Genomic DNA, 71,289 nt, shown 5'->3' with positions numbered 1-71,289 from the left:
TGACGAAAAATTGATGAAAAAGTGGCAAAAATGTCACAAAAATGTCACAAGAAATTGACAAAGAATGGACGAAAAAATGACAAAAATGTGACCAAAAAAAATTACAAAAATATGACAATGTGATAAAAATTTGACAAAAAAATTACAAAAATGTGACAAAAAAATTAAAAAAAATTGACAAAAAAATTAAAAAAAATTGACAAAAAATTACAAATAAATGTGACAAAAATGTGATAAAAAACGGACGAAAAAATGACACAAAATGTGACAAAAAATGACAAAAAAAATAACAAAAAAGTTGCAAAAATGAGTTGAATACCCAACAAAAAAAAATGATGGAAAAAAAAAATCTGATGTGTGACGTGAGGGAAAAAGATCCTCTCGGTTCAGGCGGGAGTTAAGAGGTATATTCGGGTCCAAACTGCCGTCATGCACGAGCTTAATATAGAAGGTGCAGTTACGCGTATGGCCTGAGGTGGCAGTAGTGAGTATAAAATGCCCAACTTGCATCCAGCCCCTTAAATAGCCACTGATGTTGATAGTAAAGTGCAGATGATGAAGTGAACAGAATCCCGGTCAGATCAGGCGCACTGCTCTGTCGCCATCTACAGGCGGCCAGTGAGAGTGTCTTTTCTACACTGATTTCATTGAGTTGTAGCATCTGTGGCGTAGTTTGTCTCGAAATAAGGCCACACCGGTGTAGCCAATAACTCAGCCCGACAGGAGTGGATTCAGCCCATATTTATTTATAAAACATGTCCAAAGATGCGTAACCAACACTTTTGCATCAAGCTTACATTCAGAAAAATATTTCACAACAAAGCCAATAAAATACACATAGGCAATCGAGATCAAATGTCTGTCCTGCAACTTGTTTACGCTCCGAGGGATTTTTCAGATTTGGTTGCCACAGCAGTAGGCTGTTTGGCTGATTTTTACACACAATATGTCTTGGAAATATGAAATGAAAGTAAGTACGAGTGAGTTGCTTTAACTCTAGCTGGTGAATTTGAAGCTCACTAGTCGTGTAGCTCGAGTAAACATTGCTTCGAACGGTGCAGAAACATTATCCCAGAATGTCACACGATGAGAATGAACAATCTACAGATCGGGATTATAATGTCAAACCGATGGAGATTTTTAAAATGTAAAACGTGAATTTGAGTCCAAGAAAATCCATTATGGCAACCATTTTCTAAGATGTTTTTCATTCATGAGTGAGGCTGAGTGCCGTTAAATGATACCTGGTATCGGGGGGGAAATCTATCTTTAGATCCAAGTTTTAATGCTGTTGGCCCACGGACAGCATTAACCTCTTACCACCCGCCTAAAGCAAATGCATTCTGTCCTCTTTTGAAAGCTAAGACCCACAAAACTGATCTTTTTCCTCGCGTTGTTGCTGTGTTGTGTCACCTTTTGTATGTTTTTTTTTCTTTTTCTTTTTTCTTTTTTGTCACATTTTTGTTGAATTTTTGTCACAATTTGGTTGAGTTTTTTGTCACTTTTTTGTAGAATTTTTGTCACATTTTTTGTTGAATTTTTGTTACATTTTTGTTGAATTTTTGTCACATTTTTGTTGAATTTTTGTCACATTTTTGTTGAATTTTTGTTACATTTTTGTTGAATTTTTGTCACATTTTTGTTGAATTTTTGTCACATTTTTGTTGAATTTTTGTCATCTTTGGTTGAGTTTTTGTCACATTTTTGTCACACCTTTGTTGAATTTTTGTCACACCTTTGTTGCGTTTACATCCTTGTTTTCTCCTCATTTTTTGTGGCTGTTTTGGTGCTTTTTTCCCCAAGAAGCTTTTTGATTAGGGTAAAGCCAAACTGGAGAAAATGGGATCCGTTCAGGTGGGAGTTAAGAGGTTAAAGGAAGTGACTTGGTTTCAGCTCAAATAAATGATTTTTTTCTCCTCATATTCTTTTTACACGATATTCTTATTTTTTACCCCAATTTTTTCCCCTCAGTGTTGCAGATTTTTATCACTAATATTTTTCCTTATTTTTGCCACAATTTATCATTAAAGTATTGGTATAGAAAATTGTAACGGTACCCAGCCCTATTCGAGACCTTTTTGAAATACAGTTTTTGACGGATTTTTGTCTATCGACCCCAATCTGAGAGAGAAGAGAAAGACAATTACTGCAATACATCCTAAATATGTACCACCACAATGTCGACCGCACATCACTAAAGCTATCCTCACCCCACTCGTCAGCCAGTCACACGCAATGACATCGTTCTGTGCAAGTTTTAGAAAAAAAAAAGACAAAAAAAAAAGTAAGGGATTGGAAGTGAATGGGAAACGTCACAATCGGTGCTCACGGTAACGCTAGCTAGTTCATACAATAAAGAAGTCCACAGTACGGCAGCGCGATGAAAGCAATAGTCGTAAATGTAAAGCTTAAACACGTCGTCATTTAAAAAAAAACAAAAAAAAAGATTTGATTCCACTATATTATACTGTCATCCTTGTCCAACTCTGCATTGTCAAAATACTGCGTTTTGCAAAAGCAGTTGGTGGATGCGGTTTGATACGAAATATTTACAGCGGGCTTTTTCTCGAGACATCTTTTATTTATTTCTGTTTCATTTTAGCCAGATACTATCATTCGTTTAGTTTCTACTGGTAAAAAAATCGACACTGCTTGAAGGCCTGACTTTTCTCAAACAGAAAGGTCCAATGTTAGACTATATTTTGGCTTTTAAAACCGTATGCGTCTAGAAAATACCCCCAGTACTACAGATGTTGTCATATGTAGTTCTATAAAATGCCAGCAGAGGGTGCAAAGGGAGCCAAATTCAAATTGATCATATATTTAATCATAGATACAGACGGCATCTCTGGAATCGCCCATATATGGTCATTTTTGAAAACAGTTAAGGGGGAAAACAATTTGGAAAAAAATGTACATTTTCTCTAATTATTCAAAAACTTCTGTAACAAATGCTGAATTATGAACATAGTTTCTACTAAATAATGATACAAAGACATGGGGAGGAGCAAAGTGGTTCAACAGCCCATAAATACATGAATAACGGAGAATGCTAACTTGATGCTTCATGTTAGCATCGGGCTAATGCTAACGGTTAGCTAGCGCTTGCTACAACTGCCGTTTTTTCACTTCTACTGAACAATCTGCTGTGGGAAAATATCCATATGGGCCCGATTTACACTGGACTTTATTTGTGTGTGAGAAATAAGTTGATATTCCACCAGAAAATGGCAAAAAGAGTGGAAAATTGATTCTATTTTCCCCCTCGGCAAAGCCACGCCCCCTTCTATGACGAGATGCCGTCTGTATCTATAGAAAAAGGAAAAAGACAGTTTGACCACGGACATTATTTTGGTGAAGGTGTCGGGGATTTCTCCGTACGACGTCGCCTATCGAAGTGTGGGCTGGCGTTTTGAAAGCGGAAGAAACTTACAGACTATCACTTTAATGTGTTAGTGTAGGTTATCAGTGTGTCATTTTTACCAATAGAAAGTAGGTTTATGGTTTCAGTATCGGACCGCTACAGAAAGAGGTGCAAAAACGTTCTAAACCCTTATAATTTCGCGACCTTTTGAGGAGGCGTATCGATAATGTTTCAAGACGCGCAGGTATTCGCAATTACATTGAGAAAGAAAAAAAATGCTGGTATAGCTTTGCAACAAATTTGCAACACAGTCGTAAGAAAACTTCCCGTCTACTGTAAAAACTTATTTTTCCTCTTAAGTGTGCTTCTTATTGTCAGTCCAGTGGAACAGTGAGACCTTTCCACTGGGCAGTGCGCTGTATCACGAATCACGGAGCCGGTCTATTTTAGCGAGAAGACAAATCCGAGCAAATGGATCTTCCAAATCGGCGAGTGTCCCGGGCCTGTTTCAGCGGGGAGTGGGTTGAAGTGACTGTGTGTGTGTGGGTGTGTGTGTGTGTGGGCGTGGTGATGGGCAGCAGGTGAACACAGCGGCCGCGGCGGTGGCTAACGGGCGGGAATCAGGAGTTGTCCGATGGTATGTGCTCCTCGAAGCCCTCGCTCTCCCTCACCAGCGCCCTCTCCAGGATGACGCGGCCCTCCTTGTAGCGCTGGCTGTCCTCCGTGGCGAACTCGTAGATCCAGCCCAGTTTGCTGTTGCAGTTCTTGCAGCTGACGTCGCGCACCATGTGCCGGCCCGTGAGCATGACGCGGTCCTGCACCTCGCTGTACTGGAGGTTCACCACCTGCGGGAAGGGAAAAAAGGGAGGGGGGTTAGCTTTAGCGCGATTAGCCAATGCAATAGCCGTATAGCTAGAAGCCAAACTGTGCCGTAAACTGTCGGGAATGTGCAAAAGCTTGGTTTTAGTCGTGAGGCATGGCCGCTGGCTGCTCTGCTTTGTGACGACGACACTAGGGGCTGCCATTGCTGTAGTACCTCCATATAGCCGCTAGTCCCCCATTGGAATGCATTGCACTTTAGACACGTTGAAAACAACTTTAAAGCCTGGTTTCTAATTTTCCAAAAATTTCTACAGCTAGATATTCCTCTTGTGATAACGCTGGGTTAGTTACAATTAAAGAAACCCGGCTGGTTTTCGTGAGAACATTTTTAGAAATCTAGTACTAATTGATTTCTACTGTTAGCATTGGAGCTGCGCGAACTACATGTCACGTGAAAAAGAGACATAATTAAAATAGGACAAAATTCAGTTAGTAAGTACTTCATTTTTGTAGTAAAAAGAAGCCCCCTATATGACCTAAAACAGTTCTTTAGTTTGCTAAACTAGTAAAGAACTGTTAGCCTAATTAGCCTGAATTGTTTAGGCTAATTAGGCAAACAGTTCTTTGCTAGTTTATGCAAATTCATCAGATAAGGATGAATTATATATTTGTTTTATTACATCTTTTAAGTAAAAAAAAAAGTGGCAAAATGCGATTTAAAAAACATTACGAAAAAGCGACAAAACCACAATAAAAAGAAACAAAAAAGTGACGGAAAAATATGGAAAATATGCAATAAAAAATGCAACAAAAACAACAAAAAAGTGACCAAACTTATGAAAAAGTGGCAAAAATGCAACACAAGAGCCACAAAAAGGCAACTGAAGGGACAAAAAAAAGAAAAATGGGTCATTGCTGTAGTACCTCCATATAGCCGCTAGGTCCCCATTGGAATGCATTGCACTTTAGACATGTTAAAAACAACTTTAAAGCCTGTTTTCTAATTTTCCTAAAATTTCTACAGCTAGATATTCAACCTGTGATAACACTGGGTTAGCTACAATTAAAGAAACCAGGCTGGTTTTCGTGAGAACATTTTTAGAAATCTAGTACTAATTGATTTCTACTGTTAGCTGTGGAGCTGCGCGAACTACACGTCACGCGAGGGCGGAGTCTACAGTGAAGATCCCGCCCTCATGCCCTTTTTAGGAACATGCTTCGTCAGAGCTGGGGAGGAGGAGTCTGTAAATCCGCCATGATTTCCCCCTCGAACGTGGTCATTGTGGTAAACAGAGAGGAGTGCGGAACGGCGGTCTATTAATAATGTCTATGGTCATGAGTCAAGTCTTGTATTGACTCATTGTGCTAAAAATAAATAAAATAAATACATATATATTTCGCTTTTGGTTAAAATTGAATGTTACATACAGTGTTTTAACCTCTTACCACCCGCCTGAACCGAATGCATTCTGTCCTCTTTGGCCATTATATAGGTCTGTGTAACACCTCATTTGAAAGCTAAGACCCACAAAACTGATCTTTTTCCTCGCGTTGTTGCTGTGTTGTGTCACCTTTTGCATGTTTTTTTTTTTTTTTTGGTCACATTTTTGTTCAGTCTTTGTAGTTTTTTTTGTTGAGTTTTTGTCACATTTTTGTTGAATTTTTCTCATTTTTTTGTTTAATTTTTGTCACATTTTTGTCAAATTTCGTCACTTTTTTGTTGAATTGTTGTCACTTTTTGGTTGAATTTTTGTCATTTTTTGGTTGAATTTTTTTTGAATTTTTTGTCACTTTTGGTTGAATTTTTGTCACATTTTTGTCGAATTTTTGTCACATTTTTGTTAAATTTTGTCACTTTTTTGTTGAATTTTTGTCACTTTTTGGTTGAATTTTTGTCATTTTTTGGTTGAATTTTTGTTGAATTTTTGGTCACATTTTGGTTGAATTTTTGTCTTTTTTTTTTTGAATTTTTGTCACATTTTTGTTGAATTTTGTCACTTTTTTGTTGAATTTTTGTCACTTTTTTGTCACTTTTTGGTTGAATTTTTGTCACATTTTTGTTGAATTTTGTCACTTTTTTGTTGAATTTTTGTCACCTTTTGGTTGAAATTTTGTCACATTTTTGTTGAATTTTTGTCACTTTTTTGTCACTTTTTGGTTGAATTTTTGTCACATTTTTGTTGAATTTTTGTCACTTTTTGGTTGAATTTTTGTCTTTTTTTGTTGCGTTTACATCCTTGTTTTCTTCTCATTTTTGTGGCTACTTTGGTGCTTTTTTTCCCCAAGAAGCTTTTTGATTAGGGTAAAGCCAAACTGGAGAAAATGGGATCCGTTCAGGTGGGAGTTAAGAGGTTAAGGAACTGGCCACCGTGTTTACATACTGAGATATGTTCTTACCTTAACATAGACGAGTTGATGCGTAACTGTCTGGTCTTTGTGCGTGCGCAAAATTTCCAGGGATACTATGTAATTTGAGTTGTATTAATTCGAGTTTCTGTTGATGGAAGCGATTGGAAGTGATGCGAGTGAAAAACAAATCTGTCAATGCTGTGGCTGGGTATTGGTAAACGTAAACATTGACCCCTCAGCTGTACCTTGTTGAAGAGGAAGGCCCTGCCCGTGGCCCCGGTGAAGCGCGTGGAGATCAGCTCGGACCGGTTGGTCAGGATGGTGTCGCAGTTGGCGCAGGAGAACAGGCGCGTCCCCCCGATGTGGTCCAAGAAGATTCGGCCCATGGTCAGACTCTTGAAATGCAAATTAAAACGTCTTTTATTCAGTCACATTAGTGGTCATGTTGTTTATGACAAATAAATGGTAAATGGTCTCAACTTATATAGCGCTTTTCCACCTACATTAGGCACTCAAAGCACTTTACAGTAAGGATCCACTCACCCATTCATACTCTCATTCATACACCAATGTACGCAGACACTGGGGGCAATGTGGGTGTATTGTCTTGCCCAAGGACACAACGACAATGTGCACTTTCAGGAGGTGGGATTCGAACCCCGAACCTTCCGATCATGAGACGACCCGCTCTACCATCTGTGCAATCTATATGATTCTTGTACTAAAATCTATATGATTCTTGTACTAGTTCAGCAGTTCATATTTCTGTTTTTGCACTAAAAGCTGAAGTATTTTATTGTAGTAAAAGCCTTTTTCCCCCTGTATTCTAGGGCATTTCAGTCACAGATATGCAGACGGCAGCAAGTCACATTTACTGCTAATGAGTAATAGTATATACAAAATATATTATAAATAGCTTTTTTTTGCAATGAGTGCTAGTTATTATCATAAGAAAAAACATCTGCATTATCTTGAACAAATATTAGTCTTGGAACGTTGTATTTTTTTTTGTCTGTCTCTGAAAACAGCTGCCAAAGCACTTCTTGTTCCTGCCATGAGAACTACAGACAGTAGGGGGCAGATGAGCCTTTAAAATCCTTGCCAAAACAATGACTTCTATCAATAAAAGCATGACTATAAAAGCCATGTACTTTATGTGTAGTTCGAGCTTACATTTGTTACATTCAGTGACCTGATTGCTGCGTTTAAGGACCGTATTCTTCGTCATTTACGCTCAGCACTGCGCATCCCGAACAAAACGACGCTATGGCTACGAGCTAGAAACGCAGCTGAATGGATTATTAAAGAAACGTCGTGTTCGCGTCGGATCGAATTCGATACATAGACGGATCGTAACATGATTTCGCACCAAAAAATGACAGCGACACAAAGATGTTCTTAGTGGTACCTGTCTTTAGCTGCTGGACGGTCCGTGGCTTTTGTTGTTCTCCTCAGCTGTTCCGTTTCTGAGCTGACCGTCAACATCCGCTGACGTATGCACGACGCAGTGCCACGTGCGTCCACTGAGGGGCAGCAAAGCGCGCGCCCCGCATGAGGAGAGGACACACATGAAATAGGACATAAATAAAATAGGACAAAAAAAAGGGACATTATTAAAATAGGACAAAATTCAGTTGGTAAGTACTTCATTTTTGTAGTAAAAAGAAGCAATCTATAGCCTCCTATATGACCTAAAATTCAACAGTTCTTTAGTTTGCTAAACTAGTAAAGAACTGTTAGCCTAATTAGCCTGAATTGTTTAGGCTAATTAGGCAAACAGTTCTTTGCTAGTTTATGCAAATTCATCAGATAAGGATGAATTATATATTTGTTTTATTACATCTTTTAAGTAAAAAAAAAAAGTAGCAAAACTGTGATTTAACCTCTTACCACCCGCCTGAACCAAATGCATTCTGTCCTCTTTGGCTATTATAGGTCTGTGTAACACCTCATTTGAAAGCTAAGAACCATAAAACTGATCTTTTTCCTCGCATTGTTGCTGTGTTTTGTAAACATTTTTATGTTTTTTTTTAAATTTTGGTCACATTTTTGTTGGGTTTTTGTCACATTTTTGTTGAATTTTTGTCATTTTTTGTTGAATTTTTGTCACATTTTTGTTGAATTTTTGTCACTTTTTAGTTGAATTTTTGTCACATTTTTGTTGAATTTTTGTCATTTTTTTGTTTAATTTTTGTCATTTTTTTGTCACATTTTTGTTTAATTTTTGTCATTTTTTTGTTGAATTTTTGTCACTTTTTAGTTGAATTTTTGTCACATTTTTGTTGAATTTTTGTCATTTTTTTGTTGAATTTTTGTCACTTTTTGGTTTAATTCTTGTCACATTTTTGTTTAATTTTTGTCACTTTTTTGTTGCGTTTACATCCTTGTTTCTTTTTAATTTTTCTGTGGCTGTTATGGTGCTTTTTGATTAGGGTAAAGCCAAACTGGAGAAAATGGGATCTGTTAAGGCGGGAGTTAAGAGGTTACAAAACATTACGAAAAAGTGACAAAATTACAATAAAAACAACAAGAGAGTGACCAAACTTATGAAAAAGTGGCAAAAATGCAATAAAAATGCAACACAAGAGCCACAAAAAGGCAACTAAAGGGACAAAAATATGAAAAAGTGACAAAAATGGGTCGAAAACACAATCAAAAGATTCCCCAAAAAAATCAACAAAAGAGTAAGAAAAGGCGATGAAAAAGTGTCAAAAATCCGATGACAGCATGGCAAGGAAAATATCCATTTAGAGCAGTTTTGTAGGTCTTAGCTTTCAAATGAGGCGTTAGACTGACCTGCTGTAAGCCAATAGTCCCCAACTAGTGATCCTGGGTCCAGATCCGGACCAGAGGCTTGAGTCTGGACCCCCCAAAGCCTTTCCATCCTCTCTATATACTTAATATCTTATGCTGAATTAACAATTTTAATAACATTGAAATAAAATGGCAACATTATTGACTCACTGATCAGCTCTGCTGTAAATACACAAACTGTGCTCATGTTTTACATTTTTAAGAGCAATTACTGCACATGTTGAAAGTTACAAAAGTAAAGTTTGTGGACCTCAAGCCGATTTAGTTGGGGACCCCTGCTTTTTAGATTTGGTGATTTATAGTGGAGTTACGGGGTAGAAATCTGAATAGTGAAGCAGATATTATGTTTTTTGTACATAGATTTTTTATTTATTTTTTAATTATTTATTTATTTTATTTATTTTTATTTTATTTATTTTTATGTATTTATTTATTTTTATTTATTTTTATTTATTTTTATTTATTTATTTATTTTTATTTATTTATTTATTTTTATTTATTTATTTTTATTTTTTTATTTTTTTATTTTTATTTTTTTATTTGTATTTATTTATTTGTATTTATTTATTTATTTGTATTTATTTATTTTTATTTATTTATATAATTTTTTATTTTTTTTTTATTTTTATTTTTTTATTATTTCAGTCATGTTAGTTGCATGTTTTCACATTTCAACAACTATACATGATTTTTTTTTTTTGTATACATGATTGAAAAGGAGCATGATGAAGACAACGCTTATGCTAAGTGCCCCTTTCTTCAAATACAAGAAGAAATACAAGATACTCCAACAGTAGTACCATTTAGCAACAGCTATTGTCTTTTAAAAAAAATTCCGATGTTGCTTGAGGTCATTATCGCACTGCCATCTTCACCTCTAACCTCTTTCTATTACCCAGGATTAAGCCGGCTCATTCGGTACCTTGATTGGGATCTGAAGGCTCTGCAGTGATGCTAAGAAGAAATGTTATCTGCTGTGCCAACCCAAGGTCACTCATAAACACTCATAAAACCCTCTGTTGTCAACATCAACAATTGTTAACAATGAAAACGGTGATGTAACGAAAATGATCTTATGTAATTGTTATGCAGCACCAGAGTCTCGGCTGAAGTTCATTCCAAAATATGGCTGCCTGGCGTTACAAAATATTGCGCCCATAAAAAAAGTCATCCAATTTAATAGACTGCTAAGCTAATGATGGGCTTTTGTTGTCTTAAAGGTTGGCTCGGGTGCTGCTGATGGCACTCGGAGGGTTGTTGATTGGCCCCAGGAGCTGATAATAAACAAGACGCGTCACATCACCTGATCCTTTCTTTGCTTTTAAAAGTGAACATTTGAAAATGACTGGCTGATTTACTGGTAGTATAAAGCAGTAAATGTGACTTGCTGCTGTCTGCATATCTGTGACTGAAATGCCCTAGAATACAGGGGGAAAAAAGGCTTTTACTACAATAAAATACTTTAGCTTTTAGTGCAAAAACAGAAATATGAACTGCTGAACTAGTAGAAGAATCACATGGATTTCAAAACATGTCTATAAAGGTCTAAACTGCAGGCTTTGCAGCTTTTTTTATGTATTAACCTCTTAACTCCCGCCTTAACAGAGAACATTTTCTCCAGTTCAGCTTTACCCAAATCCTGTAGGCCAGTGTAACGCCTCATTTGAAAGCTAAGATCTACAAAACTCGTCTAAATGGATCTTTTTCCTCACGTCATCAGATTTTTTTCCCCATCATTTTTGTAACTGTTTTGTATTTTTTTTTTCTTCATTTTTTTTCACTTTTTGTCACATTTTTGTCATTTTTTTGTGACATTTTTTGTCAATTTTTTGTGACATTTTTGGCACTTTTTCATCATTTTTTTGGTCATTTTTTGACATTTTTTGGTCAATTTTTTGTCAATTTTTTGTGACATTTTTGTGACATTTTTGGTCATTTTTTCGCCAATTTTTCGTCAAAGTTTTCTCACTTTTTTGTCACATTTTCATCATTGTTTTCGTCTCAGTTCTGTCGCTATTTTCACACCTTTTTTCCCAGAAGCTTTTGGATTGGGGTAAAGCCAAATTGGAGAAAATGTGCTCGGTTCAGGTGGGTGTTAAGGGGTTAATAAGACAACACGGACACAAAATATCTAGCTTCCTGCTGAGGCTATGAGTCTTTTCCGAGAATTTCTCACCAAATATATTCATGTTAACTTTGCTCTGGTAAAAAAATAAAAACAAAAAAAAGCTAAAATAACCTGTTGAATGTGCTGGAAAGTACTGCATTTCACACACACAAAGCAAAGTAACCAACACTGTTTTATTGTGCCAGTCGTAAAAGACACTGACCCCTCATGAATCATTGGCAGATTCCGAAAGATACCTCACTATCAACAGGACATCGGCCCTTATCGTTTAACATTGGGCCGATGCTTCCAGATAAAAGTGACTGAATCCTTGGTTAGCTTGTCCTGCCTGTGCGTTTAAAACTTTGCCCTCCTGGGAGAGCTCCACGCCTCCCTCAGGTGCAGCGTACTTTTACAGGACAGAGAAAGCGCTCCTCTGTGAGGGGGCCCAGGACAGAGGGACGACTGTGGCACTATCTGGGAACATCATGGACGCGCCCGCTGCCCGCTCTCTTCTGCTGCTGATGGCGTTCTGCGCTCCACACTCGGGTAAAACTATAGCACCCAAATCTAGCGAAGGGAACTGGGGCGACACTTTCCCCCGTTTCCCCACCTTTTTTTTCAAAACTTGGATCTGGTGTTTGTAGCAAAGTCGGGTGATCATGTTCGTCTCATCCTTCCACACAGGAGGCGTCCTCGCTGGCGCTGGCCGTGATGAGCGACGGACTGAAAACTCAGAGGTATTGATGTGCACTGTTGTGTGGACTCGGTCAGTGCTGCCTTGTGCTTAGCTGCTTCGCTTTGTTCTGCAGACGGACTTCTATAACTCCATCCTGTGCACGCCAACGCCGGCCCCCCTAGCCCCCTCACTGTCAGGTAAGCAGGTGTCTCCTATTCATGTACAATCAGAGCAAATTGTAATCCATTTTCAATCAATGGTTTTGTACAGCCCAATATCCCAACTGGAGCTGCCTCACAGGGCTCACAGAACATCAAGACAATAAAACAGAAAAGTAAAAAAGGCAATAACATAACATAAAGTCCAAATAAGTGTCATCTGCAGGTGGTGACGAGCCGTGTGGGCGTCCCTGTCACTCATGTGCCGTTCAGAGCACACGTACTATAAGCAAACACATCTTCATGACCAGTGTTGGGAACGTTACTTTTAAAAAGTAATTAGTTATAGTAACTCACTACTTGTTCCAAAAAGTACCTGAGTTAGTAACTGAATTACTCTATATTAAAAGTAACTCGTTACCAGGGAAAGTAACTATTTGCGTTACTGTTTAAAAAAAAAAAGTTGCTATGTGTCAAAGAATTTGGATTTTTTGCTGCTGTTGCTGTTTTCACATGTCACTTGAAATGGTTAGAACAGACAGGTGTTCAAAGATGTTCAAAGATGTTCATAGTAACTGAATGAACATCTTTGAGGCCCCTGTACCACTCAGTCACAGGGGCCTCAGTCACAGGCCCCTGTGACTGAGTGGTATTGTGTTTGCGCTGCTGTTTTATTAATAGGAAAACGGCCGTATTCAAAGAGAATGACGAGGAACAGGAGTAACTTGTGCCAACGTTCAGGGCAGACTTCACTCACAGGCATGAAGTGTCTCTGTTCATTCATCAGGCAAAACGGAAAACAATCATCAGCAAATATAAGTTTACATGCCCGAGAAGGTTAGTCGCCTGCACTGTTCTGTGGAGCGGAGAGCGGGGAGAGAGGAAGAAAAAGGCTCTGAGAGAGAGAGGGAGAAAGACGCGTCTCCACCGCGTCTCCACCGCGTCCACTGCGTCTCTGGGTTAAAAATAAGTTCCAACACTACTGATCAATGATCACCAACTCGATTTTCCCCCATGGCCGCACCGCGCTGTGGGGATGACAAGCCAGGTCGGGGACACGAGTAGTTGAGCAGAGAGCGCGATGCAGCACTCTGGACGGACAGTCAGATGTGCGTGTTCTGCTCCGTGAGACTCCGCCCACCCTCTCCCCTGCTCTCCCCATGCTGACACCGCTTCATTCAGCCCAATTGTAACATGCCACTTTGTTTACCCAGTAACAATAACGGCGTTGTAACGACGAGGAGAGTAATGAATTAGATTACTCCGTTACTGAAAAAATAACGTTGTTACCTAACGCTGTTCTTTTAAACGCCGTTATTCCAAACACCGTTTATGACAGTGAAGTTCATGTTTGTGCACCAATGACTGCTATTCTTTGTGTATCAAACCAAAGCACTTTGAAAGGACACTGTTTCTAAAAAAAAAAAAAAGTATATTCACAATGCATTTTACTTTTAGGCTTCAGAAGGAAAAGAAGTGTCTAAATCTCTGTTAGAAGGCAATAGCGTTATAGTTTCTTGGCAAACAGATGAATGAGAATATGTAACAATATATTGCTTTTTGTTTTTCATACCAGTGCATGCTCTGGTGCCGGGTGACATTTCCTCAGTCTCCGCCCTGGGAGCCCCAGCCTCACACAGGTATAAACACACAAATATACAGTTATGCAGCGCTGGGCCATTTGACAAATATAGAAATCACCTTTTCTTTTTAATATTATCTCATTTACTATTTTAATGTTAAAGCCATAACTCGTAACATTTCACCCAACTTGTATGTAAAATTAAAAAAAATCCTATAAGTGCGTATTTGACCTTTCAGTGAACCAGGTGCTCTATGGGTGGTTAGTATAGCGCCTTGACTTACCCTCCTGATCAGGACCAATTGTTTTTTAGGTTTTCACCGCTGATTGAACCGTCTCCATGGTACAAAACTTGAAATAAAATAGGAGCAATTTTTTTTGTCATTTTTTGTCACATTTTTGTCAATTTTTTGTCACATTTTTTTGTCATTTTTTGTCATTTTTAACTTTTTTGTCATTTTTTTTAATCAATTTTTTGTCATTTTTTTGTCACATTTTTTTTGTCACATTTTTTGTCAATTTTATGTCATTTTTTTGTCACATTTTTGTAAATTTTTGTCACATTTTTTGTCATTTTTTGTCATTTTTTATTGTGTTTTGTCAAAATTTTTGTCATTTTTGGTCACATTTTTGTCATTTTTTCGTCACTTTTTTGTCAAAATTTTCTCACTTTTTTGTCACATCTTCATCATTGTTTTCATCTCAGTTCGGTCGCTATTTTCACACCTTTTTTCCCAGAAGCTTTTGGATTGGGGTAAAGCCAAACAGGAGAAAATGTGCTCGGTTCAGGTGGGAGTTAAGGTTTAGTTTAGGTGTTCATCCAAATCCTTCTTTTTCATTCTTTACATTTTCTGTGTCGTACTGGTCATTAGCAGAACGTTTTGTGTTTTAACTTTAAATAGGACTTTTACTTATATGGTTCATGAGACCCTTTGAAATGATAAATCACATTGTCTTTCATTTTTACTAGAGATGAAGCCGCCCGAGTCGTCGCCCGAGTCTCTGGTGAGTCCGATCGTGCCTTTGAACAATCCGGCCCGTGCTCTTTGTTGATTAGAGTCTTGAAAGTAATCTTTTTGTTCCGCTGACTTATCTTTTGAAAGAATGACTCTAAAGGCTGTAAACAGAGGCCGTTGACCTTCACTTTACACAGCAATCCCGTCTCACTGTTGTCAACGCGTGAATTATGAGCTTTTTTTATTTCCCCTGTGGAGTTCAGAAACGTGACGGGTTTTTTCTGTGTTTGAAACAGAGCTGCTGTCCATGTTCAACCCTGATGTCGGCACCCAGAAGGTCGAAGACTCTGCAGAGCAAAGGTGAATTACAATATTACAGTAAATAAATGAAAGTGGCTAAACTGTGTCACTGCATGTTTTTCAGGACGCTTTTGGAGGAAGTTAAGGAAATATCCCAACATCTTTCACAAGTAGGATTAAACATTCATCTGAAATGGGGGGGGGGGGGCGAACCTGGGTGGTCATAAGCTGCGTACTGAAGTGACCAGTCCTCATTTGAAAGCTCAGAACCTCAAGAATGCAGCTCAGTTTTGATCCGATTGTTCGAGACATAACTTTGACCCTTAAAGGTGCACTATGAAACTTTTGATCTTGTAGTGACTCAGTGACTTTATAGATACAGACGGCATCTCTGGAATCGCCCATATATGGTCATTTTTAAAAACAGTTAAGGGGGAAAACAATTTTGAATTTATATTTTCTCTAATTATTCAAAAGCTACTTTAACAAATGCTGAAATCTGAACATAGTTTCTACTAAATAATGATACAAACACATGGGGAGGAGCAAAGTGGTTCAACAGCCCATAAATACATGAATAACGGAGAATGCTAACTTGATGCTACATGTTAGCATCGGGCTAATGCTAACGGTTAGCTCGCGCTAGCTACAACTGCCGTTTTTTCACTTCTACTGAACAATCTGCTGTGAGAAAATATCCATATGGACCTGATTTAGACTTGACTTTATTTGTGTGTGATAAATACGTTGATATTCCACCAGAAAATGGCAAAAAAGAGTGGAAAATTGTGTTTCTCTAAAGATTCTATTTTCCCCCTCGGCGAAGCCACGCCCCCTTCTATGACGAGATGCCGTCTGTATAGAATCAATTCTTTTGGGGTTTCTGGCCAAATTCTGGTACAAACCCACAAAAACAACTGATCCTGGAGCGTCATAGCGACCACTGTGAGGAAAAGCAAAGTTGCCATGCTGCACCCATAACGCCACGCCAGTCACTAAAAGGTCAAATATAAGCTTTTTTTTTTCACTTCAAAAGTTGCTAAAAAAGTAGTTCACCCTTCTAAGTAAAAACCTTTTGAGTGACAGAGCAGGATTTTAGAGGCAGTCGTGGTGAACAGGTCTGGGCTCATTCTACACATTAGGACATGGCTGGAACAAATAGGGGAGGAAAATACCTAATTAAAAAAAACAAAAAAAAACAAAAACTCTTTAGTCCCTTTAAAGTACACATGACAGGTTTGAATGCTTTTGAAAATATAACTTTATTAGATGGATAACATCTGTTGTAGGTCATAATTATCATTTTATTTAAGTGAAGCAGCAACTTAAAGGTGCACTATGCAACTTTTTTATGTAAAAAAAAATAAAAACAAGTTGATAGTAATGTAGTAATGCAGATTTGACCTTTTAGTGGCCTAGTGGCTGTATGGGTTTGCACCTTTCTTTACTTTCCATCCTGGTGGCCCCTATGATGCTTCAGGATTGATTTAATTTAAAGTTTTTTAGGATTTCTTCTTTTTTTGGAATGAAATGTACCCGTTGCCATGTAGACGGTTCAATCAGCAGCGAAAACCTGCCAGAAATCTGAAAAACAATTGATAATAGAGCATCTTAGGGTCCACCGGGATGGTAAGTAAAAGCGCTAAGCTAACCGCCCGAGCAGCCACTAGGTCACTGAAAGCACGAAAAAATCTACATAGTGCACCTTTAATGAAGAAATGTTGCAATAAAAGTTATTTCAAAGGGGCTAGATGCAAGTTAGCCATTTTATACTCACTACTGCCACCTTAGGTCATACGTGTAACTGCACCTTCTATATTAAGCTCGTGCATGACGGCACTTCGGGCCGAATTAACACCTTTTTGAGTGACAGTGCAGGATTTTAGAGGCAGTTGTGGTGAACATGTCTGGGCTCATTCTTCACATTAGGACCTTGTTGGAACATGTTGGGGGAGGAAAATACATAATTGTAACATTTTTAAAATCCGTATAGTCCCTTTAATCTTTAAGCTACTGACAAGATGTAACATAGATAAAGGTAAAGTTCCAGAGCCGTTTGACTCGTTTCCCATTGACATAACATGGTTGCAACTTTTAAAGGTCCTATATCATGCAAAATCGACTTTTTAGAGCTTTTAGCCATGTTGTTATGCTATTTCCTTATCAAAAACACCCCCAGAGTGGTTTGTGGCTTCATTCACGCAGCTCTCAGTAACCCTCCTGAATCCTGCTCTCTGAGCAGCTGCTCCTCCCTCTCCTGGTGAACGACTGAGTGTTCAGTTGTGTCGACACAGCGGAACGGAAGTGCTCGACGTCTGTAATGTAATGTCTTAATTCTATGTTTACGGACGGATTTTAATTTGTAAAACAGCTTTTTCATTATTTCTGTCGGAAGAGAGATGCAAAGAGAAAAAAAGTCCCATAATGTAAACAGCGATGGACCAGAGCGGTGAGTCAGTCCAAACGCGGGTTAGCTTGTGTGTTAGCATATTAACTTGTGTGTGTTAGTCATTTATGAAGCTGTGTTGCAGATGTCAACTCCGTATAACTGCATTGTGAAGTATCTTCACTTATTGCTGTTTATTTATTTATTACGGTAAAGTATGCGCGGAGAGAGGGGGCGGAGTTAACTGAATCGAAGCGTTGTGTCTTCCGGGTTCGAAAAATACCTCCAGAAAACACTTATATTTATCACAAAAATGAGTGCTCAATAGCGGTAGAGGTACAATCATTCATATAAATGCCTATACTTAACTTGTAATGGCTAAAATAGCAGGATATAGATCCTTTAAAGCTGTTTTCCTCTATCTATGTCACTTCGTGTCAGTGTCCAATAAGGAAGTGAAGCTATAAACATCACCAAAATGAACTAAAGAAAGATGAGTAAAATGTTTAGCAAAATCTTAGATATAATTGTGTGAACTATGTTTTAGCAAAAAGTGTGCCCAATGTGTCATACGCACTTTAAATGCAGCGTCTTGTTTCGGCTTCAGGAGACGCATTGGAAACTTCTGTTGCTGTTGGTCCCAGTAAACTCCTTGTGTCCGTGTTCAGCACATGTAAGTTGTCTGCTCGCGTCACGCCGTCTCCTCCTGAATCATCCCTGAATGGAGTTTAACCACAGCTGCGTGTGCTGCAGGTGACTGAAGATGCTACTGCTGTGGTCCAGGGCGTGGAGGAAGCTCTTCTGCTCATTCAAAACCAGGTGACAGGACCTGTTGTGCTGCAGTATCACAAGCTCAACATCATCTTGAGCTTTTACACTGTTTAAGATGTGAGCAGAGCCAACTACGTATGATTGCCCATTTCGCCATTTCAGTGCTGTTTAGGGTTGTTTCAGTGCTACACAATCCGCTACCAACACTTAGGCATAATGTAGCTGCTGATATTGAGTATCAGTGCTATACCACTCGTGTCTATAAAAACGACAGAGGCCTGCAAAAAGATGCCAACCCAAGACCACATGATTAATTACGTAGCCTATGCTAAACCAAGTCTGCAATGCTCAATCCTGTGATTCCTGCCAAAGCTCTGCTTGGTTTTCAAAGCCTCCACAACCAGTGTTTTAGCTGTTCTGGGTGCTAGCATTACCTAGGGCTGTGCAATTAAACGAAATTCGACTACAATTTAGATTATCACACTAGACGATTACAAAATTAGCATAATAAAAAAAAAAAAATGGATTATTTATTTTTTTCATTGAATTTTTTATTTTTTTGCAAAGCAGACTTGCATTATTTCATGGAACTAGGATTATTTTCCCTTCGCATTTCACGTGCCATGGCTCATGCCTTTGCCTGACATAAAAACGAACTGTCTGTGTGATGATGTCATCAGGCCGCGCTGCTCAGTTTGCTTGCGCAGGTGTGAGGGCTGGCCAGCAGGGGGCAGGTGTGAAACAGAGACCTCTCCTTAATCGAGTTTTTTTTAAAATAATAAATATATAAATAAAATAAATATATTTTTTTAAAGGCAACAAATAATTGTTTGAATGATCGTGATTTCAATTATGACCAAAATAATCGTGAGTATTAGTTTTTCAATATTTTTTCTAGCATTACCTATAGCCACCCACATAAACCTTAAAATATGGCATGGTTGGAAAGAAATAGATTTAGTTGAATTAGGCGTTGAGTTAGGCGCATTAAGATACAATGTTGCTCTCTCATCAAAAACAGAACTGGAGTTAGCGCACCTTTGAGTAATCTTTAAATCTTTCCCAGTGGCTGTTCTTAGCATTGCAGCGACAGCTCCCAAAAAGCTCCTCCTGAGGCTCTACATATCCATGAAAGGCTTTCTTCACCTCTCTATCTCATGCCAGTCGCCGTGGCTTCATTGCAGCCATGCAAAATTAGAGGAGGGAGGGAGTGGGAGGGGCTTATGTGGAGAATGTGTGAAAATCAGGAAGTGAAACTATAGGACAGGGGTAGGCAAGTTTGCGTCGTGGAGGGCCGATTTTCATCATTGCCAAAACACCAAGGGCGGAACCTCACCATTATAGCCTGAACATTATAGCCTGACTTTTTTACTGCAAATGCCAAGTGGTTCTGGATTCGGGACGGATGACAAGCCAAGACCCAAATTCAACTGTAATTTGTCGTACATCGTATAAAATATTGTATTTTAAACCAATTTTTTTATTGAACAAGCAGTAGATACGCTTTTAAAAGATCAAAACAACCCAATATTGTTCATTTTAACAGACTCTGGTGTGTTTCCATGCAGTTTCAGATGGAAAACATGGAAGAAAAACCTTTGGGTCACTGTTATATATGTCCAAGTGGGATGTTCAGTTAGTACATTTTAATAATACTACATTTTTAGAGTACTTTACAGTGTTAATTTCGTCGACTAAAGTATTTAGTCTCAATTTTAGTCAAAGTGATATTTTTGACGACTAAAATTGGACTAAAACTAAATACTAAATACTAAAAACTAAAACTATGACTAAAATGTCCAGATATTTTAGTCGACTAAAATAAGACTAAATAAAAATGAAAAGAAGAGACTAAAATCATCCAAACTTCTATTGACAGTTTGAAAGAGCCTCAGATCATGTAAATGTAAATTTGACTAAAACTAGACTAAAACTGAATTACATTTTCATCAAAAGACTAAAACTGAATTAAAATATGTTGTCAAAATTAACACTGGTACTTTATCATGTATTTGATCTCTTATTTGCATAATAATATTTCTCAAATTCATCTTAGGGGCCAGAGGTTCTGTCCTGGAGGGCCAGATTTGGTCCCCAGGCCTGACGTTGCCTACCTCTGCTATAGGATATTTAGTTTCAGCTGTTTTAGGTCAATAATGCATTTTCTAACCAACAAAGTGTAAGACAGTGATAAAGAAAGACATAAAGCAAAAAGCAGACTACCTCCTCTTTAACACTGTGTTGATAATATGCTTTTTAATGCAATTTAATTTTGAAATATGTGAATGAATTGCATTTGCAGTTGCGCCGCTCCCTGGTTCATGTGGCCGTGTGGAGTGGACCTGAGGAGCAGGACAGGTACGGTTCGCACACATATTTCACTTCATTTCACACTGTTAACTTTAACTTTCCCCGTAGCTCGTGCGAATGCCTCGGAAATGAGCGCGTGAATCGACGGCTGCGTCAAGCCACTCTTCTGAAAACACTGCAGGTACAAAAGTTTGCTTTAAAGTTGTAACTCCCACCTGAACAGATCCCATTTTCTCCAGTTTGGCTTTACCCCAATTACCCCTTCTTGGGGAAAGAAGCACCAAAACAGCCACAAAAAATGAGAAGAAAACACGGATGTAAATGCAACAAAAATGTGACAAAAATTCAACAAAAATGTGACAAAAATTCAACAAAAATGTGACAAAAACTCTACCAAAAAGTGACAAAAATTCAACAAAGATGTGACAAAGATTTGACAAATATATGACAAAAATTCAACAAAAATGTGACAAAAACTCTACCAAAAAGTGACAAAAATTCAACAAAAATGTGACAAAAACTCTACCAAAAAGTGACAAAAACTCAACAAAAATGTGACAAAAATTCGACACAAATTCAACAAAAATGTCACAAAAATTCAACAAAAATGTCACAAAAATTCATCAAAAATGTCACAAAAATTCAACAAAAAGTGACAAAAACTCAACAAAAAAGTGACAAAAATTCAACAAAAATGTGACAAAAACTCAACAAAAATGTAACAAAAATTCAACATAAATGTGACAACAAAAAAAACATACAAAAGGTGACACAACACAGCAACAACGCGAGGAAAAAGATCAGTTTTATGGGTCTTAGCTTTCAAATGAGGTGTTACACAGGCCTATAGCCGAAGAGGACAGAAGGCATTCGGTTTAGGCGGGTGGTAAGAGGTTAATTTGTTTCTGTTTATCACTTTAAAAATGTTTTTTTTTTTTTCAATCTCTAATTCTCCCAGGACTCATTAGGAAGTTTGGTGGAGGACGAGAAATGGCACAGCGATGAGTTCAGTGTGCTTATGCAGCCTGTTCCGGTCATAACAGAATCCGTGAGTACTTCTGCGGAATGTCGTCGCAAAATTAAAGCCACACTGCGCAACATTTCGTCCAATAGACATCGAATTACGGGTGTTTATCATGGATGAAGAACATCATAACACGCATCTTGTCTCCGTGGTGTTTCCTGCGTTCCATGTTTGTTTCTAGTTTAGTTGCTTTTGTGACACAACGATAACTATAGTCTAGAATGTTACACTGTGTGGCTTTAATGTTTAACCGACTCAGCCTCACTAATTTGTGTGCATGTGTGTGTTTCCCCCCAGGTGAACTCAGTGTCAGATGTAAACAGCATAGCCCTTCAGCTGTGGACTCACATGGTAAGCACTTTACAATCCTGGGGGGTGCTAAAGTTTCTTCACACTTTTGCGGGAAACAAAGAGGAAAAAGAGAGGTTTGTTTGACAGTGAAAATGACCCTTTGTGCCGGTCACACTGAAGCCAAAGGCAGATAAAAAGCGATACAGCACAGCCTTATCGCAGTCAGAGGAGATTGCTGTCGATAAAAGATGTAAAGATTAACCTGATGCACGGCAGGATAGCTACAGCTGTGGAGGGTTTCTTCACACATTGACTAATGCCTATAAAAGACACGTCAAAAGAGCTCTTTATAACCTAATCAACCTGATGATGAAGCAGTAATGATTCTGGATTGCATTGAAAGCACTGTGGATGTTGAAATGAAATTAGAGTTGATTGTTATTGCCACTATCGGAGGTGGGTGAATATTAACCTAAAGATAGTCGCTTTAAAGTGGACATATTATGGGGAATTGGCTTTCACTTGGCAGAGAGGTGAAATGAATGTAAAAAAAAAAGCATGAAGTAGTTCTCACTTTGCATTAACCAGCAGGAACGTAGCCCCGCAGCGCCTCCTGTTGGCCAATTCCACACCGCTCAAGACTTCACTCCACTACTGGTCTTCACTTAACCTCTTAACTCCCGCCTGAACCGAGAGGATCTTTTTCCTCACGTCATCAGATTTTTGTTTTTCCATCATTTTTTTGTGGGTGTTCAACTGATTTTTGTAACTTTTTTGTCCCTTTTTGTCATTTTTGGTCACATTTTGGTCACATTTTGTTACATTTTTGTCATTTTTTTGGTCATTTTTTGTCACATTTTTGTCATTTTTTCATCATTTTTTGGTCACATTTTTGTCATTTTTTGTCTCATTTTTGTCATTTTTTTGTCACATTTTTTGTCATTTTTTGTCATTTTTTGTCATTTTTTGTCATTTTTTTGTCATATTTTTGTCATATTTTTGTCAATTTCTTGTCAGTTTCTTGTGACATTTTTGTGACATTTTTGTGACATTTTTGCCACTTTTTCATCAATTTTTCGTCACTTTTTTGTCAATGTTTTCTCACTTTTTTGTCACATTTCCATCATTGTTTTCGTCTCAGTTTTGTTGCTATTTTCACAGCTTTTTTCCAGAAGCTTTTGGACTGGGGTAAAGCCAAACTGGAGAAAATGTGCTCGGTTCAGGTGGGAGTTAAGGGGTTAAACTACAGCAGGGGTAGGCAACATCAGGCTCGGGGGCCAAAATCGGCCCTCCATCATCAAACTCTGGCCCTCGAGATGATTTTGAGAAATATTATGACCCAAATCAGAGATCAAATGCCTGTTAAAGTGCTCTAGAAATGTTAAAAATACTGTCAATTCCTTAAAATGTCTTAGCAGAGCAGCCTTTTAGGCCATAATCCTAAACGACTCTAAGAATACTAAGAAATGACTTAAATCTACTTGAATTAATACATTTAATCTAAAGATGGAGTGGATTTGGTCAGGCCTTAAAGCAGATAAAACCTATTCTTGCCAATGGAACAAGCACAAGTTTTTTCTTAATTCAGATTATTTTGTATAATTGGTCCTTTTGGCCCTTGGTCTTTTGACGATGAAGAAAACCGGCCCTCCACCGGGCAAACTTGCCTACCCCTGAACTACAGTATATGTCACAAGTTTGGAAACACTTTTTCAGATTTTCTTTATTTTCAACACTAGTAACATTGTGGGATTCTCACTGAAGACATTAAACTATGAATGAACACACAGGATTATGTAGAAAACGAAAAAGGGTAAAATAACGCCACCCTCTATCCTCTGCATTTTCTCAATGAGCTTCATTAAGATCATCCTTCAAATGGTTTTAGTCTGTGGAGCCGAAACTATTCCCTTGATGACCTTGTGAAGCCCACTGAGACAATGTCCAAAGTGTGTAAAGCAGTAATCAAAGCAAAGAATCTATTTAAACATTTTTTTTTCTTGTTCAGCGAGTATCTACAATGTAAACAGACTTGAAATAAAAGAAAAAAACAATACATGAAAAGGCGTTTTGACCGGTGTATGTTTCTTACATCGCCATTAATTTGTTTTGTTAGCAGGCTGGAAGCAAACAATGACTGCTTGTGTAAATGTTTTAGCACGTTCACTTCCCACTGTCGCCTGTAGAGGGCATTCCAACTTCCCTTTGAGATAAAATCCAACACAGCCCGTGCTGATTCATAAGTTTGAACTGTACGAGCTGAGGGCTGACATGCTCGCGCAGGGCTGAGGCGTTTCAACACCCTCTGCATTTATAGCCTGGCATTCAGACTAATCTCCGATGTTTATTCATTAATAAACAGGAGACTAGTCTGGCGACCCTGTCGTAGAAAAGCTGCTGCTTGAGGCGGGACTAATGTGGGACAACCGAAGCGCAGAGCAGCCAATGAGAACATAGCGGATGTGACGACAGAAACAGAGACAAGAAAGTTGTATCATTCGGAAATTAACAATGGCGCTCCTGCCACACGGAGTTCAGTAAATGACTTCTGTCGTTTATGTCAGAAAAACTTCAGAATACAAGCATACCGGAGCATTACATGAAGTGGTCGCTTGTGTTGAAAAACCACAAAACAAAGGCGCAACAACGTGACGCCCGTTCAGGGAGCTGCTCTGATTGGTCAGTAGGCTCCATATCGCTGCGTCACTTCCTTTGAAAGCGCGCAATGGAGTGTTGCCAGACCCTCTTCTGTAAAGAAGCGGAGTCTGGTTGGCGAGACTACTGCATTTATGTTGTGAGGCGTGACTGATTCCGGCTCCTGCAGGTGTCGTTGTGAATCCATCACATTGGACCAAAAGTGTTCCTGAAACTCCTAATGTACAAATGAAGCACTGCACTTCACCCTCCTCTCCTCAGTGTCTGCGTGCACTGGTGTGTGAGTGAGAGAGTGAATGGGTGACTGGTTCCTCACTGTAAAGCGCTTTGGGCCTGATGTCGATTCCCACCTGGGCGGGGCCTTTCTGTGTGGAGTTTGCATGTTCTCCCTGTGTTGGTTCCCTCCGGGTACTCCGGTTTCCCTACTATTATTCACCTATTATACATGTTGTATAATAGGTGAATCCTCCAGCCAGGTGATTCTGACCACCAGCCTGGCTCCACATCATGGAGATGGGTCCCCGCGCCCACTGCTCCTTACGAGTCGCCCCAGTGGCATCGAAGGATGGGTCAAATGCAGAGGACACATTTTCCTTTGGGGACAATAAAGCACACTTTAACCATAATGCAAGTTATGTCCACTTTAAATAAATCAACTACGTGTTTAATAGAAGTAAAGGTGTCAAGCTAATACAAATGTAAGCCATCGTCTTTACATTGTATTGTATTGTAAGTAAGGGTTAGTACTTCATTAATGAGTAACTGAGCGTAAAAGTCTAATTTATGATGCAGTTGTGAAGTAATCTTATCTAACAGAAAGTAACAAAGAAAGATATACAAAGAAATTTCTTTGAAATACTGCTTTTGTCACTTATCAACTTCATCATCATCTCATCAAAGATGAGAAAATATTTCGACAATAAGAAAGTACTTCAAAGTAACATTACGCCAGTACAAATTAAAGTGTGGTAACTACTCTTTCTGCGTTATTTCTACCTCCCTCTGTGAACTCTGCTAACCGCTGTGTCTTCAGCTGCAGGTGTCCTCGCTGCAGGGGTCAGAGGTCACGGCCAGCCCGCCGCTCCACATCCCCTGTCCCACCCCGGTGAGGCTCGCTATCAGGCTCCGTCCACTGTAGCCGTGCAGAGTGGAGTGTTTTTGAGCCGTCCTTGACCTGTTTTGTGTTGCGCTACAGGAGAGGCCGTACCTGCGCACCCACATGAACTCCCCCCCCGACAGGGAGCAGAGGGCGCACGGCGGCGCTCCTGCAGCACTCGACCCCGTGAGTGACACACATACTGAGTATATACGTCCATGAAGTGATCTGCCAAGCTCAGATTATTCATTATTTGGAAGAGTATCGTGTTCAAAATGAAGCCACGAGAACATTCCTTTGAAAGTCATTTGAATACTACTCAGTTTCATCTTTGTTTTATTTAGCTAAGGTGGACTCCGACACCCAGGGTGCGACGGATGCATCGAAGACAGGGAAATAAATGCAAAAATGAACAAAAGCTCCCGCACACCGTCTCACTCTTTCAGACGTCATCATCAGGGAAGTTAGATATTGAAGATATCATATTTCTAAAGTCGTTCGAGTCTTGCAGGAACGCCGGGAGGTTTTGGACATGATTTTTGGTGAACGTGTCCACATATTCACACATATTATCGAGCCAATTAGGGATACAACTGAAGCTCTACATGAAGTGATGAATGATGAAGATATAATAATAAAACCCACAGATAAGGGAGGGGCGATTGTGATACAAGACACAGATCAATATAAAGCATTTTATCCCAACTCTCTAATACCACTTATTTCAAAAAGCTTCCAGCAGATCCCAATTCAGCGTTTCAAGGGGAAATCTTGACATATCTAGAGGGTGCACGAGCACGTGGATGGGTGACCAAGCCTGAGTTTGAGTTCTTGTGTTGCAAAAAGCCAATCATACCCGACCCATACTATACACATTACCAAAGATCCACAAAAATGTGTTGAAACCTCCAGGTCGCCCAGGTCGTCCCAGATTGGCTCGTTATTGCCGCTGTGTCTGAATATGTGGACACGTTCATCAAAAATCATGTCCAAAACCTCCGGCGTTCCTGCAAGACTCGACCGACTTTATAAATAAAATATCTTCAACATCTAACCTCCCTGATGGTGACAGCTGAAAGTTTTGTTCATCTTTTCTTTATTTGAAATGATTCCAAGTACCCCCTGCTAAGAGCAGACCAGGATTTTGGAAATAGTGAGGTCCGTATTCATCTTTCAGTGGGCGATGTGGGGGTCCTCCCCCAGGAAATTTTGAATTGAACAGATGCAATTTTGTGCAATCTAGTGTATTTTTAATGACCATATCTCATTTTAATCTTATTACACAGTAATACAAATCTGAAAACCGGCTGCATTATGATAATCTGCCTGTGGAAGTATTTTTACACTTTTATAATGAATTTCATTTATTTGTTGCCTAATTCCATATCTAATTGAATGTTTTTTCTTCATTTAAGTGCAGATTATTTTACTTACCAACTCAAATCAAATGAAAATTATTCTTTCAAGAAACCTTTACTTATTTTACAGTGTTTAAATCAAGAATTACTTTTTTATGGTATATGACTAATACTATTCATAGTACTTATTGTACTATATTTATAAATTTGTTTGCAGAAAAATCCAGATTTTGTGTTTCCTAGTGGAGCCCCTCAGTCCCTCTGCTGCCTGTGTCAGCTCCCACAAATAAAAAAAATATATAGAAAAAATGTAACGGGTAGCACATCAATAGTTCATATATCCAGACAGAAATACTCACATATGGTTACAACAGAGAGTACACGCTAACGCGTTTCAACATGAGTAGAAATAGCAGGAGATTTGCAGAAGCAAAAAGCCTCATATCGAACATAAATTTGCACGGAACAACAAATCTCCAGTCACAGAGGTCAACTCCAAGAGCAGCTACAGGTGCCTTAACTCTTCTTTTGTTGAATGTTTTGTAGGTTTTTGGCACTGATATTCCCTGCACAGAGCGCAGTCCATCCACCTCGACACCAACCTCAGGTAAACACGCAGGATCATCGTCCTGTAGCGAAGGAGCCTGTAGTTCTCCAGTCCTTTCCAAGTACACCACCTTTAGCTTTGATTACCGCTCATTCGCTGTGGCGTTGTTTCAATAAGCTTCTGCAACGTCAAAAGATCAGTGAGGCATTCATTTTCACTAAGATCTTGTGTTGATGATGGGAGAGTGTAACCACTGCGTAAAGCCTTCTCCAGCACATTGTAAAGATTCTCAATGGGGTTCAGAATAAGATCTGAACGGAAAATTATGTCCTATGCTCCCTGAATTCGCTTTCACGTGAGCAGTTTCCCCGACCTCAAAAAACATGCTGGTCAGGTTAACCACAATGGCGGCGCGGCTCAGGACTAACTATTTCATTGTGTGGGTGGGTGGGTGGACTTAAATTCAGGTGATTCAGGAAATGTAGAGTCCGATCTGCCCCAACAGCGGTGCTGAGTTCCTTCTTCTTCTTCTTTCAGGCACATGCCGCCACCTACTGTATAGAGCTTAGTTCCTTTGCATTTGAACATGTTTTGTAGCAGAAAACTTTCAAAGACTGACTATCAAAGCGACTCCCATGCAAAATGAGCGCTCGTTTGACTTGCTTTACACCCCATGATGCTTTGCGGCGATCTATTTTTAGCTACTGTGAAAGACGCTATTGCCATTTTAGCTCTATCGCAGTCCATAATGTGATTTTCCCTTTTATTAAATGGCCGTTTGTACAAACTGTTTTGTCCAGTGCACGCGGTCAGGCCTGCTGATGTCAGAGTGGTGGCTGCAGTGGGAGACTCTCTCACAGTGAGTGGCTCTTCAATGTTTGGATCATCTATAATGTACATAGTAATAACTCTCAGTGTTGACGGTTTTCCTCAGGCTGCTAACGGTGTGGGCGCAAAGGCAGATAACCTTCTGCTGGTCATAACTGAGTACAGAGGCCTGTCCTGGAGGTGAGAGGATGTCACTCATGTGTCCTTCAAAATCACCACTTACACTGTCTTCTGTCTCTTTGCAGCATCGGTGGAGACGCCAACATCACCACAGTCACAACTCTGCCCAGTATGTTGTTTTGTGACTTCACTTGGTTTATATTTATCTGTTTACCATGTTTGTGGGAGTATTTGAGTCTTACAAAGTGACCCTGTAGGCTCATTCAAAATCACTCATTTGACTACAAGGACACTTTTTTTTTTACTCCCCCTTTTTGTAATATTGTGAAACAGACATCCTGAAGGAGTTCAGCCCCAATGTGACTGGATTCGCCGTGGGACAGGGTAAAGAGAACAAGCCAGAGGCCTTCCTTAACCAGGCCGTGGCAGGGGCCAAAAGCCGGTATGACATAGTGCCTCTGAAATGATAGAATGAGCATACAGTAAAGCTAAGCTCCATTTACTCCATTACTGAGCTGTAAATATGGATACAACAGTTTCTGATCAGTTGCAATATGTTTCAAGATCTTCCAGAAGGATATTTTAGGTTAAAACCACTTAGGAAGCTTTTAAAATCAAACATTTTTGTTGGTTCCAGTGACATGGTGGGGCAAGTTCGCATTGTGGTGGATAAAATGAAAACAGACCCGGTAAGTTCATCCAAAATCTATGTCTTTAATTATTTTTAAAGAACATTGAGTATCTCAGCTGTCTCGTCCTATTTGTCACAGAGGATAGACTTTCACAATGACTGGAAGGTTATCACCATGTTTGTGGCTGGAAATGACATCTGCGACTTCTGTACAGACTCTGTGAGTAAAGACACATGACAGTTTTTTTTATTTATTTTAATGTGCCAAATTCTCTGACACACTGTGTAAACTGTGCATGATTTGTGTTGAAGGTTTTGACTAGAGAGCGAGGAGTGAAATCAGCCTGTGGCTTTTAGTGTTTTATCTATCAGGACGTGTAAAACATTCACCGCTGTTTCCCACAGATTATTTTCTCTCCACGGAATGTGATCGGCCACATCCGTGACGCTCTGGACATCCTTCACAAGGAAGTGAGTCAGTCTCTTCCAGACACCTGTTACAGATATACATGCGAGTGCAATGATCACAGAACGCTGCCATATTGAGGACTGAAGGGGGATTATGCTATTGTACATGTAATAATAATAATAATAATAATAACAATAACAGGACAAAATAAAACACATCAAAGTAAGAAGCTGAGTTTAAATAAGTGGGTTTTGAGGTGAGATTTCAAAAGGGGCAGAGAGGTCATTTGACGGAGTTCAGCGGGGAGTGAGTTCCAGAGGTTTGGGGCTGAGCGGCTAAAAGCTGGAGCACCCATGGTGGCTAAGTGGGCAGTAGGTACAGCCAGCTGAGGGGCAGAGGAGGAGGGAGGAGGCACATGAAGGAGCTCAGTGAGACAAGGAGGGGCCAGGTTATTCAGAGATTTGAAGGTGAGGAGAAGGATCTTGTATTGAATGCGATGTTTAATGGGGAGCCAGTGGAGCTGCTGAAGAACTGGGGTGATGTGATGAGTGGACGGAGTTCTGGTGATTCTTCGGGTGGCAGAGTTTTGGACGAGCTGAAGTCTGTGGAGTGATTTTTGGGGGAGACCAAAGAGGAGTGAGTTACAGTAGTCTAACGGGTTATGTTCCGGAGATGGAAATATGCAGAACGGGTGATGTTGCTGATATGGGCCTGGAAGGAGAGAGTGCTGTCCAGGATGACACCCAGACTCTAAACCTGAGGGGAGGGGAGGACTGTTGAGTTGTCAATGTTGATGGATAAGATGGACTTCTTGCCAATGAGGAGGACCTCGGTTTTTATCACTGTTAAGCTTGAGAAAATTGAGGGAGAACCAGGATTTGATTTCCTGTAAACAGGCACAGAGGGAAGAGGGAGGGAGAGCAGTGGTGGGATTGGTGGATAGGTAGAGCTGGGTGTCATCCGCATAACAGTGGAAACTGACGTGAAATTTGCAAAGAATATGGCCAAGGGGGAGAAAAAACGACTACTATCACTACGCTGAATAAAATAAAGAAAATCTGATCTGACTGTACATATGTCAATCAGTTATCCTTAATGTGATTGTTATTACTGCTCAAGAAGATAAGTGCAAAAAGACCCTGGCACATGGCGACCAAAACAAACCAGCTCATGGCCATGTAAACAACAACAAGAAGAAGAAACTTTATTTATACAGCACCTTCACAGATAAAATCACAAAGTGCTCCCCCAAGATGGCAGCCATGACAAAAGTCCCGTCAGCGACAGGTGTGTAGAAATAGTTTCTAAAGCTGTGAGCGTGTGCTGTGTGCAGGTGCCTCGGGCCATAGTGAACCTGGTGGAGCTGTTCCACATCACCCCTCTGCGGGAGCTGCACCAGGACAGCACTCTGGGCTGTCCCTCCTGGTTTGTCAAGTCAGTCCCATTTCTCTATATGAGATGAGCAATGTGATGGGCAGAGGTGTTCAGAAAGCCTCCTGATTAACCTCTTAACTCCCGCCTGAACCGAGAGGATCTTTTTCCTCACGTCATCAGATTTTTTTCCATCATTTTTTTGTTGGGTATTCAACTCATTTTTGTAACTTTTTTGTCATATTTTCTCAAATTTTTGTCTTTTTTTTGTGTCAAATTTTTGTCATTTTTTTGTCAAATGTTAATGAATTTTTTGTCATTTTTTCGTCAATTTTTTATAATTTTTTTGTCATTTTTTTGTCACATTTGGTTACATTTTTGTCATTTTTTTGTCACATTTTTGTCATTTTTTTGTCACATTTTTTATCAAATATTTTGTCACATTTTTGTCATTTATTCGTACATTTTTTAATAAATGTTTTGTCATTTTTTTGTCACATTTTTGTCATTTTTTTTGGTCACATTTTTGTCATTTTTTTGTATTTTTTGTTGTTGTCATATTTTGTCACATTTTTGTCATTTTTTCGTCCATTTTTTGTGAATTTCTTGTGACATTTTTGTGACATTTTTGCCACTTTTTCATCCATTTTTCGTCACTTTTTTGTCCCATTTTCATCCGTGTTTTCGTCTGTTTTGTTGCTATTTTCACATCTTTTTTTCCAGAAGCTTTTGGACTGGGGTAAAGCCAAACTGGAGAAAATGTGCTCGGTTCAGGTGGGAGTTAAGGGGTTGAACATCGCCGAAGTGAAAACTGTATTTTGTCACTGACCACCTCTGCTGATGTGCTACAGTGTGAGGGATTGCTCTAGACATGTCCTCTGTGTTTAGATTGGTTTGCCCGTGCATTCTGAAGCCAAACGAGGGGTCGGCCGAGTTGCAGAAGGTCGAAGAGTTCAACAGAGCCTACCAGGTGCAGTGCAGAACAACATGGAGGACGTTCTGAAAGGAATAGTGTTGATAGTGGTGTTTGTGTTCTCTGTAGAAAGCCATGAGGGAGCTGGTGGACTCCGGCCGCTACGACTCGCATGAAAACTTCACTGTTGTGCTGCAGCCGTTCTTCAGAGAGGTGTTCCTGCCCAAAACGGAGGTGCAGAACATTCTGTCAGGTTTTGAGCTAGTTAAACTTTCACTTGGAATAAAAAAGGAAGTCTCTGATTTACACACACTGCAAAAAGTATTTGACTAGATCAGTATAAACATCTCAATTTGAGCACAATAATCCACATTTTTGCTGTTTTGACTAGTTAAGACGTTCTTGGACATTTGTCCTAGATTATTTCACTTGTTCTGAGATGTTTCTGACTCGTTTCGATACATTTCGTCCTTATTTCAGGTCATTTCCTTTGCCAATGGGGTAAGAAAATTGGTCTTATCTCATTGGCAATTTTACTTTCTTATTTCAAGCGAGATTTACCTTAGAACTGGTCTGAAATGTCCTCAAACAAGCAAAGCAAACTTGATCCGATCAGGAAAAGTGTCTAAATGAGTGAAAACCGCTCAAAACAAGAAACATTTCCTCAATTCAAGTCATTTAAGCCAATGCTTGATATTGACTTTTTGCAGTGCAATCATTTCAATAATCACTGAATAATAAAGGCAGGTGAAATGGTCCATTTTTCATGTATTGTTGAAATGTTTTACTCGTTTTCTCCCTTAACATCTTCGTTTTAATGTCAAAGTAAAAAGTAGATTAAGACTACTGATTATTAGGCTCGGGCGCCATCAGGGCTGGCGAAGAGGCTCTTAAAACAGCACAAAAACATAAAAGCTGTGGCAATAATACTGTAATCTAAGGTTGAGGGAGACATAGGGCGCAATATTTTATGATAGCTTTGGATTATGTCCTGAAATCAGTCAAAGTTTTCTACATTCTACCAACTGTCTTCACAAACCCATGACTTTCCTGGTGTTGTTGTTGTTTTGTTATCAGCCTTTTTCACTCATAAGATTCCTAATTTTTTTCTATGGAAACAATGTGCGATAAATGTTTCCCTTATGTATCTGTCAGCAATCTCCAGCAGAAGTTTTGAATTGGTTTCAGTAAATAACTCTACTCTGTGTCCTTTTTCCCAGGATGGCCGCCCTGATCGCTCCTACTTCTCCCCCGACTGCTTCCACCTCAGTCAGAAGGCTCACACGCTCATGGCCCGTGCGCTGTGGAACAACATGGTCCTCTGCCCTGCCCTAAAAAGCTAACGGTGAGGAGTAGCAATTTTAAACTGACATCTCTCTTTTTTCTCTCCAGCTGGAGCCAGTTGGTAACAAGACGGACACCCAGGACTTCACCCAGGGGATCGATCTCAAGTGTCCATCCGAGGTCAGGTCTTTCACAAACGGATGCGATGTGCCGTGAATGCTTTCCACATGTGTTCTCTTGTTACAGACCAGCCCGTTTATAAAGACAGCTCTCAACAGTAATTACACGTTTGCCGGCCCTCCCACGGTTCCTCCCCCTGTTACAGTAAGTTTCATTGTGAGCCAGCTCCTGCATCAGTGTCCAAGCAGGAAACATCCACATCAATCACAGCACAGCACATAGTTTTAAAACCCAGAGCAGCCACAATATGAATATTTATCTTTACAGGCTCCATGTGCAGTTACATCAGAAACATTATGCATTTTTTCAAAATGTCAAATTTCGACCTCAGAGAATTCAATGATTGCAAATTAGAAATAAAATAAAAATGGCGTGGAGCAACTCTGTAAGCTGTTAAGTCACTACTGGTAAATCCATCTAGCACACTGTAGTGTCAAAGTATTTTAAAGGGGGGGTATTATGCTAAATCGACTTTTTCAAGCTTTCCTTCATGTTGTTATGTCGTTCCCTCATTAAAAACATGCCTGAAGTGTTGCCTTGGCACATTCACGTATTTTTGAGTAATCTGTAAAAACTCTGATGGCGGCCATTTTAGGGATAGGTTTGCCTGAGTCCTCCTAGGAACGCCCCCACCTCCTGGAGACGCCTCCGAGCTTTCGTCACCAGCCGAGTAACCAACCACTGCTCCTCAGCAGAACCCCCTCCCCACTGATGCCACAGACAGCGTGTGGAGGGGGCGTGTCTGAAAGGGTCAGAGGTTCTTAAAGAGACAGAGGCCTATTTCAAGACATTCACTACAGCCATTTTCAAAGAGCAATTTTATACAAGGCAGTTATTCTAATTTACTGCATTTACAGACCAACAGAAGGTTTGGTCATCATTGTAGTGTGCTATAGACTGGTGCTATGTGATTGAAGAAAGCATAATACCACCTCTTTAAAGTAGTTTTTAACGTGTCTAAAGTGCAATGCATTCCAACGGGGGACTAGTGGCGATAATCAGGTACTACAGCAATGGCGGAACAATGGCGGCCCCATCGTGTCGTCGTCAAAAAAAAGCAGAGCAGCCAGCAGCCATTGGTCTTGATCCTCAGTGACAGGCGTCAAACTTCAATAAGCACAAGCGTCCACCTCGGGCCTGAAAAGCATCACAGTTTTACATTCCATTGCTGTCTCCATCTTGTATGTGAACTTGGACCACTCTGGTCATATCCGTGTGTTTTAGCGGAGTTTACAGGCAATTTTCCTTGTTGGAGGTCGGAAATTCATCAGTTGCCTGAAACGCAGCATAACTAACTTCCTGTTTCCTGTCCTTGTTTATTCTTATGGAGAGTTAGCTGTATCTTGTTAATAAGTAAATATTGAACCAGTGTGTGGCAGAAAACCAGCAGCTGTTTGTTATTTACCTACAATATATTCAAACTTTACTGAGGATATAAACACTTCACTGCAGGAGACTCTAACAAATGTGGAAATAGGGCCACAATCCAAAATATATTTTTTTTTACATGAAACACACTTGTTTTTCTCTATTGAAAAGAAAGGTATTGAAAAATATTCTGTGGTTTTTCAACATCACCTTTATCAGGGGCGGACTGGCCATATGTCCATTCTGGAAGAGCACAGAAGGGCCACTGGCTCTAGGGCCACTAGTCCCGCCTAAACCAAGCTTTACCCAAATCTAAAAGCTAAAAAGAAAAGCATCAAAATAGCGACAAAAAGAGGATGAAAAGTCAACAAAAACGTGAGAAAAACAAAACAAAAAATGATAGAAAAAATAATTTAAAAAACAACAAAAATATGACAAAAATGTGGCGACGTGACGAAAAGTTTCCATCACTTTTGTAGGTCTTAGCTTTTAAATGAGGCGTTACATTGTTGATCTCCAGTCGAGAAGCTTTTAGATTTGGGTAAAGCCCAGTATAAAAAAACATGAATCTAAAAGGAATTCCGTGGAGTATGGTGTGCCACAAGGTTCAATTTTGGGACCATTATTATTTATTATTTATATGAATGATTTTGCTTCTGTTTCTACGACCACCTTTCACTTTCTTTTTGCTGATGATGCCAATCAAAAAAAATAATAATGAAAAGCCGAACTGGGGAAAATGCACTCGTTAATGTTAAGGCGGGTGGTAAGAGGTTAAAATATGTATTTGTGGAAGTGTCACAATTCGCTAATTTGGGCCAGGCTGGTCAGAGTCCAGGGCTGTTTTTCAGTCCCAGTCCGCCCCTGACCTTTATTAAAAAAAACTCATGCCTGTCTCACTTTTAGAACTGGGGCAGCGATTTCTCCTGTGTGGATACAGCTCCGTCCGAATCTGTGCCAACATCAGGTACTTCACTTCAGATTCAACATCACACCATATGTATTTTTGTGTGTCTCGAGTTGGACAATGGTAAACAAGTAACAAAAAAACACACGCTCAAACATGTACAGTATTGACCGCCCATTCTCTGATAGTCCACAGGTTGCGGCCGGCTGATATCAAAGTGGTCGGCGCTCTGGGAGATTCCCTCACAGTACGTTCACGCCCGCGTCACTGTGACCCGCTCACACTGTCCAGCTTCAACACAACAGCTTTGTTTATGTTATTCACAGACCGGCTTTGGGGCGAAAGCCAAGAACCTTCTCCAGCTCCGGACAGAGTACAAAGGCGTGTCTTGGAGGTAAGGGACATGCATGGCGCTACTCTACATTTACTTTTGTTTAATTTCGAGTCTGTTATTGATTCCAAGTGTAGTTGATCCTTTAGTCCTGGGCTGGGCCTGGTTTAGACTTTTTTGCATAGTTTAAGACTGTAGTGTGAGACATTTGTCAGTGTAAGTGACTTGAAGTCTGTTTGTATTTTGTTTGTCAAGCATTGGAGGTGATAAGGCACTGGAGACCGTCACTACACTACCAAGTAAGCTTTGACCGATGTTATGTTGACAATGTCCCACTAGAGGGCGCCCCCGCTACACTGATCTGCTCTGCTTTTGACAGACATCCTTAGAAAGTTCAACCCTGACTTGAAAGGCATGTCGCTGGGACAGGGGAGCACCCGGAGCAAATTCAACATGGCCGTGTCCGGAGCCAAAATAGCGTAAGCCTCGGATTATTCGACTCGGTTGCCTGATGCTGCACACTTTTCAGTTCATGGTCTGCACGCGTTAGTTGTTGGATCTGGCAACCCAAAGCTTGAGGCCCTGTGAGATTTCCTATTTCCTACCATTAAGGTCAGACAGTCATTATATTTTGTCTATAAATGGGCTCCAAAAAGGAACAAAAAAATTAAAAGTATTTGTTTTAATTATAGCTTAAAATATGTTTTGTCTTTGCTGAAATCCAATCCTGGATAGAGAGATCAAATGTATTGACTTATTAAATCAAAAGATAGTGTAATAGATGTATGATGGTTTTAGTACAATTAGTTTGGGACTGTAGTCATAATATCTGGCACCTTTTTGTTTTTGATTAAGTAAGCCATTACATACCTGGGTCACATACAGCTCATATTAATGAATAAAAAAATGTATTGTTGATGTTTAGTCATTTATTTCCCATTAACCTAACATGGTCGGCATGGCAACAGTTTAAAATTGTTTGCCTACATCTATGTCACTTCCTGTCAGTGTCCAATAAGGAACTGAAACGATAAACATCACAAAAAATGGTCAAAATAAAGAAAACTGGGTACAATTTTAAGCAAAATCTTAAATATAATTATGCTAACTATGTTTTAGAAGCAATTGTGTCTAATGTGTCATATACACTTTAAATGAATCTCTCTCTTCATGCAGAGGAATCCCAGCCCAAGTCAGACGTCTCATTGACGCCATGAAGAGCGACGCCGTAGGTTGAAAACCACTTTCACACGGAAACTGGAGCTTCGTCAAATATTAACGAGTGTTTGTTTACACTCTCTAGTCTGTCGACTTTGAGAACGACTGGAAGCTGGTCACGCTCTTTATTGGAGGCAATGACCTGTGCCAGTACTGCAATGACCGAGTGAGTACTTGTTTCTCTTCAAACTGACCGTGTGGAGTCGGAATCCGAGTAGAACTGGTGGGGAAAAGTAACAAAGGGATAAAAAGTACACATTTTTGGTACTTTTGTCAATTTTATGTAATACTTTACTCATTTCAGAGCCTTTTAAGTACTTTTAAAAGTGGACACATTTATAATTTTACTAGAATTTGAATCTGATTTGACATTACTGAATGTAACCCGCATTTCCTAAAGCATTTTTAGTTTTGCGGGTCAACTTCCCGTGCGGGTGCAGCCCTGTTTCCCCTTTCCTCCTGGGTCATTCCCAGGTCACTTCCTCCGTCTCCTTCTCCACTCCTCCCTGTGACTCTGGCTGGTGGCCTGTTCGTTTTTTTGGTGTCTCATGTTTTGTATTGTGTATTTTTGTTTTGTTTATTATCTCTGATCTATCCATCCATCCATTTTCTTCCACTTTTCCGTCTCCGGGTCAATGTGATTTGGAGCTGCCCAAATCACATTGCACGGGAGGACGGCTTCAGGATTCAAACCGGGCCTGTTGGTCTCTCATAAGGGGCTTCTGAACCGCTCTTTGTCCGACCCGTCACCTAGGACCTCTTTCCCCTTCGAGACCCTACCAGGGGCACAGAGCCCCCAGGATCATTCGGGTGCTCAAATCCCTCCACCACGTTAAGGTGGCGGTTCCAGGAGGGGCGTATCTGATCTATTAATAGCAAAATATCTAAATAATATACATATACTAACTGATGCCTTTATTATTATACAGTGGGGGGAAAAAATATTTGGTCAGTTTCACATAGACATTCTATTGGATTTTGGCCAAATACTTTTTTTCCCCACTGTATATCTTGTATATGGTCAAACAACTGAGTTTGCTCTTCTTAATATGAATGATAATTGAAACTGCCAAAAATGATCCTGATCAAAAGTTTACACATCCCAGTTTTTGATACTGTCTATTTCCCCCTATAACATTGATGGCAGTTTGGATTCTTTTGTGGTAGTTGTAGATGGGCCTCTTTATTACCTCAAATGGTAAAATTGACCATTCTTTTTGGCAAAAAGCCTCCAGTTCCTATAAATCTTGGGCTGTCTTGCATAAAGTGCACGTTTGAGAATAATATTGATGTCAGGAGACCGAGATGGTCACTCCAGAACCTTCACTTTTTTTCTGCTGTAGCCAATGAGAGGTCCACATGGCCTTGTGCTTTAGAGTGAAGTAATGGCTTTCTTCATGGTGACTTGGCCATGCGGTCCATTTTTCATTAAGTGAATCTTTATTGTGCATCTTGAAGCAGCGACACAACTTTTTTATTTAGAGTGCCCTGTATTTCACCTGAAGTTATCGCTTGTTTTTTATTTTATTTTTTGGCAATCGTTGCTGAAATTTGTGTTGGTCGACCTGACCGTGGTTTGGTTTCAACAGAATCCTGCATCTTCTACTTCTACTTTTTGTTTGAACACTGCCGATTGATACTCTCAGTACCTTGGATATAGTTTTTATATCCCTTTCCCATTTTATACAGTTCAACTACCCTTTCTTGCAGATCCTCTGACAATTCTTTTGCTTTCCTCATGACTAAGAAACCAGAAACATCAGTCCAGCACTGTAATAATTACAAACACAGATCACAGGTGAGGATGCTGACCTTTAGCAGCCATTCCAACCTGTTTGTGTCCACTTGTGTGCATCTTATCAGGCCAAGATCACCAGAGGATGCAAACTTTTGATCAGGGTCATTCTGGCTTCACACAACCACAAACTATGAGTGAAAAAACCTTGCTTTTTCTTTAACATAACTGGAAGGAGAGAAAATTCCAAGCCGATTCCTTTTCTTCCCGGTACAGCGACCTGTCTGGGAGTCTCATTTGCAACGTTTCCTAACACATGAATGCGTTTCCTGAAGATCCGAGTGTGTGTTGTGTCAGAGCTGGTAATACTGAGTGGGATTTGTGTCATGACATCACTGCGCTCTAGCCGGCGGCACAAGCACCGAGCTCTTGTTTGTGTTATTGTCCAAATGAAATGTGAATGAGAGTATTCTGTCACTTCAAAGCCCTCACTTCCTCCGCCATAGAGAGGCCTTTGTGCTGCGAGCGACGGCACACCAGCCACACATTCCCTCTTTAGCACAAAATAACTACAGCAGTGGAAGCGGAAGCGCGGCCGTATGAACAGTCTGACGGACACTAGCATTACTACAGAATCAATGTAATGGAAGCACGGCAGGTCTTTTTATGGAGTCCGTTTGGAGATTTATGGCTAGTTTTATTGTTTATTGTTTATTGTTTATTGAAAGGATCCCCATTAGCGCAGTCATGCTGTCGCTATTCTTCCTGGGGTCCCACTCAATCCATTCACAAAAGGTATAAACAGTATTTAAATCCATACAAAATGCGCATCAATACATCTGTATATCCTACTAAAATCCTATAAAAGTAGTACATATTTGCATTCAGAAAGGAATCTCACATGACACGTTCATTCGCCAAATTCAATACATATTTGTTTGTAAGAGTTTTCTCAGTAAAAATGTAAATCTCTTCTCGTCCTCCACTAGCGTTAGACTGTCTAGAAGTCCAGTCCATGCCTGCATAGCTCTGTATGTAAAGGTCCTCGTGATGCTATTCCATCTTACTGTTGGCAAGAGAAACTTTCTGGCTGTTGCATGTCTGGTTTTATATTTGTGTTTCTCGTGGCTGAACAGGAGATTTTCATAAGTGATCTTTGGACATCTAGTCGACACAATACTTCTTACTGAGGATAACAAAGAGTACAAGAGTCTGTTTTTCACTGACAACCATTTTAGTTTACTCAGGATTTCTTTTGTGCTTGTCATGTAGTCACAGCACCATTCCAGCTGCTCGGTTCTGTAATACTTGTGAGGTTTTTATCCCTTCAGATGTTGCATTTGACCAGACTGTTGGGCAATAGTCCAAGTAGGACAGTACCAGCGCTTGTGTGATTAGTTTAGTAGATTGCTGTGTAAGACAGTGCTTGTATCTTTTTATCATTGAGATTGCCCTTGCCATTTTTACCCCTATCATTTCTATATGTTTGGTCCAGTTAAATTTACAATCCACAAAAACTCCCAGCAGCTTGGTTTCAGTTTTGTACTTTAACATCTTTGTTTTCATTTCAAAGTGAAGCAAAAACAGACCAAACTCCTTTTAGGATTGGCTCTATCCATTATTCATTTTTGGCCATTTTTAAAATGTAGTTATGCCTTAAATCTTAGGGTGTATGAAAATATAAAATATATGTTTTTTCCTCATATTCATGTCATTAACTTATAGCAAAGGTTTCAAATTGATATCTCTAAACATTTCAAAGCACACATTTATTTATTCTTTCTTACTAGTTCCTTTATGTACACTGCAAAAAGTCATCTCGAAATAAGTGAAACTTTCTTGAAATAAGTAAATTTATCTTTCATTTGAGACTCCAATGTCAAGAATCTGTCCATAGGGCAAGATATTGAAAGTTAAATTGTTTTATTTCAAGTAAATTAAAGAGGGGGTATTCTGCTTTTTTCAATCACACAGCACCAGTCTATATCACACTACAATGATGACAAACCTTCTGTTGGTCTGTAAATGCAGTAAATTAGAATAACTGCCTTGTATAAAATGTCTCTCTCAAAATGGCTGTAGTGAATGTCTTGAAATAGGCCTCTGTCTCTTTAAGAACCTCTGACCCTTTCCGACACGCCCCCTCCACACGCTGTCTGTGGCATCAGTGGGGAGGGGGCTCTGCTGAGGAGCAGTGGTTGGTTACTCGGCTGGTGACGAAAGCTCGGAGGCGTCTCCAGGAGGTGGGGGCGTTCCTAGGAGGACTCAGGCAAACCTATCCCTAAAATGGCCGCCATCAGAGTTTGTACAGATTACTCAAAAATACGTGAATGTGCCAAGGCAACACTTCAGGCATGTTTTTAATGAGGGAGTGACATAATAACATGATGTAAAGCTTGAAAAAGTCGATTTTTGCACAATACCCCCCCCCCCCTTTAACATTTTGAGTGCGGTGATGCCCCAGGGACAGATTTCTTGAAATTCGACTCTCAAATGAAAGATTTATTTTAGGACTTGTTTCCAGATAACTTTTTGCAGTGTTGAAATAATACTCGATAATCTTCACAATGGGTTGTGCAGCAAACTTATTTACTCAAGTTAAGAGTGGCCTTACTTATAAACTCAAGTTGAAGTAAAAAGTAGTGTTCCGAATACACTGTCTGGCCAAAAAAAAAGGAAGTTGCGAGAAAAGTCATCGGTAACATATGAAGGTTTCACACTGTGCGCCGTATTAATCTGAGCAAATCTTCCCAGGCTTCACTGTCTCCCGAGAAGTACAGCCTCCACATGAGGACAAGCCTGGACCTGCTCTACGATGAGGTGAAGTTTACCCAAAAAGCCCTCCGTTTCTTGTTGACCTGTCATTCTTTTTTGTCTCATGCTGACATCTCTCACTAGGTTCCCAGGGTCCTGGTCAATGTGCTGGAGATCCTTCAGATCGACGGCCTTCGCAGGGTCAAGGGGGACAGTCTTGGGTGCAGCGTGTTGCAACAGTAAGAATTCAGTAAATACAGTTAACACATACGTATGACATGTATGGTTTATTTGTCACGTAATTCACACTTACGACGGTGTATTGGGGTCATTAGAGACAAAGAAAACACATATTGGAGAGTAGATTTTTATTTTTAAACACGCAATTATGAGAAAAAAGAAGCTAATTTGCGAGATTTCACTGCAAAACATAATCTTGAGAGAAGTCAAATGTGCTCAAAATGCCTTGAAATGAATAGGTTTGTGAAGTAAATCTGCCAATGAATGTATTAATGCGCTTAAATTAAGAAAAAAAAACATATCTTGGCGCTTCATTTTAGATCATGAATCTCAATGCACTTGAAATTGTTTTTTTTTTTACTTGGCAAGTCAAAATGATCAAGACATCGTTTATTTTTTTTGCAGTGTTTAAAACGGGAAATTTACAAAAAGCTGTGTAAAAATTCATAAAAAGCATAAAACAACTTGATCTGAAGTTTCTAATCCATGTAAAATAACATTACTTTTTCCCATTTTGGCCCGATATATGAATCCCCCCCCCCCACACACACACACACACACAATTGTTTTCTCATTTTTTTTAAATAATAATAATAATAATAATAATAATAATAATAATAATAAAAAAAAAAAAATATTTTCCCTATTTCACCCCCTCCCCAATTTTTCACACATTTCTTGACATTGGAGATGAACCCGATATTGCAAATATGCAGATCTTCCATTCTGTTTTCTGGTTCTGGATGACAAAGCTTTTTGTATACTGTAGGTATCGGGAAAAGAATCGTTCAGGTATCGTTCAGGTATCGGTGTCGAAAACCAAGTATGGTTAAAAGATTGGTATTGAAAAAAACCTAACGGTACCCAGACCGAGACTTCTTGTGAGGTTAATATTAGTCCTGGCGCTAATGGAACCTGGACCTCCTGTAAATTAAGCATGTGCTTCTGTGGACCTCAGGTTCATCTGCACCTGCTTCCTGACTCCCAGCGACGAGTCTCCAGAACTGGCTGAAATCAAACGCATCAACCAGGAGCTCCAGGTGAGAGTTATTGTGCAGATGAGTGGGATACGTCCCAAAGGAACCGCGTGAGTTCTTCAGCTGTTGTCTTTCTCAAGTCGGAGTCTTTTTGGACTCACTCATATTAAATTTAAATTTAGGAGCATTGTTATTGGTAACATGACACAATATTCAGTATGACCATTAAAATCATTAATCAATCATTAAATTAGCCGTAAGGTTCAAAGCATGTGATAAAAGTAGCTGCTTGTAGTCCAGAAATGACAGTAGTCTTATCTACACAATGATATGTGTCGTTATTTCACTGAATCAAGTTCCTACCTTGAATGTGAATCGGAACTTTTCCAGGGGTAGGCAACATCAGGCCCGGGGGCCAAAACCGGCCCTTCATCATCAAACTCTGGCCCTCGAGATGATTTTGAGAAATATTATGACCCAAATCAGAGATCAAATGCGTGTAAAAGTACTCTAGAAATGTGAAAAATACTGTTAATTCCTTAAAATGTCTTAAAAGAGCACCCTTATAAGCCATAATCCTAAAAGACTACTCATCTATAGGTAGAAATGACTTAAATCTATTTGAATTAAGAGATTAAATCTAAAGTTGGAGTAGATTTGGTCTGGCCTTAGAGCAGATAAAACCTATTCTTGCCAATGGAACAAGCACAAGTTTTTTCTTAATTCAGATTATTTTGTATAATTTCAAGTGAATGATCAATATTTTTTACAGTAAAAGTGAATTTTCCTGATTTCCAGTGGGATTTCTATTTGTTCCATTGGCATTAGCGTTTTTATCTGATCTTAGATTAGTTCAAACCGACATAAATTTAACATAAAAAACCTTTATTCAAGTGATTTTAAGTAATTTATCTAATTTAAATGGACCTTTTTACAGTGTATATGATGTACAACACTGGCATAATAGAAAGTGATGCTTTACTTCAAATCCTTCAAGTGGAGGGTCCGGCCCTTGGTCTTTTGACAATGAAGAAAACCGGCCCTCCACCGAGCAAACTTGCCAACCCCTGCCCTACATGTTCCACCAATGTCCGAAGTGCCGTCATGCACAAGCTTAATATAGAAGCTGCAGTTACACGTATGACCTGAGCTGGCAGTAGTGAGTATAAAATGGCCAACTTGCATCTAGCCCCTTTAACCTGATTTATCGAACTGTTTAACTTTTCAAAAGACAGCACAGCACTTTGTTTATTATACATAATGGACCACATGCTGCGGGGTTTTGCATTTTTAAAGACTAACTCCACATAACTCGTCAAATGTAAATATCAAATATTGGAGAAGAAATAAGTCAGTGATTTACAGCAATTTCATTCCCCCCTCCAGTGTCTTGCCTTAAATCACTCAGAAACGCCATCTTTACTCAGTGCTCGCCTTGTTTCTTCCAGGTTGAGACGGAGAAACTGGTTTACAGCGGTCGCTACGACGGCCGGGAGGATTTTGCCGTGGTGACGCAGCCTTATTTCAAAAACTCCATCGTCCCTGTGAACGCTGTAAGCTCTTCCCTGCCCTCTTTTAAACGCATTTCATGGGACAGTGTTTTTTTTGTATTCAAGTCTCCTCACGCTCGCTCGGCCTCTCTTTCAGGACGGCCGCGCCGACACGTCGTACTTTTCAGAGGACTGCTTCCACTTCAGCGAGCGCGGACACTCGAGCATGGCGGCCGCTCTGTGGAACAACATGGTGAGGACAAAGGCCACATGAAAAGGCTGAGTGTGGACAGGGAGCGCACGAAGGTCACTCATGTTCCAAAATAAATGACTCAGTATGTGTCTTTGTGATCGGGAAGTGTCCTGAAACTTTTTATTCCAGGAGCCACCGGGCCACCTGCAAAAGTGAAGGTCTAAAAATCTGGAAATGCATGTCAAAACCTCCAGCTTTTTACCACAGTTACCAAGTTATTCTCTCATCCGAAACATTCTTGGAGTTGTGTTTCGATTCACTTGCACATCTTTGAGTAATCTTTGGATCTTCACCAGTGACTGTAGTTAGCACCCCCGCCGGCAGCTCCTCCTGAGATCCCACCTATCCAGGAAGTGCTGTCCTTACCTTTCCATCTCTTGCTGAGCTTAAAGTGATGGTCGGTAAGTTTGCAAAGTGAGGAGGGATAGAGTGACATTTTTAAGTAAACAATGAAATTCCTCTTTAACCAGAAAGCCCTTCTTTGTTTGCAAAATGAGGAGAGAAGGAAGGGAATTTTCAAAAGTAAATGATCAAGCTCCTCCCCCTCCCTCCTGATTGGACTCGAGAGGATGGTTCCTAGGAAAATCTCGTCTCATTGGTCGACGCGAGAGGATACTAGACTAGATTAGTTCCTGAGATCCGGGAAGGAGGGACTTTTTAAGTGACCCCAAACTTTTGAGCAGTAGTGCATATACTGTATATATTATTTTTTGTAAAGAAAAGATCTTTTTTTTTTTAATGAGGATGACATGAAATGAATCAGAAGTTATCTTTTACTGGAATACCTTCATAGGTGTTCAAAGGTGCACTGCTCCAGTGTTTTCATGGTACATTGTGTTAGTTTATCGTGTTAAAGAGTGGGTATTCTGCTTTTTTCAGTCACATAGCACCAGTTTATATCACACTACAATGATGATGAAACCTCCTGCTGGTCCGTAAATGCAGTAAATTAGAATAACTGCCTTGTATAAAATTGCTCTCTCAAAATGGCTGTAGTGAATGTCTTGAAATAGGCCTCTGTCTCTTTAAGAACCTCTGAGCCTTTCCGACACGCCCCCTCCACACGCTGTCTGTGGCATCAGTGGGGAGGGGGTTCTGCTGAGGAGCAGTGGTTGGTTACTCGGCTCGTGACGAAAGCTCGGAGGCGTCTCCAGGAGGTGGGGGCGTTCCTAGGAGGACTCAGGCAAACCTATCCCTAAAATGGCCGCCATCAGAGTTTTTACAGATTACTCAAAAATATGTGAATGTGCCAAGGCAACACTTCAGGCATGTTTTTAATGAGGGAATGACATAATAACATGATGTAAAGTTTGAAAAAGTCGATTTTGCATAATACCCCCCCTTTAAAGGATAAGTGATGATTAAAAAACCCTTGTGCAATGGTGCTAGCACTGCTGAAAACTGGTGCACTGAGCATAGAAGCTATAGAACTGGCCGGGGTGACCTCAGACTTTTGGCCTGTAGTGTACTGTATATACATGATTACTTACTTGGCATCAAAATGCAAGATCAGGTGGTCGATTTTGTACAATTTATCAAATTTGTAAAACATTTATACTTCCAGACTATCACTTTAACGCTTTCATCGTGAAGTGAAAACACTCGCCATCGCTTCACCACTCTGACCTTTTTGTTTGTCTTTTTATTGAAAAAGCTGTGAATCGGAGGGGAGCAGGAGGAGGGAGGAGTTTATGGTAGCTCACGGGAAGGATCAGGAAGTGAAACTGCTGGATGTTTCGTTTTAGCAGTTTTAGATCAATATTACTTGTTCTAACAAAAAAAGAACAAGATAGCAGGGGGAAAAAGTATGTTTCTCCATTTTGTTAATGTTATTACAAGTTAAAGTGAATTGAACTTCTTTTTACAAACCAGGTAAAAGTAATAGCACAATGTTATGTTGTCTGTCCTGGCATAGCGTGTATGCTCTGAATCTTACAGTGCAGTAATGTCAATCTGGAACAGCCTCAAATCGATATATATCGGCTCCTGTTTAAATTGTGAAGAAAGTGTTTTTCCAGCTGATTGGATTAAGCGCCCGTTGTTTTAGCCAATCACAGGAACGTCTGAAAACGCAACTAAAAGCATGATAGTAAAGTTGTCAAATATTAGGTTACTTGTGTTTGTAAATTGCGTTTTCTAATGATTAACCTCTTAACTCCCGCCTGAACCGAGAGGATCTTTTTCCTCACGTCATCAGATTTTTTCCCCATCATTTTGTTTGTTGGGTATTCAACTCATTTTTGTAACTTTTTTGTCATTTTTTGTCACATTCTTGACACATTTTTTGTCAAATTTTTATCACATTTTTGTCATTTTTTCATCAATTTTTTATCCAATTTTTGTTATTTTTTTCCCACATTTCTGTCATTTTTTCGTCAATTTTTTATCACATTTTTGTCATTTTTTTGTCACATTTTTGTCATATTTTTGCCACTTTTTCATCAATTTTTTATCCAATTTTTGTTATTTTTTTCCCACATTTCTGTCATTTTTTCGTCAATTTTTTATCACATTTTTGTCATTTTTTTGTCACATTTTTGTCATATTTTTGCCACTTTTTCATCAATTTTTCGTCACTTTTTTGTCAATGTTCTCTCACTTTTTTGTCACATTTCCATCATTGTTTTCGTCTCAGTTTTGTTGCTATTTTCGCAGCTTTTATCCAGAAGCTTTTGGACTGGGGTAAAGCCAAACTGGAGAAAATGTAATCTGGTTCAGGTGGGAGTTAAGAGGTTAAGGTGTTTTAGTGAATTGTTTGGGTTTACGTTCAGTGCTTTATGACACGTGTGTTCTGGCTCAGAGTGTTCACAGCAGAGTAAGTGTCGCTTCTGTTTACATTTCAGCTGGAGCCGGTGGGCAAGAAACAGACATTCAACAATTTCACCGATGCCAGAAATGACTTAAAGTGCCCCACAAAGGTGAGAAAAGTCAGACGCTGTGATATTAAAGATAATACTAGCCTGTGTTTGAGTGGCACGTGTTTCCTTTACGTTTCCAGGAGCATCCATACATCTTCACCAAAGTCAACAGCCTGCCTTCTGAGACTACCTCCACACCGCCGCCTCTCTCCAGCACCACCCCGGCCCTCCCCGACCCCTCCACCGCCCCGCCGGACCCGCCGAAGTGCCCCGACAGCGCCGTGCCCGTGTGGCTGTCTCCCGTGCTGGGGGTAGCGGGTCTGCTCCTCGGCTGCGGGGCCACGTGGCTCGTCCTCTCCTGCCGAGCCAAAAACGAGAAAAAGACAGGAAAAGCACTGGAAATGAGAGGAACTATGTTTTGAAACGGAAATGTACTTTTATACCAGGCAGCCGTAACAATCAAAGGTTCTATGTGAGATCTGCAGCAGGTTTAACCTCTTAACCCCCGCCTGAACCGAGAGGATCTTTTTCCTCACGTCATCAGATTTTTTTCCCATCATTTTTTTGTTGGGTATTCAACTCATTTTTCTTTTTTGTCATTTTTTTGTCAAATTTTTATCACGTTTTTGTAATTTTTTGTCACATTTCTGTCATTTTTTCGTCAATTTTTTATCAGATTTTTGTCATTTTTTTGTCACAATTTTGTCATTTTTTGTCACATTTTTATCATTTTTTTGTCAATTTTTTGTCATTTTTTGGTAATTTTTTTTGTCAATTTTTGCCACTTTTTCATCAATTTTTCGTCACTTTTTTGTTAATGTTTTCTCACTTTTTTGTCACATTTCCATCATTGTTTTCATCTCAGTTTTGTTGCCATTTTCACAGCTTTTTTTTCCAGAAGCTTTTGGACTGGGGTAAAGCCAAACTGGAGAAAATGTGCTCGGTTCAGGTGGGAGTTAAGGGGTTAACAGCAATGAACAATGATTTGATTTCTTAGATTATGTGAAGGCCAACACATTTTATACTAACTTATTTTGTCGCAATCGCTGTACATATTGAACAGATCATATTAAATCAGATGAGTTGTATTATTATTATTATTTTTTAACTAATTATATTATGCTGGATATGACCAAGTGAACAAACCCTCAATAAATAACACAATATTTGTATTACTGTATGTATTTCAGTCCTATCTTACCGTATGTTATGTCTGCAAAAAAACAAGTTATTGTTTTATTTCCCAGCACGTTTCCTGTTTTGTATGTGATACTTTCCCATTAAAATAAAGTGCTGAATAAAAAGAATCATGCGCAGTCAATCGTCTCGAAAGATATTACAACAATCATCAAAGACGTCTGAAAAAAGGGAGTTCATATCAACAAAACTAATCTGACTGTAATGAAATGACAATAGTAGACAAGAAGCAAACTAATGAACAAATAGATAAAAAAGGTAATTTAGTTCATTATTTACTTAATTAATAATTTAGTTAGTTAATTTAGTAATTTTAGTGCTTCAGAGGATTTCATTGAAGTCTTTGTAATAGTCTTGGAGGTGTGTGCTTTTCTTGTAATATATGGCAGTGAGTTTTATTGTCATTTATGTATTTCAGGCAACATAAAAACATTAAAAAAACATAAGAAAGCAAGCTCCAATTTTGCTTGAAAGGGGGTGGGAAGAAGAACGCTTATTTAATCCCACCCCCATTAATACATTAATATTAATCATATTCACACTGAGCTTCCCTGTTACATCTTATCTATATACTATGGTAACAGACAATATACCAACAATGGTAAGGAAACAAAAACAAACATCAACAGCAGTAGACAAAATATGAATGTAAAATTTGAGGCCCCCATTGACCAGACTCAATGTTTTAATCTGTGGAAATTGTGGCAGTTGCATACAAAGTTTGTTCCAAAGTACTTTTTTTTCTAAGTGGATTGAACTATTGGCAAAGTAAAATCTCCATATCATAACATTTTTGGCGTCACTTGAAAATAGAGAGAGGCCAAAACTGAAAAGCAAAGTAGAGTAGTAAAGTATATTTTTTTTAATTAATTTTTTGGTTATTATACTTTTTTTGTTGTTATTATTATGTATTCTATTAATTTTTTTATTGAAAAATATATATTTCACAAAAACAAGGCTCGAGGCTCAGGTGTGCAAGGCTTCAGTTTTCAGTGTAAACAAAAATAAATAGTTTTACAGTGCAAATTCGATGCATACAAACTTTGGTCTTCAGGGCTTTGGCATTTGTGCAATAATTCAAGGAGGTCACGTAAGAGGACAATAGTGATTCAAATACAACAAGTTTTGTATTTTGGTTGAGGTACTTACAGCTATGGATACGACACTTGGCCAAAGAGTAGTAAAGTAAAGTATTTTTATTTTTTTTCATTGTTTTTATTATTGTTTTTATTTTTATTTACTTCTTTTACATAACATCTTGAGCTGCAGTATACGAATAATAAAAGCATATATTAAAACAGAAAGTAAAGGAAACAGACTTTGGTTCCAGTGACATGGTAGTAAAGTAAGTAAAGTAAAGCGGGCCGAAATGACGTGAAAGTGCCACTGCCCAACAGCGCCCCCCGGTGTCTCACAGGGGAACGGTCCCGCTCTGCTCATCATCAGTGTATGAAGATGGCGGAGGGTGAATTGAACGTGGACAGCCTCATCTCTCGGCTTTTGGAAGGTGAATTCATTTCCTCTCTCTGATATCAGACAGACTGACGTGTGGCTGAGCACTAAACCTGTTGTGTGCATGTGGCAGTGCGGTCTTTTCTCCGAAGCCCCGGCTGAAAGAAGCCGTAGTATCGTTAGCGTTAGCCCGTAGCAGCCCCGGCTAACTGCTAACGGTACCGTTAGCTCTGGCCGTGTTTATAAACACTGGCAGCGGTCAACGCCTACAGTTTTCACACTGATCTGGAGCTCTCCTCCGGGGAAATGTGCCACTATAGTGTCGGTAACAGTTGGGCTGTTCGGTGTGCTGCGGTTAGGGGGATTGACTCTACTACGTATGTGGGATTCCCATTATTTATTTTATTATTTTGAACTGGGAATGTGAGAAAGAGGGGCGGGGACCTCAAGATGCAACATATAGAAAGTCTTAAAAATGTCTCTCAGTGTCTGGCAGGTATGATAATGATAAAAAAAAAAGAACCGTGCGGCAATGTCTTCATATTTTACACAATTTATTTTCCAAATTCAGCATTAACCTGTAGAGCAGTGACATAAACAGCGACTAAGATTAGCAAGATTAAAGCCACACTGCGTAACTTTTTACCCACGTCTGGAATCGCCCATATATGGTCATGTTTGAAAACAGTTAAGGGGGAATACAATTTTGGAGAAAAATCTAAACTTTCTCTAATTATTTAACGACTACTTTAACCCCTTAACAACCACCTGCACCGAGCACATTTTCTCTGGTTTGGCTTTACCCCAGTCCAAAAGCTTCTGGAAAAAAAGCTGTGAAAATGGCAACAAAACTGAGACGAAAACAATGATGGAAATGTGACAAAAAAGTGAGAAAACATTGACAAAAAAGTGACGAAAAGTTGATGAAAAAGTGGCAAAAATGTCACAAGAAATTAACAAAAAATTGACGAAAAAATTACAAAAATGTGACCAAAAAATTGATAAAAAATGGACGAAAAAATGACAGAAATTTGACAAAAAATTACAAAAATGTGATAAAAATTTGACATAAAAATGACAAAAAGATTGACAAAAAAAAGACAAAAATGTGATAAAAAATTGACAAAAAAATGACAGAAATGTGACAAAAAATGACAAAAATGTGATAAAAATTTGACATAAGAATGACAAAAATTTGACAAAAAAAAGCCAAAAATTTGATAAAAAATTGACGAAAAATTGAAAAAAATGTGACAAAAAATGACAAAAATGTGATAAAAATTTGACATAAAAATGACAAAAAATGACAAAAAAAAAAGACAAAAATGTGACAAAAAATTGACGAAAAAAATGACAAAAAATGTGACAAAAAATGACCAAAAAAATAACAAAAAAGTTAAAGAAATGAGTTGAATACCCAACAAAAAAATGATGGAAAATCTATCTGATGACGTGAGGAAAAAGATCCTCTCGGTTCAGGCGGGAGTTAAGAGGTTAACAAATTCTGAATTCTGAATCTAGTTTTCTACTAAATAAAGATACAAAGACACGGGGAGGGGCAAAGGGGTTCAACAGCCTATAAACACATAAATAACGGAGAATGCTAACAGGATGCTTCATGTTAGCATCGTGCTAGCGGCTAACTAGCGCTACCTACGACTGCTGTTTTTTCCACTTCACAGAAAATATCCATCCGGACCCGATTTACACTTGACTTTATTTGTTTGTGATCCATTCCCTGCAGGGAAGTTAGTCTGGTGATGGAGCCATTTTCCCGCAGAAAAGAAGTGGGTGTGGTTTGCCCGGCTAGTAAACAAAGGGATATGAGAGCACACTTGTGATGTTTACTTGTTTTTCCTCGGCTTTTCAGAGATGTCTTTTTGTGTCACAGCGGACCACAAAGACTTGTCCTTGGCAGAGTGTCCATCGCTAATGCGTGACTCAGCGTGATGAAATGCCATCTCCTAAAAGCCTTAAGTTAAAGAGGCAAAAAGAAATGTTGCGACGCCTACTCTGCTTTTGTGGATGAGTTGTGATGGCCGCTCGTGCCTTTCCCAGTGCTGTGTTTTGGAATCGGTGGTCGACATTTGATTCACTTCTAGTGATGCACGATAATGCCAATTTGAACCGATAACTGATAATTCCGCATGTCCCGATACCGATAACCGACAGCGACACCGATAATTATGTATGTATATTTGCACTTTATTTTGTGACAAGAACTCTATGTAACAGTTCTGCCCAAAATGTATTAACTCTACCAAGCAATATACAAGTGTATAAATATAAATCAAATAATGAGTTTTACTTTGGTTTGAGTCTCCACCTTTTTCTAAAGCTCTGTTTTTTTACAGTTCCATCATCTGAGCAGGTCTGTCTCTGTTCATCTGTGGCACATCATATTTAAAAAAAAAGAAGAATATTACCACTACTACTTCCTTCCTAGTATTTTTCTTTTTGTTGACGTCATACTAATGAATTCTTCTTTACAATACTGGAATATAGACAGTATTACAGTATTTCACTGAGTCTAGAGGCGTCTCTGACATGAGAGAGAAGTGATGCCAAATCTGTGACAGATTGAACTTTGACTAATAATTCGATACTACAGCACAAAAACAAGACTCTCTCCTGCACTGGGCTCATTTATGCAGTTGTGACGAGCAGCGCGGCTCATTTCATCAATGTAAAACTTCTCTCGTTCATAGCGCTTCAATCGCGGGGCTATCGTGTTTATTTTATCAGAAATACCAAGATAATACATGGGTTTACGCCCGGCTCTGTTCCAGTAACTCACGTGAGTGAGTCAGAGGTTCGCATTTCCTCGTCTTTTTCTCATTTTGTTGCGGTGCTAATGTTGAAGTGACTTCGATGTAAAAAGTCAAAAACCTCTTCCTTCACGGAGAGCGCCTGCACAGCTGTTTCACTGGAACACTGATTCACTGGAACACTCGTCGTATTTTTCAGCTAATACCGTGCAGAAGTCGGCCGTGGAGAGCGTATATCTGCTGCTGTAAATGTGCTGTCCTGAGTCTGCAGCAGCTCCGGGCTGCAGGACGAGCGGGGCGGCGCCGCCGAGAGAAAGGCAGCGAGCTGGAGCCGCAGATTCAATGTCATTTGAGCTTATAATTATCGGGCCTAATTATCGGCCACATTTTTTTTAGCGGCTTTATCGGGGATGGCGCCAAAAAGCCGATAATTATCGGCGGCCGATATTATCATGCATCCCTATTCACTTCATTTAAAGTACATGACACTTAGAATGAGGAGTAGTAAACAACCATGCCATAATATCTTGTAGTCTTTACAAAACTCTTCTGAACTTTAGGGAACTTGAACTTTATCCTTGGGGGCATTTTTGGTTTGGTGTAGTTTGTGTGTAACCAGTTAACTGTTACGAATTAGCCTTTTCCGAAAAAAAAAAAAAAAGTTTACACACATTTATGTTGCGCACCCTCTCAGAGCGACTGTGCACATTTATTAGTTTCCTTTTTAGGCTGTGTTTGCAGAAAAATGTGAGGAGACTTCGCACATTGATTTGAGATGGGTGAGTAAGGATGAAGGCTCAAAGTCTAATAACGGAATTCCTGCACACCATCAAATCCTTGGGGAAGGTTTATTTAAATTGCAATGTTTCGACCCGACAAGGTCTTCCTCAGGCAAATAATGGGTGTGTTTGCAAAAAAATGTGTCAATATCGCAATAGAAGGGCATTTATTAATCCGCCCTCCGTCTAGAAAAAAGAATAAGACCACCATCCACACCGAACCGCATATATGAGTCGTCAAGTACATTCATTTATTCAAATCTGATCTTATTTACGTCCACGCTCGAACACATGACCGCAGTAATCTTACATCTTCAGGAACCTTCGATTTTAGGGACAGACATCAGTGGTTTGGTGGATGAAATGCCCAAATCGTAGGAAAATATCTTTTGTTTTGTGAGATACCCTGCTGTGTGTTACAAGGCGTCAGGCGGATCAAAGTTTTTCAATGTATTGTTACGTTTTTTTACTCATTAATTGTCCGTGAGAGTAAATACTACGCTGACAGAAAAGACAAAGCGAGAGAGGGATATTGTACTTCCAATCACACAATGGAGATCATTTTTTTTCACTCAAACTTGGCTGTAAATACTGTTTAAGTGGTGCTAGCCCGCAATTAGCTTTGCCCGTTAGCCTGTTAGCTTCTTCTTCATGATTATATTAGTGTGTATTGGTGCCTCCGACCCAGTTGCAATTGTGGTTTTCTGGTATTTAAGATTCTTCAGCACAATACTCTTTTAGTCCAGAGTGCCTCTCACAAGTTTACTCGTCTACATAACAGTATTTTAGCTTTTTCACCAGATTGATTTTCTCCTGCGCGCACTCAAAAACTCAACAAAAATACGACAAAAATTCAACAAAAATGTGACAAAAATTCAACAAAAATGTGACAAAAACTCAACAAAAAAATGACAAAAATTCAACAAAAAAATGACAAAAATTCAACAAAAATTCAACAAAAAAAAGACAAAAATTTAACAAAAATTCAACAAAAATGTGACAAAAATTCAACAAAAAGTGACAAAAACTCAACAAAAAAATGACAAAAATTCAACAAAAAGTGACAAAAATTTAACAAAAATTCAACAAAAAAAGACAAAAATTTAACAAAAAGTGACAAAAATTCAACAAAAAAATGACAAAAATTCAACAAAAAAAAGACAAAAATTTAACAAAAAGTGACACAAATTCAACAAAAATATGACAAAAACTCAACAAAAAATGACAAAAAATGACAAAATTCAACAAAAAGTGACAAAAACTCAACAAAAATGTGACAAAAATTCAACAAAAAGCTGGTGAAAAACCGGTGATTGCACTTAGCTCCAGAACTCCAATCAGGAGAGAACTGTAGAGAGGATAATGTTCCATCAGCCCTACAAGCGTTCTTTTCAACTCTAAACCAAACAAATACGCCAAATGTTCAGTTCCACATTTCAGGACACCGACAGGTTGTTTAAGCACCATTATGTTCGACAGCCTTTCCTCCACATTCAGTCATTTTCTGAGCAGTTCTAAGTGATGCCTCTCCAGTCTTTGGCCCGTTGACGTCTGAAGTGTGTAATCGTCTGTCACACTCCTGCAGCGAAAGGTCTAGTGTTAATAATGGAGCGTTGGATTAACAGCTCACCAGAGAGGCCGGCTTCACCGTGTCAGATCTCACCCTCTTCACAGAGCAGGTTGTCACAGTTTCAGCCTCATATTACATTACCTATATCCAAAAGCATCACAATAGCCAAAAGTGACATTCATTCGATTAAGAGATATCTATTTTTTTTTGTTTATTAGCCGTAAATAGTTGATTAGTATTTTTGATTTGATTAGTATTTTTCCGATACTGACACCTGAACTTTTTTCGATACCTATACTAAAATATTTGTCGTCTAGGACCAGAAAACAGAACGATGTTTGGAAGATCTGCAAATTTACAATATCGGGTGCATCTCCAGTGTCAAGAAATGTGCGAAAAATGGGGAGAAACTCTGGCAAGAATAAGAAAAGATTGTGTTAAAAAATGGGGCAAAAATAGGGAAAAACATGGGAATTAATTGGGTAAAAGTTAGGGAAAAAAATTGGGATAAATAGGTAAAATATTAGTAATAAAAGTGTGGGGGGGAAAATTGGGAAAACTGGTGCAAACATTGGGCAGTTTGGGGGAAAAATTGGCAACAGCATCAAAACTTTGATTAGTATTTTCTTTTCGGTTCCTGCTTTCGATAACAGTAGTACCTAAACTTTTTTTCCCCAATACCAGACTGGCACCTGTGTTTCTGTTAAGCCGTTCACACTGTTGTTCTGAGAAGAATGTGTGAGAAAGGAAAACCAGGGACAAAGTCGGGGCTAAAGCTCCTCTTGTGTGTGACTGGACTGCTCGGTGCCCAGCATGAGGCCCTCGTCTGGGTAGATGGTGCTCGTGCTGCCAGCTCATCTCCTCATTCTATATAAAGAACCATTCATTAGGGCTGTGCAATTAATCGAAATTTGATTACGATTTCGATTACAACAATAAACGATTACAAAATTAGCATAATCGCAAAAAATCGATTCTAATTTTTTTTCCCATTTTTTTCAAAAAAAAAAAAATTCAATTTTTTTTTCACGTTTTTTTTTCTAATTTTTAATTTGTGGATTTTTGTCTTTTTTTGCTGGATTTTTGTCACTTTTTTTTGATGGATTTTTGTCAATTTTTTGATGGATTTTTGTCTTTTTTTTTATGGATTTTTGTCACTTTTTTGATGTTTTTTTGTCATTTTTTTATGGATTTTTTCATTTTTTGCTGGATTTTTGTCACTTTTTTGATGTTTTTTTGTCTTTTTTTTTTTTGATGGATTTTTGTCATTTTTTTGATGTTTTTTTGTCTTTTTTTAGATGTTTTTTTGTCATTTTTTTTAATGGATTTTTGTAACTTTTTTGATGGATTTTTGTCTTTTTATGGATTTTTGTCATTTTTTTTGATGGATTTTTGTCATTTTTTTGATGGATTTTTGTAACTTTTTTTGATGGATTTTTGTCACTTTTTTTTATGGATTTTCGTCACTTTTTTGATGGATTCTTGTCATTTTTTTGATGTTTTTTTGTCATTTTTTTTAATGGATTTTTGTCATTTTTTTGCTGGATTTTTGTAACTTTTTTTATGGATTTTTGTCTTTTTTTATGGATTTTTGTCTTTTTTTTGATGTTTTTTTGTCATTTTTTTTAATGGATTTTTGTCATTTTTTTTGGTGGATTTTTGTCATTTTTTTTGGTGGATTTTTGTAACTTTTTTGATGGATTTTTGTCTTTTTTGATGGATTCTTGTCATTTTTTAAATGTTTTTTTTGTCATTTTTTTGCTGGATTTTTGTCACTTTTTTGATGGATTTTTTTTAAAGGCAACAAATAATCGTTTGAATAATCGTGATTTCAATTATGACAAAAATAATCGTGATTATTATTTTTTCAATAATCAAGCAGCCCTACCATTCATAATCAATCATGGATCATTGAGGACGCACTGCTGGGGGCCGAGTGGACATTAGCATGCTGTTGTCTGTGGAAGCCGTGGTGTAAAAATCCTGTAAATGTGGTGAAGTCCCCTTTAATATGGGTGTGCCTGTGAGCCCCGTGCCACAGTCCGCACGCTGCCTGTGAGTGTGACTGTGCGTCTTGCGTTGCAGTTCGGGGATGTCGCCCGGGGAAGATCGTCCAGATGACGGAGGCCGAGGTCCGGGGCCTGTGCATCAAATCCAGGGAGATCTTCCTGAGCCAGCCCATCCTGCTGGAGCTGGAGGCGCCGCTCAAGATCTGTGGTCAGTGTCCGATCAGTGAACAAATCACCGCTGAATCAGTGTTTGTGAGGAGGACACGGCCCATGGTCCTTTTTCTGTGTGTTCACCATGTCCCGGATGGGGTAGATCTATACAACAGATTTAATATAATGTAATAATATCATTTCATTCAGCCAAAAAGGACGACAAGAAAAAAGACTGGAGAAAAAGAAGAAAAATAGGCTAGATGTGCTATGTTGAAATTCCATTGTTGTTGATTATATGACACAATTTTCAATCAGTTATTTTATGTCCTGTAAATCTTGTTAATTGCTGATATCTAGTGGAACCTCTGCTTTTCAATCACCTGAGCCCAGTATTGAGCATTAAAGGTGCATTATGGAACTTTTTATGTGGCTTCAAAAGGTTTTCTCTGCTGACGGACCCTATAACCAGAAAACCTACAAAACAATTGATCCTGGCGCTGTAGAGAAGAAGAAGAAGATCTTTATTTATATAGCGCCATAGAGGCCACCGTGATCAAAAGTAAAGGTGCAATATTAGCCACTCATACAGAAAGTGGGTCACAAAAAGATGAATCACTTATTTTGTCACGTAAAAAGTTGCATAATGCACCTTTAAAGAGACTTTAGTCCGACTTTTAGCTGAGGAACTGCTGCCACCGTTACTGAAGGGCGACATGGGCTCACACTAGTGCGATCTAATGCGTACTATAGACTGCTTAAAGGAGCTTAACCTCTTAACTCCCACCTGAACGGATCCCATTTTCTCCAGTTCGGCTTTACCCTAATCAAAAAGCTTCTTGGGAAAAAAGCACCAAAACAGCCACAAAAAGATGAGAAGAAAACAAGGATGTAAACGCAACAAAAAAGTAACAAAAACTCAGCAAAAATGTGACAAAAATTCAACAAAAATGTGACAAAAAATTCAACAAAAATGTGACAAAAATTACAAAAATTCAACAAAAAAGTGACAAAAATTCAACAAAAATGTGACAAAAATTCAACAAAAAAGTGACAAAAATTCAACAAAAATGTAACAAAAATTCAACAAAAATGTGACAAAAAATTCAACAAAAATGTGACACAAACTCAACCAAAAAAATGACAAAAATTCAACAAAAATGTGACAAAAATTCAACAAAAATATGACAAAAATATGACAAAAATATGACAAAAATGTGACAAAAATTCAACAAAAATGTGACAAAAATATGACAAAAATGTGACAAAAATTACAAAAATTCAACAAAAAAGTGACAAAAAATTCAACAAAAATGTGACAAAAAATTCAACAAAAATGTGACAAAAATTCAACAAAAAAGTGACAAAAATTCTATATAAAAATGACAAAAATCCAACAAAAAAATGACAAAAATTCTACAAAATGTGACAAAAATGCAACAAAAATGTGACCAAAAAAAAAACATAAAAAAGGTGACACAACACAGCAACAACGCGAGGAAAAAGATCCGTTTTGTGGGTCTTAGCTTTCAAATGAGGTGTTACACAGACCTATATAATGGCCAAAGATGACAGAATGCATTTGGTTCAGGCGGGTGGTAAGAGGTTAAAGGGATATGTAGTTAATACTTCCCCAGTGTTTAGGGTTTGCAGCTTTTATTCTGACATATTACGTGAAAACCTCCTCTTGCTGCATTGTTCTGGTGTGCGGAGCCGTGTGATAAATTGCGCAGGCCTCTGCCGTTTGTGCTTCTGTAGCCATAGTTTCTTTCCTCCCACAGTTGCTCGGCCCGGCCCCGCACGCCCCCAGCTCCACAGGCCCGTTGCTCTGGTGCAGCTCACTGTGTTCTTATGTAACACAGAGGCTCGCCCTGCCTTAGCCCGGGCACGCATCACTAATCGACTCACTGTGCTGCCAGGGTGCATGGGTGCCACACAGTCCAGCACGTGGAGCTCAGCATTCCTTCAATGTTGCTCATGGGTTTCTGTTTTCCTCCTTTTTAGGCTTTTTCAGGCTTTCAGAACAACATGACGTATGACTACATATACATCTGAAGGAGGGTTTGCATGTGTTCAAATGAATAACGGATCCATGGCTCTTTATCTGCTCTGGCGTTGTCTGTTAGTAACACGTCTGACAGAGATCATACTGTAGCTGCAGCGAGAGGATGGCTCACTCTGTGACCAGTGTTGGTGGAGATGTGAGGCGCAGCTTGATATCTGTCGCAGCTTGTTTTTGGTTGTTTATTGTTAATCTCCCTGTAAGCCCTGACCTGAGTTTTTGAGCTGTGACATTTGTCTCAGACCCAAATCATACAGCGTGCACACTGGGTAGATTAACTGAAGACTCTCCGTCATTTACAGAATATTTTTTAGCTTTAATGGAGCATTTTGAAGGTTGTTGAAGGCCTCTGGGCTCTCTCTAAAGCAGCTATGCCACTGTAGAACGCCTGCAAAGCCACTGCTTGATAGATGAGATTAAATGTTATAGAAAATACCAGCGGAGGTTAAGTTACCGTAAATTCTCTAATACTGGCCTGTATTCCATTAGAGGCCGGGTCTCTAACAGTGGCCGGGTTCGCGGCTGGTGGAGGCAAATTAAAGCCGGTCTCTAAAACAGGCCGGGGCTATTATTAGAAACTATAGCGGTAGAAATATTCCCCATGTTAGGAATCTGTCTCATACTCGTGTAAATGATAACTCACGTGCAGGAAGTAAACAAACGGGAACCCGGGCCGAGGGGGACGCTGCGGAGGAGCTGATCCGAGCGTAACTTTGACACAGATTTAGCCACTTTTCAAACCTCCTGAGACTATATTTGGAAACAGGGCAACAAATGTTGTGTGATCCTCCAGGGTTTTAATAAAGTCACCATCGCGTCTTGAAAGCACGTCCAGCTGCTCCGTGTGCAGGTCAGTCCCACGCTTCAAAATAACTCCTCCCATCAGCACGAGCGTCTCGTCTTCTCTCGGGTCAGTCTCATGATCGATCACAAACACAAACGCTCCGTCTAAACTCGCCTTTACACAAGATAACAACAAATAATCCGGTCTGCGGTAAAAACGAAGCAGAAACCTGCAGTGACATTGATGTCAATGCTCCGCTAACAGCAACGAAACACTTCCTGTTGTCCCGACAAAATAAAAGGCGTCAATGTTCCAGCCGCTGGGAGAGGGTTTGAAATGTTAATTAATAAATGAACCTAATATTTTAGGTGCAAATGGACACAAATCTCGTTTTTCTTCATTTTCCTGGTCGTCCGTTTTGCTCAAATAGAAATAAAGGCCTGTCTCTAATTGTGGCCTGGTTCCAATAAAGGCCTGGTCCTAGATGCCCTTGAGTAAATAAAGGCCCCGGACTATATTAGAGCATTTACGGTAGTTGGTCTTACTAACTTGGGTTATCAACTGGCCAGGGCTATGACAGCGGTAGGCCGGTGGAACCACATTCATTCAATCAAACAACCCAGACCAGATTACGACCTTTTGAAAACGCTTTTTCTTCCTGTATTTTCCCCAAAGATTCCCTTGTCCACAGAAACAATTGGGCTGGCCATTTAGCGGCCATGAAAGTGAGCATGTGGCGTTGGCATGACTCAGCGTTTCGCCTTTAAAACAAGTGCGAGTGATGAAGTGTAAGAGTGAGCTGTGCGCCCGCAGACTGAACCTCACTCCCCCACAGGAGCTCAGTCACTCCACACAACCGCACACAAAAGACACAAGTGATTGTTTGAACCATCCAAGAGCTTATTATCAGCGAATCTGACCTTTTTCAGCTGGTTACAGTGTCGCTAAGTCCTCACGGCTGATTGTGCAGAGTACACAGAGACGCTCCACTGCTCCATTCAGCCAAAGTTCTGCTTCCACTCCAAGGACTAAAGGACCTGTCCCCTGGAGAGAGCTGCTTTGAGGGGCAACGCCTCCGCAACTCCAACTGATCACATACACATACTAAAGGCCTATGTCACCGGCTTGGAGACTGATTGGAGACTGGTTGGAGACTGGTTGGAGACAGGTTACCTGACCGGTTGGAGACAGGTTGGAGACTTGAGTTGCTACTAATCATGGAGATGTCTCCGAGATGTCCCCTGTCAATGAGGAGAGTCTCCAGGTAGTCTCGGTGAAAACGTACAGGTTTGAGTTGCCTTGTGTACGAAATACGCGGGATAAATAAACAAAGATGCCTTGTTTATTTAGATTTCAGTTGAGTCTCCACATGGTCTCCGAGAAGTCTCAAGCAGCTGTGGCAATGTTGTGAGCACTATTTGTTGTCCTCAACCTGTGAGATGTTTCTGTGACGTCCCTGCAATGTCTCCGAGACCTGTCGGATTTCAAGGAGATCTCAAAGAGACTCCATGCGACTCTTTGAGGGACGTCACAGAAACATCGCAAAGGTTGAGGACAACAAACAGCAGCTTGAGACCACGAAGACCTCTTGGGGAACTCTCAGAGATCATGCGGAGACCACAGGGAGATTAGAAAAAGTCTCCATCCCAGGGGACATCTAGTCTCCAACACGTGTCTCCAGTGAGATAGCCTAGTGAAGGCTTCAAAGACGTAACATGAAGCCTTTTCTCTGTGATTATTAGAGATTTTAGTTCCTCCACAGTATCGTAACAATCCTGCACGTCATCTTCACCTCGCCGTGTGACGTCACCGAATCTGCTCAGTCGTGTTAGTGCGAGTGTGGAGTATCCCGTCTCCACTTTGTCCTTTGTTTAAAGCCCTGGTTAACCTCTCCGTCTAATTGCAGACCTTTCTAGCATCAGCGCTCACGATAAAGCGCCAACAATACCACACCTTTAATAATTCACCACAGGGCTGAGTCGGATCGGGTTCTGATGGCGCACGCCGGCCTGGCTCACGTCAGTGTATTCTCCGTAGCCTCCTGACTGACCTGTTGGAGCTCACGCGGGCAGGCGGGGGCCGACAATAGTGGTGTTCACGCTCCAGAGTTTGAAAAGTCACATCCATCTTTTTACTCACTAGTTACACGTTGTCATATTTGTTGTACAGACCTGAAGCCGTGTTTCGAGCCGCTAGCACATCTTTGAGTAATTACTGAGTCTTCTCCAGCGGCTATTCTTCATGAAGTAAACCCTCCCCCTCTTTATTGAAACAGCAAAGTTGAGGAGCAGGGAATGAAGAGGGACTTTCACTTTAATGCTGCTCTTTTTCAATAGCTCAAACAGCAGCACTCGCTTTGCCAGGGCCTAAGAATGTTTTTTTGTGTACAAGCCGCAGGGTTTTTTGTTGTTGCTAGAATTCCCCAGCATTTCAAAGAAGCGTGTCCTGTTGACCGCAGACAGAGATGTGCCAGAGGAGTTAAATCTCAGAATAGCCGAGCCTCTGCCCTCTGTGGCTTCCTCTAATCATACGTTTCCAAAGCCCGCTGCGACAATGAGAGGCGTTCCCGCTCGCTCCTGCAAACAAACATACCCACAACAACCTGACGTGACTCCTCAGCGAGTATTTGAGGAACTCCTCCACCGAGAGCGTTTGTGGATATAAAAGGAAGCGGTAATGAGCTTCCCCGATGTCGAAGGAAGACGTGACTGACCCCCGTTCCCTGGAGGACGGAGTGTTTTAGCGTTAACCCGGATTGCCGAAGTCGTCGGCCAGATAGCGTGTGTTCGAAACGCTGTCAGCTCGGCAAAAGAAGATGCACCAATTATTTCTGAATCAATTATTGCTTAATTTAATCTTCAATTTTGACTCTAATTACAAAAGTAGATTATGTCGTCTCATCATGATGACCTTGTTGAAACCCGACATGTTGAAATCAGCTCTCCGTATTGTCCAAGTTTGTTGAACCAGTCCGTCCCAAGAATTGCAGAAATGGTCCCCATATATCAAAAAATTATGATTTATTTCTAATCTGACAAGTATGTATTCCTAATGGGAGAGTTGTAATGAATTCATCCACCCATTCGCCTGAGTCAGGGCCTGAAGCATATTTCCACTGTCTTACAAGAACTGTTTTAGAACTCTTTTTCCTTCTGATTCCACTTACAATTTTCAGATACTTTCCCTCTGTTAATATTTCTTCAATGCAGAGGGATGAGAAAACGCTCTATGATGTAACCCCTGTGGTGTTTTCAGGTGACATCCACGGGCAGTACACAGACCTGCTGCGGCTGTTCGAGTACGGCGGCTTCCCTCCCGAGGCCAACTACCTGTTCCTGGGCGACTACGTGGACCGGGGGAAGCAGTCCCTGGAGACCATCTGCCTGCTGCTGGCCTACAAGATCAAATACCCCGAGAACTTCTTCCTCCTGAGGGGCAACCACGAGTGCGCCTCCATCAACCGCATCTACGGCTTCTACGACGAGTGTGGGTGTCAACAAAACCAGGATGCTTTATGAACTTTGTGAACCATTTTAGATAAATATAGCGTTGTCTAGCCAGTGAAATGTTAAACGTGATTTGGAAGTGTTTGAAATAATCCCCCCCTAATACTTTTCTAATGATGTGTTTTCCAGGTAAGCGCAGGTTCAACATAAAGCTGTGGAAGACCTTCACCGACTGCTTCAACTGCCTGCCCATCGCCGCCATCATCGACGAGAAGATCTTCTGCTGCCACGGAGGTACGGCTGGCTCCGACCGGACACCCGCTTCCTTCACTCTCGATTCCAATCCTCTCTTTTTGTAATCCGTCTCAGGGTTGTCGCCCGATTTGCAGTCCATGGAGCAGATTCGTCGGATCATGAGGCCCACAGATGTCCCAGACACAGGTATCCAAACACGTCAGCACATGGAGTTGTATGTTAGGTCTCTGTCTATAGGGCCTGGACTGGAAAGAGTGTATGACAGATCAATACGCCCGGTCAACTGGCATGGAGGACTGTGCTTCCAGCTGTCACACTTTATCATTTTATTTTTTTGCAAGTGCAGCTTTTGACAATGAAAAGAGAATGCGCTTTTGCTTTGACCCGAGGGGGCACTGCTGAGTGATTGTTTGTTCTCGACCTCGACTTTGAAGTCCTTTTGTTTTTCGCCCTCACTCCCAGGCCTGCTCTGCGACCTGCTGTGGTCCGACCCGGATAAGGACGTGCAGGGCTGGGGGGAGAACGACCGCGGCGTCTCCTTCACCTTCGGGGCAGACGTGGTCAGCAAGTTCCTCAACCGCCACGACCTGGACCTCATCTGCCGAGCGCACCAGGTGAGCGGCGCCGCGACGACAGCGCTGTTCCGATGAAAGAGGAGCACACTGCAAACAGGGCGTTGTCTGCATCTCCGCTCATCGTCGACATACTCACTCTAAAAAGTGGAAATCTCTGTAATCCCTTGTTTTTAAAGTACGTAGTAGCATCATCCGTTATAACACATGAGTTGCAAAATGAAACTGGATGAAAGGAAATGGGTTAAAAATATGAGGAAAGATGAGGACTGTGCTGCAGCAGACTCTGCATTACTCTCCCACATCACTCTGCCCACACAGTCAGCAAAGCAAATCGATGTTTTTCTGTTTTCTTTACCCTGCACAGCTGCTATGCCAGGGCTGGGCAATTAATTTTCCCAAGGGGCCACATGAGGAACCTGAATTGAGTCAGAGGGCGGCACCAACAATAACTCGACTTATTCTGCTCAACTTTATCCGACTGTACATAGCACTAAATGATGTGTTTTGAATAGCTGGTGTTTGTGTTTGGGAGAACTATAATTATCTGTTAATATTTAGCCATGTCAGGTCTAAACCACGTGTAAACCAACTTTGCTCTTTTCCTCGGTAACTTCTACGGTCGCACAGAACGTGAGCTTATCTTCACATTTCCCACTAATACAGATGGAGTCAATGGGGAAAGGAAGTGATCTTGTCAAATGAATTAGAAGAATATTATTTCATCAGCTTTGCAACAACATCAACAGCCGTCCTTTACCTTGAAGCCACAGATTTTTTAAACTTGCTCCATGTTTCCTTTTTGAGCTCGCAGGTGATTGTCACGGCGCCAACACACCACAACTCAAATCAATGTGAATGCGCTGTGAAAGCAATGCAGTCACTGGTGTAAAATAGAATTGTATGGAAAATGAGCAGCGGGCCGGATTAGGTTGCCCGGACTTGGCCCCCGTTTAAAATGTTGAAATTAAAGGGGCTAGATGCAAGTTGCTCATTTTATACTCACTACTGCCACTTCAGGTCTTACACGTAACTGCAGCTTCTATATTAAGCTCGTGCATGACGGCACTTTGTTCGGACCCGAAGTAACAGTTTTTAGAGGCAGTTGTGGTGAACAGGTCTGAGCTCATTCTACACATTAGGACATGACTGGGACATGTAGGGGGAGAAAAACATATGACCTGAGGTGGCAGTAGTGAGCATAAAATGGCCAATTTGCATCTAGTCTCTTAAAGGCTGGATGATATGGCAAAAAACTTAATCCCGATAATCTCAATTTTTTATTTATAAATTAACTGAATAAATAAATGAACTTAGATCCTTTTTACAAACTTTAGATCAAACTAGGGATGTCACAGTTACCGGTGTAGCGGTAAACCCCGGTAAAAATGTTGACAATAATAATTACCGTCTTGTTTTTGAAAAACTATTTTGCAGCGGTGGATTACCGCGCCCGCGGTTTAGGCAAAATGAGCCTCATGAGCCACCGTCTCATCTGCTGAAGTTGCCGCGCAGGCGCCTCTGTAGCTACAACCAAAACAAAACTTTCTCGAAGCTGGAATCATGTCCGACACGACAGCGCGCAGCATCTATCAGCCTCAGAGACCGAGCCTGAAGTCTGGACATATTTTGGGTATTTTAAGAAGGACAGTTGATAGAGACAGTTTTCCTGTTTGCGGAGCGTGCAGGAAAAAGTGTCTCCAAATGCAGCAATACTTCGAACCTCTGACTCACCTGCGTGACCGTCACAGCTCTATAGCAGTAAGCTAACGTTAGCGTGACCGTCTCCCACAGCTCTATAGCAGTAAGTTAACGTTAGCGTTTTAGCTGAAATGCTGATGTGGGACTTTGCGGGAGAATGTAACGAGTCGCCTCATAGTGCGGCTGCAGCGCCACCGCCAGCATAAGCCGTGTCACGGATACCAATGGCGCAATGCGTTACGGGGCTCCCGGTGGCAGATTGCAATAGATTCACTCTCGCCGCAGTTTTATGAATTTAATAATGATGGCATTTTCCCAAATCTGCAAAGCGAAAGCTCACTGGAAGGAAACAACAATTTTCCTGATATAGACGGTTTATCTTCGTTTTTAACGCTATAAATAGTACATGTAATACCCTTGAAACGATCAACAACACATCGTTATAGTTCCTTTACTTTGATTGAAAAGGCTTTGTCTGTATTTTTTTTTTATGTAACAAGCACTGTTAAACTTTTTTGAAACTATTTCAGTTTGTGTAGGACTATCAATGCTTACTGAACATATTAAGACACATTTTTAAAAAAATACCGCGATAATACCAAAAAACGTGATAATTTTGGTCACAATAACCGTGAGGTAAAATTTTCATACCGTGACAGCCCTAGATCAAACAAAAACAAATGCTTTCCTCCAATTTCATTTAACACATCATTAATACACCTAGAGTCTTCCATTGTCTCGCCCAAACTTCAAAACTAGGCGCTGCTTCTGCCACAGAAATGCTGTAAACCGGATGATTGAATTTCAATCAATTTTCCAGCCCTACTAATACTTTTAAATACTGTTCTCTGACAGTATTGTTCTGCTGATTGGTGTTTTCTGCCTTTGTAGTTTTTATACCAAAGCTTGCTCATCCGTGCGGTGAGAAGGCATGAAAACCAGGAAGTGAAACTGCAGGATATTTTGGTTTAGTTGTTTTTAGATCAATATAGCATTTTCAAACCTAAAAAGGTGTGCAATTTCCATGACTCGAAGCCTGTCAGATGGAAAACGCTTCTGTTTTTAACACAAATGAACAGGGTTTTCTGTTCGCATAAGTCAAAAGGGTAAAAAAAACCAAACAAGTGCTAACGTGTCCTGAAGCTTGGCTCGTGATGCAGTGTTTTCGCTCGTATCGATTTCCTCGGGCTGTGGAATAACGGCGTGCCTTCCAACAGGTTGTGGAGGATGGATACGAGTTCTTTGCCAAACGCCAACTGGTCACACTGTTCTCGGCGCCCAACTACTGCGGCGAATTCGACAACGCGGGCGGCATGATGAGCGTGGACGAGTCCCTCATGTGCTCCTTCCAGGTACGCACACAATCCTTCCAGTCGTCCCTCTGTGTGCCATCGCAGCACCACATATTCCATAGTGTGTATATAAGATTGTTCAGGCTTAACACTGAAGGGTTCTATATAGAGTTTTATCTCACAAGGTTCAGCATAATAGTAATACATCCTCAGCTCGTGATGTTCGTGATGTTTGTGGAGGATGTTTTTAGACGTTAAAGTCTTTCACGAATGTCACGATTCAACCTCAGTTCATGGAGGTCGTACAGAGTGTCATTTCGTGATGATTCGTGATGTTTTGTAATTCAGCGTGAGAGCTTTCTTACAGCATTCATAGAGTAGGAGTCTCTGTTTTCTCTCACACTTGAGCTCAAAGTTGATAGAAGCCCTGTGTCGATGCAGAGGGCAGCGAACAGGCTGGAGGGAGCGCAGCACAGGGTGTAGCAGGGGTTCAACAGGCTGTTTACACAGTGAGAAACTCACTAGTACATGCCTTTGCTTCTGATTTGTCCTGTTATTGTAACAACATGGCCGAAATGAAAGAAGCGTGTAGTTTTGTTTGCGCTTATAAATGAAACTGCGAGTCCACATGGATGATTTGTTTGTTCGATGAGCTTCTGCAATGTCAAAAGATCCAGTGTTGCTTTCATTTTTCACCAAGATCTTGCACCGATGATGGGAGAGTGTGACCACCGTGCAAAGCTTTCTCCAGGACATCCCAAAGACTCTCTCTGTGGCAAGCATTAGTCACTGTTTTAAACCAGTAACTTCATTTTCAACATAAAAACTGCACCAGTGACTATATAGTAACAAGGAGGAAGCTGTCAGAAAGGTTTCAATCTTCTTCAGAATCAGAATAGTTTTTGTGGCCATTGTTCGAGAACAGGTTCACAAACCTTCCATCCATTTTCTTCCGCTTTATCCGGGGCCGGGTCGCGGGGGCAGCAGTCTCAGCAGAGATGCCCAGACTTCCCGATCCACACACACCTCCTCCAGCTGTTCTGGGGGGACCCCGAGGCGACACCAGGCCAGCTCGGAGACATAGTCCCACCACCGTGTCCTGGGTCTTCCATGAGGCCTCTTCCCACTAGGACATGCCTGGAACAACTAGGAGGCATCCGGAACAGATGCCCTAGCCACCTCAGCTGGCTTCTTTCGACGTGCAAACTTTACCCAAACGAGAGATGAAGAGCTGGAACCAAACCAATATGGTGCCACATGCGATGTTGTTTACGCCTTACTTACTGAAGTAGAGTCAAGAAAATGTTTCTGCTTTACCTGTTGAGCTGTGCACACTAGTGCCCCCGGTGGTTAGCTCATGTACTGTTATGTTGCTATCAACAAAGTGCAGGAGATGGACATAAAGCTACGTCGTGCGTGTCCGTATGCGTTTCAAACAGAGACATAAATGGGCCTTAAAGGAACAGGCCACCGTTTTTCCATACTGAGATATGTTCTTACCTGAGCTTAGACGAGTTGATGCGTATCTGTCTAGTCTTTGTGCGCACCCTCAGTCACGCACAACAACCAAAGATGTTGTTAGCATTCGGCCTCTCCCAATGTATTCCTATGGCTCCAAATGGGGGTGAAGTTGGAAGCTGCCACACTCTTCCACGGGCACAAAGACCAGACAGGTATGTATCAACTCGTCTAAGCTCAGGTAAGAACATATCTCAGTATGGAAAAACTGTAGCATGTTCCTTTAAAGGGGGGGTATTATGCAAAATCGACTTTTTCAAGCTTTACATCATGTTATTATGTCATTCCCTCATTGAAAACATGCCTGAAGTGTTGCCTTGGCACATTCACGTTTTTTTGAGTAATCTGTAAAAACTCTGATGGCGGCCATTATAGGGATAGGTTTGCCTGAGTCCTCCTAGGAACGCCCCCACCTCCTGGAGACGCCTCCGAGCTTTCGTCACCAGCCGAGTAACCAACCACTGCTCCTCAGCAGAACCCCCTCCCCACTGATGCCACAGACAGCGTGTGGAGGGGGCGTGTCGGAAAGGCTCAGAGGTTCTTAAAGAGACAGAGGCCTATTTCAAGACATTCACTACAGCCATTTTGAGAGAGACATTTTATACAAGGCAGTTATTCTAATTTACTGCATTTACAGACCAACAGAAGGTTTCGTCATCATTGTAGTGTGATATAGACTGGTGCTGTGTGATTGAAAAAAGCATAATACCCCCTCTTTAAGCTGGAAAACGATTTGGGATCCACCCCTGGAAGCGCTGGAGGAAGTGTGCGTGGATAGGGAAGTCTTGGCATCTCAGCACGGACTGTTTCCTCCGCGACACGGCCGCAGATTAAGTGAAAACAAATGGATGGTTTAGTTTCCCGTGATTAAAGATCTCAAATGGCCCTTCGTCTTGTTTCTTCCCAACAGTCGGTGTAACGAGCTTGTCTTTCGGCCCATGAATCTAAATACTGTATATATATATTTTTTTTAAACTCTGTTCCAACTCACCACGTTCCTCCTAACCCATCGCTCTGGTCTCCCCTTCTCTCTCGGCCCCTCACCAGATCCTCAAGCCGTCGGAGAAGAAGGCCAAGTACCAGTATGGGGGGGTGAACTCTGGCCGGCCGGTGACGCCCCCGCGCACCACCCAGGCGCCCAAGAAGAGGTGAACCCCACGCCCCCCAACCCTCCCTCCCGGCGTCACCCAGACACAGGGGCTTATCTAACCGACCCCCAGCTCCACTGACAGCTCTTTTCTTAATGTGTACGTGTACATACATTTGCCGTGACCAATCGATATTCATTCTCTTGCCTGTTTGTCGGTATTTTTGATATTATTATTAACCGATCTTTAAAGTGGTGGACATTTTTGAAGTCAGTGTTGTGTGAGAAATCGGCTCTCGGGCTCCTCGGTCGCGCAATTTCACGGGCGTCGGGTTTGCAGATGAGCGGAAGAGGGAGATCTGCTTTATCAGTTTGAGTCGTGTCTGATTTTTGAAGGAAACGTACACGTAACCTAGAATGTTCCGTGGCTTAAAGATCGAGGGTCGGGTCCGAATTCTGCGGTAGAATTTTGGTCATACACGAAGTTCAACATATCTACTGTGCGTTTCCTTCCAAAACTGCACTCGCCCCCTCCCATCTGCGACTCCGAAAGCCTCGAATTCTCGATCCGAGCCCCGGGCGTTTCTTCATTTTGAGTGGAAGATGAAATACTCGATATGTAATCTCATTTTTGCCTTGATCTCTCTCTCGAAAGTGCAGAGAAGCCTCCTCCTCCTCCCCCCGACGTATCGACAAAGGACTGAGATTCCCGTGCAATGCTATATGCTTCCGTGTCGAGTTGATTTACGCATGTGCACGTGTTGTTGTGCACTAACCACGTTTGTTTGTTTTTGTTTATTTAATGTTTACCTGCCTGGAAGTGGAAGGGCCACGCGAGAAGAATGTGAACAGACCGTCGTGAATGAAACGCGAATCGAGAAAAAAATTTGCCTCGTTGTTTTTGAGCGATCTCGACTCCTGGAGAAAATGCACCTTGGCGACCGCGACTTCTTCTGCGTTCTCGGAAGTGTTTCAGAGGGATGTTGCGTCGAATTACACTCCCTGAATATCTGCACATTTCATTTGTAAAGCACCAAATAATACTAGATGCATCATTTATAACACGTTTATGAATCATTTATAACAGGGGTAGGCAACGTCAGGCCCAGCACAGACGATTTTGAGAAACATTATCACACAAATCAGAGAGAACTTTTCACATTATTAGAGTAAAATGGGAGGGAAAAAAGGTATAAATACTGTCAATGCAC

At 40.3% G+C, this 71,289-nt stretch overlaps 3 protein-coding genes across 3 annotated transcripts; 2 read left to right on the top strand and 1 right to left on the bottom strand.

The window, feature by feature from the left end:
• Positions 1 to 3,906: 3,906 nt before the first annotated feature.
• LOC306976133 (protein yippee-like 5) lies at positions 3,907 to 8,058 on the bottom strand. The gene is made up of 3 exons (XM_079574016.1): positions 7,944 to 8,058; positions 6,781 to 6,930; positions 3,907 to 4,209 (listed from the first exon to the last, which is right to left on the bottom strand). The coding sequence occupies exons 2-3, from the start codon at positions 6,919 to 6,921 to the stop codon at positions 3,985 to 3,987; spliced, it is 366 nt and encodes a 121-aa protein (XP_079430142.1). The 5' UTR covers positions 6,922 to 6,930; positions 7,944 to 8,058; the 3' UTR covers positions 3,907 to 3,984.
• A 4,057-nt stretch (positions 8,059 to 12,115) lies between these two features.
• Positions 12,116 to 47,902, top strand: plb1 (phospholipase B1). The gene is made up of 41 exons (XM_079574208.1): positions 12,116 to 12,196; positions 12,269 to 12,332; positions 13,870 to 13,933; positions 14,846 to 14,880; positions 15,128 to 15,191; positions 15,256 to 15,301; positions 18,271 to 18,336; positions 20,591 to 20,646; positions 20,707 to 20,779; positions 21,557 to 21,646; positions 21,920 to 21,973; positions 25,602 to 25,673; positions 25,764 to 25,850; positions 27,569 to 27,629; positions 28,370 to 28,428; positions 28,504 to 28,577; positions 28,643 to 28,686; positions 28,851 to 28,959; positions 29,155 to 29,206; positions 29,288 to 29,368; positions 29,554 to 29,619; positions 30,891 to 30,991; positions 31,817 to 31,898; positions 31,971 to 32,075; positions 33,062 to 33,157; positions 33,234 to 33,305; positions 33,372 to 33,449; positions 35,580 to 35,640; positions 35,769 to 35,827; positions 35,907 to 35,974; positions 36,167 to 36,210; positions 36,291 to 36,390; positions 37,088 to 37,139; positions 37,215 to 37,295; positions 41,619 to 41,684; positions 41,763 to 41,857; positions 42,817 to 42,898; positions 44,284 to 44,388; positions 44,483 to 44,578; positions 47,422 to 47,496; positions 47,577 to 47,902. The coding sequence occupies exons 1-41, from the start codon at positions 12,119 to 12,121 to the stop codon at positions 47,856 to 47,858; spliced, it is 3,195 nt and encodes a 1,064-aa protein (XP_079430334.1). The 5' UTR covers positions 12,116 to 12,118; the 3' UTR covers positions 47,859 to 47,902.
• A 2,131-nt stretch (positions 47,903 to 50,033) lies between these two features.
• LOC306975617 (serine/threonine-protein phosphatase PP1-beta catalytic subunit-like) lies at positions 50,034 to 70,428 on the top strand. Its single transcript, XM_079573223.1, has 8 exons — positions 50,034 to 50,140; positions 57,288 to 57,419; positions 63,463 to 63,693; positions 63,843 to 63,947; positions 64,023 to 64,094; positions 64,371 to 64,522; positions 67,399 to 67,533; positions 70,039 to 70,428. Exons 1-8 carry the CDS (start codon positions 50,083 to 50,085, stop codon positions 70,141 to 70,143), a joined length of 990 nt encoding a protein of 329 aa, XP_079429349.1. The 5' UTR covers positions 50,034 to 50,082; the 3' UTR covers positions 70,144 to 70,428.
• The last annotated feature ends 861 nt before the right edge of the window (positions 70,429 to 71,289 follow it).

The sequence above is a fragment of the Gobius niger genome (assembly GCF_951799975.1).
Source record: "Gobius niger genome assembly, chromosome: 16".
NCBI lineage: Eukaryota > Metazoa > Chordata > Actinopteri > Gobiiformes > Gobiidae > Gobius > Gobius niger.
The sequence above is the reverse complement of the archived record's forward strand: the minus strand, read 5'-3'. Positions and strand labels throughout refer to the sequence as shown.

Bases quoted from the DNA above. Each gene is read 5' to 3' on its own strand.
- LOC306975617 (XM_079573223.1), top strand. From the start codon at position 50,083: ATGAAGATGGCGGAGGGTGAATTGAACGTGGACAGCCTCATCTCTCGG. The intron at 64,523-67,398 runs GTGAGCGGCGCC...GCCTTCCAACAG, and splicing joins TCATCTGCCGAGCGCACCAG to GTTGTGGAGGATGGATACGA. The intron at 67,534-70,038 runs GTACGCACACAA...GCCCCTCACCAG, and splicing joins CCCTCATGTGCTCCTTCCAG to ATCCTCAAGCCGTCGGAGAA.
- LOC306976133 (XM_079574016.1), bottom strand. From the start codon at position 6,921: ATGGGCCGAATCTTCTTGGACCACATCGGGGGGACGCGCCTGTTCTCC. The intron at 4,210-6,780 runs GTACAGCTGAGG...CCCTTCCCGCAG, and splicing joins GGGCCTTCCTCTTCAACAAG to GTGGTGAACCTCCAGTACAG.
- plb1 (XM_079574208.1), top strand. From the start codon at position 12,119: ATGTTCGTCTCATCCTTCCACACAGGAGGCGTCCTCGCTGGCGCTGGC. The intron at 14,881-15,127 runs GTGAGTCCGATC...TGTTTGAAACAG, and splicing joins AGTCGTCGCCCGAGTCTCTG to AGCTGCTGTCCATGTTCAAC. The intron at 41,685-41,762 runs GTGAAGTTTACC...ATCTCTCACTAG, and splicing joins TGGACCTGCTCTACGATGAG to GTTCCCAGGGTCCTGGTCAA.